Here is a 70,778-nt window from a genome sequence, read left to right on the forward strand (position 1 = left end):
GATCATACAGCAGAAAAAAAAAGTGGTGCAGTACCTTACTTAGCGCAGTCACTAGAGAGCAGTAAAGAGCTGCAGACATCCTGTTCAGTACCCTCCATCTAGGCTGCCTTTTTTGATTCTGCAAATCCTGTGTTTGCATCAGCACCCTGTATTACACCAGGGGCTGTAATCTCTTAAAACCACCAAACATCTCACTAGCAAAACGTGCTGCTTTCAGGAAAACCTTCGGGTAACTGGTGTGATCTTTCTGCAGATCTTTCTCTCCTAAAGTTTTCACAACTATTTGATTTCACGCATCATAGTAATCTTTTACTGACCATGAGTTTGGAATTTTTGATTTAAAGCAATATAAATAATACTGCTAACTACTTTGCAGAACAACACAGACTAATGCTGTAGAGAGGGAAAAAAAAGTCACTGTGTACCAGGTGGGGTGAACTGTGCCTATAATAATTACAGTATTTGTTTTTCAGACGATTTAGCTCATACCATCCTAGAATTAATATTAATTCAATCAGTACAGTTTTCCTTATCATATAAGCAGCTCTCAAGACTACAGGAATGTTTAGCTTTTAAGTTTCACTTACTATTTTTGTATTTTGTGCCTTGTTACCTTTCTGTTAGCATTGTGCATTTTTCTGTAAGTTGCAGGACTAAGGATAAACACCACCACCAAAAAAAAACAACATACAAGTACTTTAAGTGCCAACAGAGATGTTTTTTCTCTATGGTTAAAAACATACTTGTGTTGAATTTTTATTTTAGATTTCTAGTAGTACAACAAGGAAAAATGAAGAGGAAGAAGAGGAGGAGGAAGATGAAGATGAAGATGAAGAAATATAGATGCTAAGAAGGAAGAGACATACCAAAACTGTTCTGAGTGTCTTAATTGACTGGCAAATAGAAAAGACATCTTTTTACATAAAGGCATTTATGTATTAATTAAGAACTTCACTGGGGTTGTATTTTTAAAATTCCAACAGGAGCAAGAGTTGGTACTAATGGTAAAGCATGTTCTAGAGACAACAAATGACCTGTTTCAAAGAATGGAATGTTAACTTGCTGAAAATGAGCAGTTATATTAGCTAGAAAATGAAAAATTTAACTAGAATCCTGTATTAGATAGATTCAGATGTTCTAATACTGTATGTAGTCACATTCATTTAAATTTACATAGCATCGTAGAATGGTTTGGGTTGGAAGGGACCTTTAAGATCACCTAGTTCCAACCCCCTGCTATAGGCAGGGACACCTCCCTCTAGACCAGGTTGCTCAAAGCCCCAAACAGCCTGGCCTTGAATGCTTCCAGGGAGGGGGCATCCACAACCTCACTGGGGAACCTGTTCCGGTGTCTCACCACCCTCACAGTAAAGAATTTCTTCCTAACATCTAGTCTAAATCTACCCTCCTCCAGTTTAAAGCTATTTCCTCTTGTCCTGCTGCTACCTGCCCTTATAAAAAGTCTCTCCCCATCTTTCCTGTAGGCCCCCCTTCAGGTACAGGAACACAAAAAATGTTAAAAAAATGCACTAAGCCGACAAGCATATTTTCTCATATTCCTGAGGTTTGACTAAGATGGCTTTTGATTCCTTTCCACATACAGAATGAAGCATTAATGACCTTAAGGACCTAGCCCAGTATCTTCTTTTAATACTGCACTGCTTTTATTTAAAAGTGCCTTCATACCGAATCTAGTCGATATTTTATATAGTTGACATTCTAGGTAATATATAGTTCAACTTCCATGTGTTTAACTGCTTGATTAAGTTAACATTTCCATCAAACATGTAAGAAATTACACATTGTGAGTGTAATTTTCAGCTTTACTATTTACTAAATGTGTAAAGGGGTCTTCATAAATCCTATGAAAAACATTTTTTAAAGTTTTTAAGATGTTAAGAACATGTATAAATACAGAATTTAAACTTAACTGGGAAAACAGTTTCAAGTTAATTAACAAGTACTCTCTCAGTTAAGGAAATAAAGCATTAATATTGATGCTGTCCTTGTTCATTGACGTAAAGTGTGCAACACATACTTGGTTCTGTCACGTGAGAAAGTAGGTTTTGCCAAAACCTAATCAGATAAAAATCTGAGTGAGAATGTCGCTGTATAGGGTTGTGATGAAAACCCAGTGGTTTTACAGCAGAATGACGCAGTATCATCATTTAACTCCTGCTGACAAGGAGTAGAATGCTAATGACCAAAACCGAAAAAGTACCCAGGTAACTAATTTCTCAATTTCAACAAATAGGGTACTTAGATGTATATTTGTATCACCACATGAGAACCGTGATCATCACCACTTTACCATTTCATATTCAGTCTAGTAATGCTCTGCATTTCCTAAACAAATGGTTAACTTGATGACTGCACCAGTGTGATACAGTTATATGCCAAAAGAAGTCATTTCTTTTCTATGTTTTGAAAACCAGATTATTAATAAAGAAGGAAAGTGTTTACATCAATTCCCAACTAAATTGTTAGGATAAAAAAAGTTTACCACCCAAAACCAAATAGTCCCTTATCAGCGGTTACTCAGACTTCTCCATAAGCAGACAATGCCACTGAAGTAGGCATTTTCCAAAACAAATTCACACTTAACCAGCAAGTGACCTAATAAATTTTCTTACCCTTTTGGCCTCCATATCCTTTTTGTTGAAGTGTGTGTGTACCAATGTTACTCTAGAATCGTGGTATAAATTTTATCCATTTATATTCAGTACTTGACAATCGCTATTGTGTAGTAGCTGGAAGAACTTCAGAAAGAACCAATCATGTAAACCTGATTAAATGGAGGTGAAAATAGTTCCTTTCACTCTATACAAAACAACAGTTGACAACAGAGGCAAAAATTAATAGTACAAGTGATGTTAGCTTACAGAAATAATCATGATTAAGTTTCCACCAGCATGATTAGACCAAACAACTTTATTTTGAAGATTCTTGTATTCGTGCTACTATTTTCCCCACAAAGTCTGTTGGCTTTGTTAGACACAGTTGTGAGCAACTATGAAGTAAAAGCATCATTTTTTAAAAATTGCATATTTTTTAAAAATTGTATTTAAATTCAGAGGAGCATACAGAACAGTAACACTTCTGAAGTTAATTCTTAACAGTCAGCAAAAGAAGGTAAGTATATTCAGACTTTAAAAGTTTAGCCCCATCTACGTTCCTGCCCTGAGGAATCCACATCTACAAACCTGGCATTAGCATTCACAGAACCACAGAATTGTAGGGGCTGGAAGGGACCTCTAGAGATCATCGAGTCCAACCCTCTGCCAAAGCAGGCTCCCTAGACCAGGTTGCACAGCTCGGTGTCCAGGTGCGTCTTGAACGTCTCCAGAGGAGACTCCACAGCCTCTCTGGGCAGCCCATTCCAGTGCTCCATCACCCTCACTGTGAAGAAGTTCTTACGCACATTTGTGCGGAACTTTCTATGCTTCAGTTTGTGGCGATTTCCCCTTGTCCTATGCCACGCACCGCTGAAGAGTCTGGCCTCGTCCCTTTGCCTGCCACACCTTAAATATTTATGAACGTTAATCAGATCCCCTCTAGGTCTTCTTTTCTCAAGGCTGAACAGACCCAGGTCGCTCAGCCTTTCCTCATAAGAGAGGTGCTCCAGGCCCTTTATCATCTTTGTGGCCCTCCACTGGACTCTTTCCAGGAGATCTGTGTCTTTTTTGTACGGGGGAGCTCAGAACTGCACACAACGTTACAAGGTGAGGCCTGACCAGGGCAGAGTAGCGGGGGAGAATCACCTCCCTTGACCTGCTGGCCACGCTCTTTTTAATGCACTCCAGGATGCCACTGGCCTTCATGGCCACCAAGGCACATTGCTGGCTCATGGCCAACCTGTCGTCCATCAGGACCCCCAGGTCCCTCTCTGCAGAGCTCCTCTCCAGCAGGTCATCCCCCAGCTCGTACTGGTGCATGCAGTTATTCCTCCCTAGGTGCAAGACTCTACACCTGCTCTTGTTAAACCTCATTGGGTTCCTCCCTGCACAATTCATCAGTCTGTCCAGGTCTCAGTGAATGGCAGCACAGCCTTGTGGTGTGTCAGCCAATCCTCCCAGCTTCGTATCATCAGCAAACTTGCCGAGGGTGGACACTATCCTCTCATCAAGGTCACCGATGAAGATGTTGAACAAGACCAGAATTTGAAGATCCAGAAAAGACCGGACTCCTGTTCTCCTAGCACTTAGAAGACACATAATATGCCTCAAGAAATGAAACTGTATTACCTTTTCAAATGTTACAGAAGAAAAAGGGGTTTGATTTGTTCATTTCTACTTAAAGACATTACATAAGATACACAGCAATTATGATTCTATATAAAGAATTAAGGTTAGTAAGTATTATCCACAGACCTGAAGTTTCAAAATTCTTCTGAATTTTGAAGATGCAGTGCCTTTTCCTCAAATGGGCTTTTATTTCTTAATAAAATTTATATATGCTGTTTCCAAACCAATCAAAGCATTCTGAATACTGATAGAGATTATTTTCCTACATCAGAAAATAACATAGCTGGCTGCCAGCACAGTTGCCAGTGACCAATGTTAGTTAAAACTGATCATATATTGATGTAGAATGCATCCACACCATCATCAGCAAGTTAATATTCATACTGTGAGCATGTGAAGGTGAAACAAGACTGCTCTGGCTGAAGCCAAAATTCTTGACCCAACTCCAACATCCATTTTCTGCCTCAAAGGTACCAACTACACTGAGTGAAGAGGAAGTCTATCAAACTGGTTCGTATAGATTTTTGGAGTCTTTATAAACTATATATTCATTGCTACGTTGGCAAACTTCAACAGATCAGTCTTTCCACAGAAAGCAGCCAGCATCATTCTCACTAAGATCCACATATGCTGAGAAATAGCTGAGGTCAGTAACTATACAATTTTTAAATAGGACAGACACTTAATAGCAATTTCTTTTTTATTTAAAAAAGTTGGAAAGCCAGCAAAGCCAGCTAATGTGAACAGGAAGATCTTTTTTCTTCTAATAGTGATGCCTGCAACCACATAAAACCGAACAGCTTATACAAAAAAAAAAAAAGTCATTTTTAAGTTGTATTAAGCTAACCTCAATAAGAACTGTTATTTACTAATGCAGGTAGCACTAAAGTTTTTCTATTTGAACTGTGCTTGGTCAATCAACCAACACTTACAATTTTATTAGATGCAAAGTCAGGGAACAAGGAATTAAAGCAAACTAAAAAAAAAAAAAAAAAAAAAAAAAAAAAAAAAAAAAAAAAAAAAAAAAAAAAAAAAAAAAAAAAAAAAAAAAAAAAAAAAAAAAAAAAAAAAACATTTTTTCCTTAAAAAATAGCATTAAAACTCCATGCTTTTATACCTTGAAGTAAGATACTGAACGTCCTCCAGAACTTTGAAGCTCTTCTCTGATGTAAGAAGTAGGCACTATATATTTCTCATGTCTTAACCATACAGATATTTCAACCAAGAACTAAACCGAACTAGAAACTATTTACAACCGTTGATGGAAACCGTTTCTTCTGCATCTTCTAGTAATTAAAAAAGCGAATGTAACCGTCAATACTGTCAAATCTATCATGTTTTATTCTACAACATCTTTACTTCCTTTACAGCAAACTTAACTTAACCTTCCGTTGACCAATTGGCCTATCGTTCAATTCATTAATAGCAGTCATAGCTTCCTCATAGTTTGTCATAGCGACGATGGCATCACCTGAAGGCAATCCTTGTTCATTGTACTGTACAGAAACTGACTCTGGTATAACTCTGTAGCCATAGAAAAAATCCAGAATCTCATTAGGAGTCGCTTTAAAAGGTAAATTTTTCAAGCGGATAGGAACAATGCGGTCAGAACCACCACTGAAATTTGGGTCCGGCATAAATCTTCCTTCAGGAAAACTTCCCATTTTATTATTCCCAAACTCCATTCTGCCAAAAGGTTTGCTGTCACCACCAAAATCCATGAGGGGTGGTGGACCTCTAAAATCCTTAGGAGGGCCCATGAAGTTCTCAGGGGGGTGCCTAAATTCAGAAGGATGTCTGAAGTTCCCAGGGGGACCAAACGAATGCATGGGTGGCCCTTGTGGTGGTCCGGGTGAGCCAACCGGACGGGAAAGCTCACCTCTGTTGTATGCGTGTGAATGACCCTGCATTTCATTTGGTGTAGAGAATGGAGCAGTTACACCAAACTTCTGCATCTGCTCTTCAGATATAAGTCTTAGTAATACCTCTGTTCCCAAAAACCTTTGATGATTTAAATTTTCTGCTTTCATGGCTTGTTCTTCAGATTTAAATTTCACTAATGCTTCTCCCAGCCCAACTCCTTTGTCATCATAGAGCAAGTAAATATCATCTTCATCAATATCAAACCTCTCAAAAAACCTCTGCACTTCAACTTTGGTCACATCAAATGGAAAATTCCTTACATAAGCACACATCTTCAGGCCAGAATGACCTTCCCGGTAGCTTTTTTCTGTGATGGCCTGCCCAGGATGACCTCTTTCCTGTGATCTTTTCCTCTCGTAAGAATCAAGCATTTTCAACATTGACTTTCGTGAAATGGGAAAAATGTAAACAGAACGATTGAGAAGAACCTTTCTATGACATTCCAAAGCAGCCTGATAATCTCTCTCGCTCCTTAACATCACAAATGCATCTCTAGTCCTCCTCTGATGTTTCTCCGATAAAATCTTGATTTGTTTGTTGCTAATATCCAGATCAGGGAAAAATTCTCTCAAATCTCTCTTCTCCACGTTACTTGATAGATTCCTTAAGTGTATGTAATATTCCTGGCTGGGAGGTGAACGAGAACGCGTTCTTTGTCTCCTTGGTGATCTTGAATGAGAATGTTTCCTTGCATGCATGTAGCCTGAACTTCTTGGAGAATGTTCTTTGCATAAAAAATGATCCATTTCACTTGGCATGTCTACCCTCCCACCATATTCAATCCACCGCTCCTCCGTAGTTGGACTTATTTCTATAAACCTCTGACCCATATACTGCCTATGCCGCTTAAGTCCTTCTAAGGCATCACCAGGCGTAGCAAATTTTACCAAACAATTACCATTGTTTAAACCATTACGATGCTTTATCAGAATTACTCCATCCACACGTAGTCCAGAAAGGAAATCGCGTACTGCATCTTCTGTTGCAGAGTAAGGTATACCACGCAGAAATAAGTAAAGATCATCTGGGTTAAATGCATGAGAATCCTTTCTTGACTGATAGCTTGATTTAGGCATACCTATATCGCCTTGTCTTGTGCCATTGGTGTGGAAGCCAGCCTCCGGATGATTTGGTGGACCGTAACCAGGTTTATTTATTCCTTTTGTAAATGGTGTAACTAAATGTGAAACGTCTCCAACACCCGATCCACCAGAACCATTAGCACCTGTTCGTCTAGACCCAGGCATAGTTTCTCGTCCCCCACGGTCAAATCGCTTCCGGCTCATTTCTATGGTATTCTGCATTTCTGCCTTGCTGCTGAGAAAGAGCTCTATGCGTGAGTCCTTGATAAACCCTCCTGAACAGCTCATGGCACGCCGTGCATCTTCATCTGTTGCAAATATAATAAAAGCCTCCCCAATTTCTCCTCCAATAATATGCACACCTCCATCGGGAATATTCAATCCCAAGAAGAAACGACGAATATCTGCAGGACCCGCAACAACAGGAAGCCCCTGCAAACGGATGACTACAGCCATGCTGAGCTCAACTCACAGCAAAAATCACCTGCAGACAAAAAGGTACACATGATAGCACGTCTTTAGTACTCAGCTATTACAGTATCTTAACACTTAAACTAGAGCCTTTTTAAATGACTGTCCTTGTCTCAATCAAGAGAAACGATAGCAAAAAAAAAAAAAAAAACCACCCTCGCAAGTTCACAAGAACAGGATTAAAACAAGATTCACTGAAAGTTGATTAGTCAAAAACAATTAGCTACTCCACCTGCACAAGTCAATCAACATTCTCTATCCTAAGGGCAACCAAATCCACCTCAGTTATCCTCTCCATCCATGATACCTGAAGAACACCTACAGTCTTTCACGGCACAGCTGTTGTATGCCAGAGATGTCAGACCAGTCGTAAGGAACAAAAATTCCTGTTTACTTTTGAACAGGACATTTGTGAACATAAACACTAAAAACACTAGATGAAAAATGGAGAAAAGAAAAAGGGTAATTGCGATACCGGAAAATGAAGTAATTCAACAGCAGTGATGACCTTACTGCTTTGACAAGTTGCTCTAACCAGTGATCAGTTCTGTTCAATCATGTGTTTTTCTCAGCGTTCAGAAATGTTGTCTCTTTCATGTAGTCAGAGTATGAATTGCAGCAGCCACATGCACTCAGGAGAGCATATCCTAGATCCCAGCCACAAGTCTGTGCGAATAAACTGCTGTGTACGATCCTGTCACAATACTCAGTGAGAAGTGTTAAGCTTTTGGCAGCTTACCTGTTTCTGCTTGGAAGACCTGATAAATTCTGTAAAATCAACTTAACTGTGGAAAGAAAATGAAACATAATTAATGGCTGATATCTGTACTTCAGTTTACAAACTTCACTACATTGCTGCAGCTTCCATAGCAGTGGCCAATATTAAAGCCAGGCATGTAATGAAACCACAATCTGTGACAAAATGAAGGCCTCCTTCCATGTTCCAGGGAACATTACATCTTTGTGTTTCCATTTTTGAAGCAAAGGAAATTCAGAAGTAAAGTTGACTTCTGCAAATGATGAAAATACGATGAAGTATCGGTCACCAACTGCGTCATACCCAACTGCTGAAATCAAACAGACCGACTATATGTCAGGGATAACCCTCAATTCTTTGAGTTCTTGAAAGATCCGTAAGTCCATCTCAAGATTATAGTAGGTGTCCATTGTTCCGCAGTCCACCTGCTTTCAGAGTTCACAAGAGTATGCTACTCACCAGTCCAGCACCACACTTAACGTAAACAATGAAGACAATCAAAAGAGCAAACATATGTAGCAAGAAGAAACTTCAATGAGTTCCTCAATTCACAAAGCAGAATTCAGCATTTTCCCTAAATATTAGCTGCCTTTCAAAATCATTTAATACACTGGCTTGCTCATATCCAAATTGTCAACATCATCATCTAACGTCACACAATACATAGTGCAATACTGTCAGAAAAAAGACAAGCTTCCAGAGCGCACAACTACATCCCTCTAAAAAGAACAAGAACCTAATGCCCTGTTAACAAGCATTTGGGAATATCCCCTGTAAAAATCCCCTGTTCAGTAACAAGCAAAAAGCATTAGATCCTGATGTCAGCTTAGCTATCGATCACAGTAACTCTCGTTTCATCAAAGTCCAGAAAAGCAACAGCAAAGACCAAATTCTGTAACTAACACAAATTCTGATCACTTCTACATCAGCACTTTATAAACACAACTAACCAAAACCAAATCCCTGTTTAATACTTGTACTGAAGATCATCAGCTCTCTGTATTTTTGTGGTGAACTGATTCCAGCCAGTAGCCACAAGCTGACTGTTTACTCCACATCCCCATCAGGACAGGGAAGAAAACAAGAACAGATGCAAGAAAACTCTTGGTCAAGGTAAAGACAGTTTAATAAGTAAAGAAAAGCTTAGAAGGAAAAAAAAAAAAAAAAAAGCAGAACAAAGGAAATCACTCACCAACTCCTACAAGTGGATCTGCCTCAAAACAATGGCCACCTTAGAAGCCAAAATGATACCCTGCCTCCCGTTCCCAAAAAAAATCCACAAAACAAAAATCTTCCTCTACCTCAGTTTGCATTGCTGAGCATGATGCTATATGGTATGAAACACTTCTCTGGTTACCCTGGGTCAGCTGCCTTGGCTGGGTACCCTTACAACTTCTCAGCCACTCCCTGTCTACCAGCTGGAGTAGCTGAATAGGAAAAAGAAAGCCTTGACCTTGTGCAATGGCTGCGTAGTGAAAGCCAAAACGCTGGTGTCGTCAACATTGTTTAGCCACAAATCCGGAACACTGCACCATATCGGCTGCTATGAAGAAAGTTAACTCCATCCCAGCCGGACCCACTGCACTTTAATCTATCTTCTCAACAGACGTGAAAGCAATGTCAGGGAGCAAGGAGAAATTCAAGGGCAGGATTTTCTTTGTAGGGCCTTCGTGTCTTCAAAAGTCAAATCCGCTGCCCTGCTACTTGCCGATGTATTTAATCTGTAGTATTTCTCAATTTCATCCCAATTCTTAAACAGCATTCAGATCTCCTCAGAACTTCTTCGATGAGAAATGGCAAGTTCTCTACGATGTACCATGGATAAAACATACAACCTTCACTGGTTAAAACCAGACACTTTAACAAGTCCTTAAACAGAAAAGCAACATCTGATAACACATTTTTACTGACTGCACATTAAACAATCAAGAAGCAGTAGGACCTGTAGACAAGCCATCCAATTGTTTAAATGAATAATGAGAGTGACTTTTAGGACGCAAGTCCCAATTCGTAAACTGAGCGAGGACTTCAGAGAACAAGGATTTACATCATAAATAGACTGACAACCTCATGCCACCAATTTAAAAGCACAGAAGTATGCGCACCAACGCTTTAAGAAATTCTGCGCTAGACTGGGTTAACTAGAAAGCAGTGCTATACCTGTACTTCCACACTCTTACTGCATTTCAAATGCCATTAAAGCCTCACTAAAGTAACACTTTGCTTAAAAGAAAAAAAAAATGAACATTTTATGAAACTAAGCCTGAATTTGAGTAGCGTTCTTACTGCAATGTAGTGAGATTACAATGGCTTGCAGACTGTGAATGTGCAAACCAGAAGGCGCATTCACAGAAATACCACAACTGTAAAACCTGGTATGTATGAGAATTGTCAAATAGGTGGCGGGGTGATGATGATTTGTTATTCCAATCGTCTTACAAATGGGCTTTAGCAGTGGAAATGGGCTGTCGCACATCGGTTTCCCGTCTCGGAAGCCAAATGCGGGTGAGCGCCGCAGGTGGGCAGGCGGCGGCCCGGGGCCGATCCCAGCGCCGCAGAGCCGCAGCTCCGGCCGCAAGGCAGCGCAGCGCCTGCCCGGAGGGGAAACGGCTCCCGCCCGCCAGCAGGCCGCAGCTCAGGGCCGCGGGATAGCGGCCGAGGAGAACGGGGCAAGCAGGAGGCCGCACGGCCACGTCTGAGAGCCGGCCCCGCAGGGAGCGAGCACGGCCTCCCCAGGAGGCAGGGTGACGGGAGGCCCCGAGAAGGGCGAGAGGCAGCCCGGCGGCGTGAGGAGGCCTCGGGAGACGGCCGCGCAGCGGCTCCGAGAGGGCCGGGCTGACAGAAGAGCGGCAACACGCGGCCGGCTCGCAGCGGGAACCCCGCGCCCTCGATGACCGGAGCGCCCCGGGACCCCAGGCGCCGTCCCTCACGGCATCCACCCACCGGACAGGCCGCCAGGACAGCCTCCGCGCCGAGCGCCGCTCCCCGCAGCCCGCGGCGCAGCACGGCCAAGATGGCGCCCTCCGCCGTTCCCTCCCACAACGCTCCGCGCAAGAACCCAAGCGCGCCTGCGCGACCCCCTCTCCTGTCCTTATAGCCCCGTAAGTTCTTCCGTCTCTGTCCGCCAGCGCCCGGCGGGGCACTGTTTCTTCCGTAACCCGCGCTTCTGCAGCTGCCGCCGTGTGCGCATGCGCGGTGCCTTGGCGCGCAGTCGGAGTCCCGCTCCGCTGAAGAGCGGCGCTGCAGTAGTGCGCATGCGTGCGGCGTTCCTTTCTGCCAAGGTGATCCGCGCTGTTCGGGTTCCGCCTTGTCCTACCGTTTACCTCAGTACCAGCGGTGCCAGTTTCTCCTCAGAAAACTAACACACAAAGCACTTTTATTATACTTCATTATCACACTTCAACATTACTATATATGTAACCGCTTTAGAAGTGAGGTACCAGAAAGTGACCACCGCGTTGCTATTAACCCAGCTCCGTTTCCCCAGCCTCTCACCCTCCATGCGTGCCCGCCCCGCGCCGTCCCTCGCGGCCACCGTACGAGGCAGCCGTGGGCGGGTAGCGCTGGAGGCCGCCCGTAGCTATGGCGACCGCCGCCGCGCTGCCGCTGCTACTGCTGCTGTGGGTGCCGCCGCCCGCCCGCGGCTTCTCGCTGCCCCTGCTGCGTCCCGGCGACTGCGGCGATGCGCGCTACTTCGACATCTCGCAGCTGTCCTGCGGGCCCTGCGGGGCGCACCAGAGGCGCAGCGCCGGCGGTGAGCGGGGCGGGGTGGCGCTGCCCGGGGCAGGCGGGAGTGGCGGTTCGGGGGCGGAGTGCGGAACCAAAGCTCGGAGCGGCTGTGCGTTGGAAGACACCTTAAAGCCCATCCAGTTCCAGCCCCCAGCCGTGCCATGGGGCAGCGCCCACTAGCTCAGGCTGCCCAGGGCCCCGCCAGCCTGGCCCTCGGCGTTTCCAGGCACGGGGCACCCGCAGCTCTCTTGGCAGCCTGTGCCAGTGCCTCACCGCTCTCTGAGCGAGAAATGTCCTTGTGTCCAGTCTAAATCTCTGACAGGATAGCTGATCATTTTGACCACTGCTGGTTCTGTAAAACTGGGCTGGTAAGGATGCTAGTGGTGCTTGAAGGTTACGGAGCATTTCACATCATTTTACGTGATTTTTACGTGCACAGATTTAGGAGTCTACGTAATAATAAATACGGTTCGTTAGTACTTACAACCAATTTTATTTTGTAGCATGTGCTTAAACAATGGAGGTAAGTCCATGATAGAGAGACTGAAAAGTTTATGGAAAAAAAAAAAGGTGCTGTGAAGGTAGTATTTACATGAATTTCAATGTTATTCATTGAAAATTCAAGATAAAGCTTAGTTCTCATGCAAAATTCTAAGTTTTTAAAATAGCTTTAAAGCTACTTTTATATTTTGAAGAACTTCCACAGGTAAGTGTGTTTTTTTTATTTTTAAGACTGATGTCATATTCAAAGGATAGAAACAATTCAGATATGTAACGTTGGTGGCGATGCAGAGAATGGGCTAACAATGGCATTGTGGCATTATTAGACCAACTGACAGAGTTGGAGAAAAAAAACACAAAACCACAAGCTTTATGTGTTCCCCCCAGCTCCTTGGGGTATCCCTCAACACAGTAACAAAACCTCTCCCTATAAACAATAACATAAACTTTAAAAAAAAAAAATTGATTTTCATACACGTCTTACCTTAGTGTTTTATGCATACATCTGAAAAATTATGTTGATTCCTTGAAGAAGAAATAACAATTGTTCTTAGTGTTCTGTGAAAAAAAATAGTTTTTATACAGATTAAAAGTTTGTTTTTGTTTTCAGGTAGTTCATGTGTATGTCTGCCAGGATATAGGATGGTTTCTAATAATGGTGGGTCCTCTGTTATTTGTGAAAAATGCCCAGAAAATATGGTGAGTATTGAACTTTTCACACTTTGCCATAATACTGACACTAAATTTCCATCTGACTGCGAGCTGTTTTTCATTTAAAATAATTTTGGGAAATAGCCTTTACTTGGGAATTTTTGACTTTAAAACCATGTTTGTGCATAGGAATATTTTTCTCTTTAGAATGATTTATTATTTTGTAGGCATATTTTCATTATAAATTTGACTCCACTGTCAAAGTAAGAGGATTTAAAATGTTTAATTTCCTTCCAGTGCTGTTGTGTTCTGTCTCATGTTATATTACCCTTGCCCAGACACCAACCACTGTTTTATGGAATGCAAAAGAAGAAATGCAGCTCATAAGTTTCTTCTTTATATAAATTCTATTATAGATTGTAATATTCAGTCTGTATCTTCCTACTCCTTGATACTCTACTTTGAAATGAGCTGCTGCTTTTATGTTACTGTAATTATACCTATGTAGCCTTGTAGTTTGCTCAATTCTTTCTGCCAGTCTTGACAAATTAAAGTATAATTCTGTGTCATACTGAAAGCAAAGAGCTGGAGGCACCACCCTTAACCATCTTTCTTCCTCTACAGTAAATAGAGACGTAATATTTCTCCAGGGGAAAAAAAAGTGAAATAGTCTTCTAGAATGACACCAAGATGAGTGGTGCAATTGACACACAGAGGGAAGGGATGCTATCCAGAGGCACCTGGACAGGCTTGAGAGGTGGGCCCATGCCAATCTCATGAAGTTCAACAAGGCCAAGTGCAAAGTCCTGCGCCTGGGTCAGGGCAATCCCAAGCACAGATACAAGCTGAGCAGAGAATGGCTTGAGAGCAGCCCTGAGGAGAAGGATTTGGGGGTGTTGGTTATTGAAAGATTCAACATGAGCTGACAATGTGCACTTGCAGCCCTGAAGTCCAACTGTATCCTGGGCTGAATCAAGAGAAGGGTGACCAGCAGGTCGAGGGAGGTGATTCTGCCCTTCTGCTCTCTTGAGACCCCACCTGGAGTACTGTGTACAGTTTTGAGGCCCCAAACACAAGAAGGGCATGGAGCTGTGGGAGCAGGTCAAGGTGAGGGCCACAAAGATGATCAGAGGTCTGGAGCACCTCCCCTACAAGGACAGCCTGAGAGAGCTGGGGCTCTTCAGCCTGGAGAAGAGAAGGTTCCGGAGGGACCTTACAGCAGCCTTCCAGTACCTGAAGGGGGCCTACAGGAAAGCTGGGGAAGGACTTTCTAGAAAGGCATGTAGCGACAGGTTGAGGGGAAATGGCTTTAAACTGGAAGAGAGTAGATTTAGACTAGATATTAGGAAGAAATTCTTTACAGTGAGGGTGGTGAGACACTGGAACAGGTTGCCCAGTGAGGTTGTGGATGCCTCCTCCCTGGAAGCATTCAAGGCCAGGCTGGACAGGGCTGTGAGCAACCTGGTCTAGAGAGAGGTGTCCCTGCCTACAGCAGGGGGTTGGAACTAGGTGATCTTAAAGGTCCCTTCCAACCCAAACCATTCTATGATTCTAGAATACTTTGTCTTCCAATAGCTATAGAAAAACTCAAGGGATGAGCTTAATTGCATTAGTTTAGCAGCTAACTGGGTAATGCAAGTAATTTTCCTGTTCTTTTCCTCTTGTTTCACTAGACAAAGGCCTTGGCAAATATCTATTGGTATTTTGGTCATTCCACTTGTAATGGTGGTAATCTTTTGATCCCATGGCAAAAGGAGAAGGGAATAACACCTATATCACCCCAGGATGATCATTTATCTTCACTTCCCCCATTGTTTTTGATATGTGGTGCCATTACTCCATAATATAACAGATGTGCGTGTGTGAACTGTTCAGATTCATGCATGCAGTTATGAGAACTGATTGACTCTAAGACTCCTCCATTTCCATTATTTCTGTATATTTAAATATGACTTTATGCATTGGTATGTTTATTGCTTATATATATATATGTATACATATATATATTTTAGCAGGAAAATCTCCATATCTTTTTTAAACCTAGCGCTTTCAGTGAACTCTTGTCTTCACTACAGGGGTTAACTAATGTTTCAGAAAAACTTAAAAACACTTCTTTTCCTATGCAAAGACAGACCAAACTATGTTGTTGTATGTGAACACATCTTCTAGTAAATAACATCTGGGTCAGTCATTCTTCACAGGTATTTGATGATTTTGATATTTTTGAAAACGTTAATAGCTTTACGTTTAATTTTAGAGTGGAGTTACTCAAGACGGATGGAATTGTATTACTTGCCCTAAGGGTGTAACTTCTGAAGGAAAATGTAAATGCCTCAGTAATGAAATATTAGGTAAGAAGCATATGCAAGTTATGAGAGATTACTGCTTGTTTTAGATTTTTGAGCTCCATTAAGTAAAAAAGGAAATTTAACGTATGTTTGCATTTGTAAGGTAACAATTCCACATTGCTGTTGATTTCAAACTTCATTCCTCAAAGAGAGCAAGTAAATCTTTATCACTTTTCCTTGAAATGAAAGTTTATGTGCAAGAGTTGTAGAAAAGAATACTGCTACACTACATCACTTTCTTGAAGTTGGTTGGCATATGGAAGTAGGTGGTGAAATGGGGAGTAAAACCAATTTCAGTATAGACTTAAGAAAAAACAGATACAGGTTTTGGAGAATATAATGCACAGGTACTTTGCAGTACAGGAATTACACATATCTGAGCAGGTGGAACAGAGTAGCCTGAGTACACCAAGCAAGCCACTGTGTGTTAGGATCTGTGGATTTCATGCTTCCCTAAAATGCACTAAATCTGTGATTCCCTGACAAATGCCTCCCTAAGCATGCAGCTCTTACCTGATGCCCAGTAGTAGTTACAAATGCATTTCGATAAACACAGAAAATGAATTTTGCTGTTAATTTTAGTTTCTGTATTAAATACATTTTTGCTAATCTTGTTTAGATCTAGATTAAAAAAAAAAAAAGAGCAAAGAATAACTTTAATAAAAGATGTAAAAAAAACCACCAACAACAAAAAAAACGTTCCTGAGAGCTCTGGTTTTCCTGATTTGCAAAGACACAGGATGGAGAAGGGTTTCCACGTGTCTGTAATTCTTTGGTTAAATATTTACTAATGTCCAGTTTGGTTTAATTTCTTACATATTATTCTGGAGAGTCACTCTTTTCCAGATGTCTAATTTTCATTTTTTTAGGAATCTGTAAAAATGTTAATATCACATGAAAAAATTAGATGTATTCTGAGCCTTTTTGGTTTGAAATAGCAAAGCAGCAGTACATGAAATACTTTATGGTGCATGTGCACCATCTAAACAGCACATTTGTATACATACATATATACATAAATGCATATGAATATGCATTTATAGTGGGTGTATTGTGCAAGTTATGCTTTTGATTTGGGGGAGATAAAATCTTTGCATTTACTTCAGAGCTCTGCATAGACACTTTCATTATTAGCGCTTTTCATAAGCTGTATGACACACTGTGCATCATGCTGCTATATCACAGCTGCTTTTCTTTTCAACTCAGTGGAAAGAAGTGTTGATGGCATTTTGCTAAATGAAGCATTGTGCGTACTTTGTAATGGAAGCGCACCATCGTTCTCCGCTTCAGACGTGTCAGGAAATAGGTAAGCATTCTTCCTTTTGTACTGATAAATTTGGAAGTGTCGTATTCTATTTAAATGGAATATTTTTGAGGCAAGGTCTGTATCCATGGGATATAAAAATTTCTGAGTAATAGAAATGTTCTTTTTTTGCTTCTACTGTCTACATCCTTAAAGCGTAGTGAGAGTTTTAAAAGCAGTGAGTTGGAATTTCTCGAGCCAATATCAAACTGAATATGTATTGTGTTCAGTAAAATACTTACCTGACCAGCATTGTTCTCTTATTTTTTTGTGCGTGTTTTGCTTTTGTGAGCATTTTTGTTGTTTGTTTTTGTGTGTGTCAGTGTGACTGCAAGCAAGCTTTGAACTGGAAGCACGCACAGAATTTTGATAATTAATGATATCATTTCTTTGCTTCTTCACTGACAGTAGAAACAAACTGATAATGAGTTTTGGATTTCAGTTTGAATTGTTGAAGATGCTCACAGTGTCATTAGGCCTTACCTCTTTAAAAGACATACTGTGTAATCAGCTTTCACTAAATAATTAATCTCAACTGCATTTTAAGTGTTTTTTTCATGTTTGCAATCCATAGGTGTGTAAGATGTGAACAGACATCCATCAATGTAAGCAAGTCTTGTGACTGTGGCAGCCCCAATATTTTAGTAAGTAGAAGGAGTGCTTATTTCACTGAAGTTCAGAAAAATGAGAAGTTGTGTTGAAAAATACAAACGTTTCCATTTTTAAATTTCCTTTCTTTTTCAGACCGGAGGTTTATGTTTCAGTGCTCGTGAAAGCTTACCTCCAAAGGGAATTGCAACTGTTCGGTTTGGGCAGCTTGTAAGTATTTTTATTCTGAAGCATTTTCAAGCTGTATCCAGTAAGTCTTTTAAATTCTCATCCTGAAAAACAAAGGTGGTGGTTTCCTGTCCAGTGGAAGGAATTGCAAGGTAATTTGCATCAGCATGGAGAATGGCATAGACGTGTAGCTCTTGCAAGCATTGCTCTATTGGGATAGGCTTAAGAGCATCTTGGAAGCTGAAAAGGAGAGGTAATTTACATGAGTTTGGTAGCAAAACAAGTTGTATGCAGTCTGTTATATTTATTGTATGTGGACTTCTTTGGTGGTGTGCAGCAACAGAACAAGGGGCAACAGGCAGAAACACAGGAAGTTCCATGCTAGCACAAGGAAGAACTTCTTTACTGTGGGAGTGATGGAGCACTGGATCAGGCTTCCCAGAGAGGTTGTGGAGTCTCCTTCTCTGGAAATATTCAAGACCCATCTTGTTGGGAAGATTTCTGCTCCAGTAGGCTTGCTAAGTTATCCCAAAAAGAGACAGAGGAGTCTAGCTTTCTTTATTCAAATACAGGGAGAGTCTAGGGGGGGGCATTTCCAGGTTGGATCTCTCAGCCCATCAGAGGCATCAGCCTCTTTTTACCCCTATACCCTGACACTACAGTGAGCTCTCCCCTTTTCCCCACTGGCTAAGGTACTCAGGGTTCACATTCTTTTCAGTTTACCTACCACACACTCATCCTCCCATTAGGCACCCCCCTTCATTTCCCATATTTTTGCAAACTTTGTAATCTGGATTCAGAGTTTGCTGTTTTGCCCAACTAGAGCTATCTTTGTGTCCTGTCAAATAAGCAAGATGTGCAGGCAGGTGCTAAGCCAGCATTTCCTGCCATATATCTGCAAGATAAATTTGTTCAAATAGTTCTTCTCAGCTTTCATTCATCGGTCTTATCTTATTTTGCAAGCACGTTTCATCCTTTCTTCGTTCTTCTCAGTCCCAACTCCTACCTGTGCAACGTACTGTAGGGAACCTGCTTTAGCAGGGGCGTTGGACTCTGATTCTGTGATTTTAAACACCCTGGTATCACAAAAACATGCAGAAGAGTTCAAGGGTTTGGTTCAAATATAACTGTAAAATAATTAATTTGGCAGATGTGGTTCCAAGTCAAATTTACCATCCAGTCAACTCTTCAGTCTTGAAAGCATTAGTTCTTCCTTGTGCAGTAAAGAAAGCTCCTTTTGTCACAGAATCTGTTTTCAGAAGTTCAGTATTTCCACTCTTATTCTGTGTATTTTGTCTAACTTAGTGGAGTGAAACATTATTTCATTTTGGTGGTTGAGTTTTGAAGACAGCTGGTTTGATTTAGACATTTACAAAGGTCAGAAAGCTCTTATAAAAAATAAGTAGCATCTTCTAGTTGACAGTTTCTCATAGTGTTGTGCGTTAATTGTTCTGAGCAAAGACAGTGAAGCGGTTCCTTACTTACAGGGTGTAACACTGACATCGGCTTGGTTTCTGAAAAACCTGCAAGCTTCAGCCTCTGCCTGCTGGGTGAGTTTCCTTAATGTTTGAAGTTTGTTTTTTTTATACAGAACAAGTACTCTGCATAAAAGCCCCTCAAACATGGGGCTTTAGTTTGTGGAAGTTAACTTGCTTATTTTAAATAACCTTATTTTGAGAAGACAGTAGATAAAGAGAAGTATATATACAGAATGCTTAGAAAGACTATTAAGCTCTTACCGATGGTAATGCAGTAGTCTCTGGCTGAAATCTTCACCAGGTGAGTAGTGTTAAAAAAAGGTCCTGCGACAGTCAGTTTTCCATTGAGTATATTGGGTAAGGGATCACTCAAAAGCGAGCAGCTGGTCTTCATGTCTTAAATGGCTTTCAGCTGATAATTCTGTTTTGTGATGGAGAAAGATAACCATTGAACTTTCCTTTCTATTTTTGTTTTGCTTTATGCACGCAAGTGTATTTAACAGTATATTACTCTGGGTGGCAGTAACCATGAAGAGTGGCTGCGGCAACAGAATCGTGCACAATTGTGAAGGGGATAAGCCTGTCTTGTTTTTACCAGCTCTCTTATCACACACCTTCTTTTACATATTCCTTCCCTCACAACCACGCTTTAGCTTTTCACGTCCCACGTTTGCTCCCCGTTTCACACACACAGCTCTGAGATGTATCTTCCTCTTCATTCCCTTCATACTCACCAACTGAATCTGTTCTCATCACTTACATAAGTTTATCCTGTTTCTCCTTCAGCCTGCTGAGCTCTTCCGAGGTGCTGCCTGAACGTTTGTGCAGCTGCTGATCTGACCCACACAAAGGCAATAGGCGATGGCGGGTTAATACTTGTGCTGTGATCGGCGCCTGCTCGCAGATGCCAGGAATCACTTCTGCCCATCACATGGCAGTGATCAGTTTGCCAAAACTGAACAATCGTAAATACAAGGTTTAGAAGCAGCAGACTAGAATGAGTACTAAAACTGAAAAGAGAATATTTATGAAGCATGCAGCTATAATAAAACCTCATTTCTTAAATGCAGATTTTGACTTTTTTTTCCCCGCATCATACCATCTAGGTAATACAACAAAAAAACCTCTAAAAAAGTGAGAGCATTGATTTAACGCTGCCATCTGGAGACCTAGAAAAAAGTAGAACCAGAATAACTTGAAGAAAATATTAGGTGTTGACAAAACAAAATCACTTTCAAGAGAAAATGAGGGTTTAGGAATGATTGACTGAAGGTAACGTAAAATTTATGTCTCACTAAAAGAAGGAGTTCATAGATTTTTTTTTTTCTATGTTCCCGTGTTTCTCCACTACAGTTGTACTCTAATCTAACAGCATGCCAAGCTCTTGGAAATATGTGTGTGATGAATATGAACTCACTGAGTTCTTCAAGTACTGATGCCTGCAGTTTATTTCAATATATTTATGCCAATACAGCAAGGCTGGGCATTGTTCATTCAATAGCATTCTGGTAAGTTACCTTTTCTGTTACATTCCGTCTTGAATTGTGTTTATGAAGTTCATTATTCTAAGTGTTCTTTGATTTAAAACGTTGTGTTTCTTTAGAGAAAACATTGTAATTTTTTTCAGGAGGCATAATCTGCCATGGCTGTATTATGGCGATCAACCAGGATTAGCATCCCAAGTGCTTGAGACAAATCATCTCCCTACAATCTTCACTTTTAAAGGAAAAAGTGAGGTAAGCGTTAGGTGATAGACGTGGGGAAGTAGACGTTAGGAAGAGGATGTCATCACATGAAATGTTTTCTATTTGTTGCAGATGCAAGTCCACTAAAGATGATATTTAGGTGTAACAAAACTCAGTGGGAGATCTTATGGGAGAAGAAAGTGATATTTATGTTAAAAAAATTCTCCAGGAAAATATTATTTTACTCACTCATGCTCACGTTTCCTTTGCTTGTACTCTTATACTCACATTTGTAAGGCAAAGACGAGCTTGCCTAGGTGATATGACCAGAATCAATTGTGTGTGACGCAGGAAACAAGCCAGTTATTAAGTCCATATTATGTCCCCAGGATTATTCTGGATTAGCAGTGATAAACTAGAATTTAGACCGATCTTTTATACCCCTCCAAAGTTAATAGGAGTTTAGGCATTGTCCTTCACTTCTAAATACTTTTTACTTCAATTTCACTAAGTCATAAGAAAGTTGTTATATGTGTTTTTCCCTTACTTGAAATATGTACATCCTTACAGCTTTGTCAGTTTTCCTCATGAGCTAACTAGAAAAACAAAGGTGTACGTGACGTGCTGTAACTTGGCTGCTGTACTCCCGATGTCAGGGTGCAGGGTTTTTTGCTGACAAGTTGTCCCATCTGTGGTTTTATCTCAGCCCATTTCTCAGTTGCCATCCCAGTGATGGGATCAGTGATGGGAACTATGTACTCCATTGTTGTTACACACTATTTAACCCCTTCCTTCTCTTGTTTCGGGCACTTACGCATGTATTTCTGTTCATATTTCACTCTTGTGTTACAAATCTGAACAAGCTGAGTTATATCAGAAATGTATTTAGTCTATCAGTCCAGCCCAGAAATTTCATTTTCTATACGTAAGTAATTGGTGTTTTATAAAGTTGTTTTAAAGTTAGTAAAACTGGAATAGTCATGCAGATTAAGTAGATCACAAAGAATAAGTAGTTCTGCTGGTAACCTTGCTCTTGGAACGAGTTCAGAGGAGGGCCACCAAGATGATCAGAGGGCTGGAGCACCTCTCCTATGAAGAAAGGTTGAGGGAACTGGGCTTCTTTAGCTTGGACAAGAGAAGGCTCCAGGGAGACCTCACTGTGGCCTTTCAGTACTTGAAGGGAGCATATAAACAGGAGGGGGAACGATTGTTCATGAGGATGGATAGCAATAAGACAAGGGGGAATGGTTTTAAACTGAGACAGGGGAGATTTAGGTTGGATATTAGGAGGAAGTTTTTCACTCAGAAGGTGGTGGTGCACTGGAACAGGTTGCCGAAGGAGGTTGTGGATGCCCCATCCCTGGAGGCATTCAAGGCCAGGCTGGACGTGGCTCTGCGCAGCCTGGTCTACTGGTTGGCGACACTGCACTCAGCAGGGGGGTTGAAACTCGATGATCTTTGAGGTCCTTTTCAACCCAGGCCATTCTGTGATTCTATGAACCTGACTGTTGTTTATACTGGTATATTTATCTTTTCTTCCAGTTGACTCAAAAATAAGCTAATAGTCTTTTCAGCCAAGCTGAGTTGTGTTTTGCATTAAACAAAGTTGCAGTGTTGCACTTTAGCTTCTGCTTTAACTACTAAAAAGCTTGTTATTCATCATAACGCTGAAGGTGTGAGGCTGCTATATGTTAGAAATCTGCATAGATTTCAGATTAATATAGGGCATGTCTACCTGTGTAGTCGTGTACTTAATGTGAATAGATTCTTCCCGACCTACTAGTTCTAACAACAGAGGCCTATAAAATAAAATACTTATTACATATCTGTAGGAAGTAGAAATAGGAGACTGGAGTGATATACTAAATCCCTTCCAGTAAAATAGAAAAAGTCATGGTATGACTTGTTTTGTCACTGTCAATCAAAATACCTCAGTATTTGTTACTTTTGTTAGGTTTGCCTTTATGTTGCAGCACTGAGATAAATATAGGAGGTCATAGGCCTCTCAGCAGAAATCAAGAAATAAGAGTCATATTCTTTTGCACTAAGTTTAAATAAGTGTTTTTTACAGTCATTTAAGGCTGCCAGCCTGTAAATGGGGTTAGGGCATCCATCCCTTCTGGTAACACAGGTGAACTGTTTGCAGCTGTGCTCCCAGGACTGGCCATGCCCCTTCACCAGGTGCTCAATCGCTGGTTCAAGCTGTGACCTAATGGTTCTCATACACCAAGAAAACTCAGTGTAATCACCACCAAATGTAAAAGTAATTGAATAAGCATAGATCTGGTAGTAGCACGGAAGTAGTATGGTTTTGTAGCTTTTAGGTTGTAGATAATTGTGCTGACTTTGAATTTGAGTAGAATGAATGCCTGATATATCTCAATTACGTGTATGCATTCAAAAGAAACTGAGTTGTTCTCTAGGAAACTTTGAGTTTGGGGACACAAAAATACAAGCAACAAGAGAGGCTGTAAAAATAATAATAAAAAATAAAAAAATATATGTTTAAATAAAGAAAAAAGTAAAATACCAAAACTAAAAATATAAAGTCTGAGGGGGAAAAATAAATCATTACACTTAAAGTTTTAGAGAAGCACAGAATGAGGTAGTAGTCCCTAAAGTATTTTTTTCTTTGTCTTTTTTTTATCATCAGGATGTGAAACTGCAGTTTATTGCAGCCTCATATGATGCAGCAGGAAATTTTCTTAAATGGCAAAGTTTGGAAGGAGGCCTCTTGCAGGTAGGTTTGATTTAATTGCCTTTTTTTTTTTTTTTTTTTTTTGGTAGTGCTATGTTCTGTGATTGCCTTGAGCCAAAGCCTTGAAAGAAAAGCCAAGTGTTTCTTTGCTATAGTAGTGACAGTTGATAAGATAAATGCAGTTAGATTAGGGAAAATAACCCTTGATTGAGGCTCAAGATAGTCTCTCCAAAATGAAGAATATAAACTCAGCAACTCATCATCCCTTGGGCCAGTATCAGTTTCAAATACGTGAAAGTTCTGAGAAACAGCACTGGTCATTTAGAACCAGCTGTCTCTTTTTTTTTTCCATTCCATGTTACCTGTGTACATATTTATTATAAGCCTGTTTTTTCTTGATGAGAAAAGTAAATTCATTAGCTCTCAGTCCATAAATGTTTATAGAATAATGTTTGAGTTGCTGTTTTCACACATTTTGGGGTTGCCAAGTGAATTGATGGTTGCATCACTGTTGACATGTAGGAAAACTGATCTACTACCTCATTTTCTTTTTGTTCTCTTTTGAGTTTTTTTTGTGTGTTATTATTATTTTTTTTAACATACAAAGCATACACATTGGCCCCCACTGTCTACCTGGCTTTGTTATAACATAAAGTTATAAAATCTTTCTGGTAGACTTTACATGGAAGTGGGGAACACTGGTTAGAAGATGAAGAACAATTTGGTGCTCTGTCTTTAGATTTCAGTGGCACATGGATGTTCCACTTCAGCAGTACTATGCTGTCTAGGGTATGAAAAATGGCAGAAGCAAATGGAAAGTGCAATAGTACTTTGCCTAACAGCAAAAATGGGAAGCTATGAAATATTACAAAGTATAATTTGTTTAGTAATCCCGTGATGACCTAGGCTCTCTTAGCCATTCTCTAGGCAGGCAATAAGAGGAACATGGGCAAAAACAATGGAGAATTATCTGTTGTCTTTTCTAAGCTCTTCATGTCACTCTTGGTGCGCTTCACTTTAAATGCTTCAGTATCTGCAGAAGAATAGTTGACATTCAGGATTTAGATGGTGAATGCTGTTCATTTTGTTACTGTCTGAGGATGAATTGTCTTGCTTCTGCCTCCCAAATTTTAAGGAAAGTAGTGTTTGAGAAAACAGGTTACTAAGCTAGCGATGAAATTGGAAAATATTGTGCAAGAATAAATTCAAACAGCATTTTTAAGGTCACCTATATTAGTACAATAAATGTCATTGTTTACTCTTTAAAATCAATCCTTCTTAAAATAGAACAAAGTAGAACTCTGTGTGTATTTCATGAGCCTGATGAATACATAAACTGCTTGGGGTACGTGTGAATGTTTAATGTCAGAAAATAATAGCCTTGAATTAGCCTAATTATTATTATGTTTTCTTCAGCTTTGTCCTGATACCCAGACAAAATTGAACGCAGCTTATGTATTTGGAACAACTTATGAACAAAGTGTAAGTAAGAGAGAAAATGCTTTTCTGAATACTTGAGTTAAATTGCTTTCCGTATCGTCCGTAACTCAGTGCTAAGCAGTCCCAGCTCTCACAGCCTTTCCTCACAGGAGAGGTGCTCCAGTCTCTTAATCACCTTCCTGGCTCTGCACTGGGCTACGTCAAGTAGCAACTTATCTCTTGTGCTGGTGAGCAGAGAACCAGACGCAATATTGCATGACTTCAGTGTTTGTGCTGTTTCAAATTCTACGTCTGAAGGCTGCTAGAATATTTTTTCCTGGTCTTTTAAAAATAGCAGAAGAAACGTCAGCAGAGCTTCATTCTCCTCGTTAGTTATTCTGATCAACTGCAGTGGTTTTTAAGAGCTTTATATGAAATCATTAGTACTTCGTAGTTGCTTGCAAATAGCTGGAATGCCTTGTCTTTTGCAAAGCGCATAGGACAGATTTCACAGTAATTTTATAAGGGAAGAATCCACGAGTTGAGAAAATCATTAAATGGCTGAAGTGACCTTTGTATTCTAACGTATTTTTTCTCGTAGTGCAAGATTTCTGTCTCCAAGATTTTACTGGATTTTACTAATCCAATCTTTTATGACCTATTCTTTGAATATAATGGTGACGGTGGACAGCAATATCTTTGGGCTGTGCCAGTTTTAAATTTGAATCTTCAGTACAGTGAGATGTATGTGAATCAAGGTAAGAATATCATGGTAACAATTCTCTGAACTTAAGTAATCTGAATAACTTAAAATACCAAGGCTTTGTATTAATTACAGTCGCCGAGTAATTTTTAAAAATACCTTAATCCACTGTAATTTGTTTCTTTTTCTTTTTTTTTTTTTAATTTATCACTTTAGGAGGCAAGTTCTGATAGTGTTATTTGCAACTTTTGGTTGAATATACTGGTTCAATCAATAATATGCACAAAAAGGCTACCTGGTGTTGTTATATATTTGTTAAAATTGAAAATAAATAATTTTCCATCCTGAATACGAGAATACATGCCGCTTTTATTAGATTTCATTCTGCTTGTGCATTGAATTGATTTCTTCAGTATTATGAGGCTGTCATGTTTTTTCCAAAGGCAGCAGTATGAACAACTGGCTTTTGACTCGTCGATTCTTTTTGGTGGATACACTCAGTGGAAGAGAAAATGACTTGGGAAAACTACCAAGAATAATTCGAGTTGCTAGCAAAATAACAATAAGGTGATGAAATGCATACGATATACAGTCTCGTGCAATCTGCGTTTCATGGTGTCTTAAATGACAGTTGTTTCATTATGTTGTTTCTCATGCGTGCTGTGCTGTTTTTCCCATTGCTAACTTGAAAATAGCGAGGGTTTCAGGAGGTTATTCTCCTGAGTGAGTGAGAATACCTAACGCTGATTTGTGGGGCTCAAAGTCACTGTGATTACTTCTCACTTAAGATGGATCAGGCTATGTCTGCATAATGCAAGTTGACGGGCATTCAGTCTTCTTATATTAGCAAGTGTCATCAAAACTCCTCTGTTGTTTTTTGATGTGTATATTGCTGACTATACAAGCATGCTTTCTCATATTCCATATTCTTTTTGCAGTGTTTTTACAAGCTGTGGTCTATAGATGTTGTCATACAGTCCAGGATGGTCTTGTAGTCATTTAGCTGAAAGGCTGCCTTTTAGGGTCATCACTGCTTCTTAATCTGAAGTGGAATCTGTTTTGGAAGAACATTTTCTTTCCTTCTTTATATAATGTATTTCTCTGAGATCACTGTCTAAACAAAATTGAGATCACTCATCAGCACTTCTTTGCAATTTGTTGTGAAATTATAGTTAAAGAGATTGCTGACTAGCAGTGTCTTGTCATCCGTACAGGCAAAATCTTGAAGGTTAATTTAATATACTAGCTCTGTTCGCTATGATTTACATACTACATTTTTCAAAAAATAAGGATTAGTTTAGGTAGGAGACCTTAGGAGAACAATACTGTTCCCCCCCTTCCCCCTCTCAAAAACAGAATAATGACGGAAATTTGAAGTAAATATAGAATAGTTTGTTCTGTAATGTTTTGGGAGAAGTCACTTGTTGGAATTGACTCCAGTTGCATTGTGATGTGCATAGTATGTAAAGATTGACTCAAGGATCATCTTACAAATGAACGCTCTTGCCCAGGTTTTCCTTTTATCTATTTGTGTACGTGCCTTTTGAGTTACTTTTAAAATGTGAATTGCCACAACTCTGAGTTTGAAATGCACCTTTTATTGATCAGGTTTTTCTCTTTACTTAGCATTTTCCTGTTAGTACAAGTTTCAGTCAGTACCTTCCAAGCAGCTCATCCATTTGCTACGTTTAAATAATGCTCTGTATTTCTACAGTATTCGTCTGGTATCCCATACTCAGCGAGGAGCTATCTACCCACCTCTAATTACTGTTGCTTACACAGACGTGCTTGTCCAAAACCCTGATACCCAGAGCGTGAAGGTGAGACCTTTGTGCTATCTTAATTGAATGGGCTTGTTAATTGTGCTTTTAGTTCTGCTGGAATTCTACTCGACTGAACATGTTGAGGGGGTTGTAAAAAAAGCTAAGCAGTCTATAGTTCAGCTCAGTTTTGAAGTTGCAAGTTTTCACCAAAACAAAGCCTTTAAGGCAAAGCAGTTAAAAGTCTTCTCCTTTTGTCTTGAATCTTTTTTAAATCAAGATGTGTAGAATTTTACAGTTGGGTGTGTAATGGTAGGTTAGACTACAGTGCAAAGGAAATAGTAAAAGTATATCTAATTTATGCAGTGCACTAAAAGCAGCAATTTCTGCAAGAAATTGAGTATTTTTCTTTGAGGAAGTGCATTAAGAGGAGGTTGTTATGACACGGGCAGTTCAGATCACTTGTGGTTTAAGTTAAAATATTGATAATGCATATAAAACATCCTTTGTTGTTTTGTCTGCATATGTTTATTATTTGCAACAGATATCTAAGAATTAAAGTGAAATAATCCAGAAGTCCGTAGCCAGAGGAATCAGAACCTAGGGCTTTGTTTGCTTGTTAGATCACACTGCTTATAAATAAGTGAAATTACTGAATTTAATATAGTACGATAATCATTCTGCCGCAAGTAAATGCAAATAATAATGTCTTCTGCTCATTAACATTCCTCAGTAGTTGAGGTTTCCAGTTCAGATAGACGTACAACTGGGAACTGGTGGTACTGGAACCATTCCTTACATTCTATATTAGCTGCATGAAAGGAGAGATGGGATGGGGAATTAGAAAAATAGAAGAATAAAAGTCAGACTTCTTCTCTGCCTATGTTATGTGTTTATTTAACCACAGAATTAGGTCTTAAAATAGGTAGATAGCTAGAGAGAGCAATTTTGGTGCTGTGTGACAGTTTTTATTTCATTCAAGTTGGGAAAAAAAGGCGTCTGAGCTATGTAACAGCTCACTTAATGATTGTGTATGTTGTAGTTAGGTTAAATTTCCTTTTAATAAACACTGGTAAAAGGGGAAGTATCAAACCTGTGGTGTCTGCTTTCAGATGGAAAAAATGCATGCACAGTTGAAAGGATCGTAGTTGGGTGCAGCTGTTAACCAGTGTTATCGTTAGTAAAGTCAGCACTAGCAGTTGGAAGAACACGTATGCTAGTACTGTGCTTGGTACTGTGGCACATCATGTGAGGGTGTGTGCAGAAAAAGGCTTATGTTGCCCCAGTATTGTGACCCTAGTTGGGAATCCCTGTCAACTAACAAGTGTGAAAACCACCGCTGGTTACAATGGTTGTAGCATTTAACAATTTCTGTGATATTTGCTTTATGTATCTTAATATTCAGGTTTCCTTCTCAGTCCGTTATGAGATGAACCAGTCAGAGGCTCAGATTCAGACTGATGTAAGTTGTATTGCCATTTAATTCACCGATGTAATGATTTGCTTATGTCTGTTTAAAAATATCTACAAATAACTTTTCATTCGTTTCAGATCACGTTGGGTGTGCTGGGTGGGCTCGCAGTGCTATGGTCCCTTCTCAGGACTGCAGGCTGGAAGAGGCGTACAGGCAGTTCTGTAATTGACTTACAGGTATAAATAGCTGGTAAATCAAATAGGGACATTTTCCTCCCTTTAAGGAGACCTTTGCTGTCATTCCCTGTGATGTGACTCTTCTGTTTCTTTCGGTAACTGAAATAATTTCCAGCATAGCTGCACAGAACCGTGTCTTGCAGTTAGGATCACTTGAGGAAGTCGGCTTTTTGCATTTTTTGGATTCTGATGTTGTCATTCAGGAAATAGCTTTGCTTGGAAAGAAAAAAAGAAAAGTATAAATAGATCTGTTCTGATCAGTTGAGTGGCCTTTGTTTTCAGAATCATTCTTTTTTGAGCAAAGACTAGAAGAGTTCATATCCTAAACATAAAATAAATATATGGCTGCAGTACAAGAATGTCGTCTGGGGCTACTTCTCAGTACAAAGGTTCCTGTACTGTGAGCTACTGAACACTTTATACAAACATGCACATAAGTCACTTAACTATTTTTACAGATCTGTACCGTGTGCTTTTATAATTGCAGACGGTTTTGAAGTTCTTACTATTTTATGCTGGAGACCTTGCCAACGTTTTCTTTATCATCACGGTGGGCACAGGGATTTATTGGCTCGTGTTCTTCAAAGTAAGTGTTCTCCCAGATTTTGCTGTTATATGAATACTTGTTAATATGGCATTCATTTTTACACAAAAATTCATTTTCTTTTTCATCTTTTTTTTTTTGCCTTTCTGATCAGACTATTGAGGCAAGTTTATATATGATATTCTGTTGTGTGTGCTTAAATTTGTGATCACTTGTTTCTTCCCCTTAGGTTTCATTGTGCTTACAGTCTGCTTAATAGTCAGTTAAAATATTTTATGAATTTGAATTGATTGCATGTTCAGTATTGATCTTTTTCTGCAAAAGGTATTCAGTCTTAAGCCCTTTGTATATTGTTACTTCTGCCTTCTATGCTGTTTCAATGTGGGTTCTTAATTGCAGGCTCAGCAGTTCGTCTCTGTCCTTTTACCACTTCCATCTCAAGAAAAAGCTTTTGTTACATATGTAGCGTGTGCTTTTAGTTTAAAGGTAAATATTCTTTCCTCATATATTTAAGACATGTTAACATATGCCTCTATATTTTCAGTAGGCTTGAGCAGTACATTTTGTTTGTGCGTAGAGGTGAACAGTTCTTCTAAGAATTAAGTTATTTTTCCACAGAAATTTGTTTTGTGGAGTCTTTATGGGAAAACAAATGTCTAAGGGATCTAAGGAAAGTTATTCTTTCAAGGATAAAAGTTAAGGAAACCCAAATAAATTAACAACATATCAAGAAAGCCAGTGCATTCTTTTAATGCAGAACAACTGTGGTCAGTTTCCCATTAAAAATGAGTGTAACTCATTAAAATAATTATCTTCAAACATCCGTGTAGAACTTAGAGCTCAGTGTTCTGTCTCCATGGTACGTAGAAGCATTATTTTTAATTCTGGGTATCATACTGAATCAGAATTCATGGTACTGCTTAATATGTTATGGGAAAATGCTGGGCTGATTTCTTGGAATTTATTATTTTGCCGTATTCCCTTAATAATTCTGGACATCATCACATGACTTACCATTCTTCCAGCTTTTAATGAACATATATTTACATATCAAAACTTATTAACAAAGTTGCAGTCTCAAGTGTAGCAAAGTGTATTATTTATAAGTTTTATTTCTCTTTTTCTTTTTTCTTTTTTTTTTTTTTTACAGGCTCTGCAATTGTTGCAATTGTTGCTTTCCCAACTTACTGTCGACATTTTCTTTATTGACTGGGAAAGACCTAAGGGCAGAGTTCTTAAAGCAGTTGACGGTAAGTAACTCCAACTATACTTGTTAATGTATAGAACTTTGGTTAACTTCTGATATTGATCCAAAATATGAAATTTCTGAGCTTTAATGTGTGTGTTCTTTCTAGGTGAAGGTGACATAAAAAGTGCTGCCGCACCTGTGAGCATATGGAGAACATATTTTATAGCCAATGAATGGAATGAAATTCAGACAGTGAGGAAGATAAATCCTCTCTTTCAAGTGCTCGCGGTTCTTTTTTTTCTGGAGGTATTACTGCTACAATTATTATTTTTTATTATTCACATCCAAAATGTGACATAATGATCTGTATTTTAATTCTTGCAGTCTCTGCAGATGACTTTCAAGATCACTTGAAAACATGTCACTTTATGAAATAACTAATTTGCTATCGTTTATATACTCGTGAACAGGTGTACGTGTCACTGCACTATTTTGTTAAGGAAGACTTTAAAGAAAAAACAAACCCTTCAAGTTCCTTAGAACCCTCCATTAGTTTTATTTGTTTTCCAGCTAATGAGTTACCCTAAACAGCCAAGAGGCTGATACATTGTGTGTGCACTCAGTACTTTATTTGCTCCCTGCTGCCACAGTCTACAGCTTTATTTCTGGTTTTATATTTATCTGAACTGGAGTTTCCTTCCTGCTAATTTGCTACAGTGACCTTTTATAAGGCAGGAAATGAAATGTGCCAGTTCTGTTCCTGATGTCACAACATAAGGCAGTGTGCCTTCGGTTACAGCTCAGGCATATGTGAGAAATTGTGCTTTAGCTTTTCAAAATCATTTTGGTTTGTTTCTTCTGTACTGTTTGGTAAGTACTTTTATTTTGGCAAGTACTCTTAAGGCATATCACTGTTTATGTGTAGTTTTCTGATGTATTTTTAAATACCTTCATTCATTTTAATATATATTTTCTAATTTTCTATTTTTCCTTTAAATTAAAGACTGTTAACAAAATAAATTCCTCACTAACTGTTTCGGTCCTTTCAGTAGATATTGGCCAGGACCGACTTCAGTGCCATGAGGAAGGAGGGGGACAAAAGAGAGCAAGTATTCCCAAGACATAACTAGCCTCCTCTGTTTAATCTTCTTAGGCTCCTGTTATTACTAGTAGGGAAAGACTTTTTTTTTTTTTTAAACATTTTACTTGATAATTCCTGCTATATGCTCTGGAAAAGTCCCTTTCTTGTCACTGATAGTGGAGGACGTCATGAAAGATACCTGAATAGGCTAAAATTGGTGTTTGTGAAAGCCTCCAGTAATTTTAATGTCTTTCATTGTTGTGCTGGAGTTGGAAATGTAGTTTCTCTAGAAGGAAAATGCCCTGGATAGATACAGCTATCTGCTGCTATCAGGAGAAAGCTGTATTGGTCAAAAACTGGCTTCTGCAGTTACCGGTTTTGGTAAAGTTACTGTTCAGTTCTCGTTCATCACAGTTGCAGGCTGCATGGTGTTAGTAAAGAAGCCTGGAAAAGTATTGGTTGGAGGAAGCTGGAAAGTGCAGAAGAATGAGTCTCCTTTGTCTGAGGCCTTGTCTGGCACCAAAGCAGCCTCTGGCTGGCACTGGTCGTCATCACTGCAATGGTGACTGTATAGGTAGTGAAGATAACATTGGCAGCATCACTAAGGTTTTGAATATTACACTGGGTATCGCTGGGATGGAGTTAAACTTCCTCAGCAACCCGTATGGAGCTGTATTGGGGATTTGTGGCTGCAACAGTGTTGATAATACCAGGGTGTTTTAGCTGTTGCTGAGGAATGCTTGCACGGTGTCTCACTTGTGGTCCCCCAGCAAGCAAGGAAAGGGACGCAACTTCCCAAGAAACTGGGAGAGGGCACAACCTCAACAGCTTACCTGAAATGACCAAAGGGGCCAGATAGCATCACTCTCAACAAAAAAGCCTTGTGGGGGATAGGTTTTTCTGGCTAGGTAGCTGTTCCTGGGCATGGGTCTACCTGTGGGAGGTATTTTGTGACTGCTTTTTTATCAGTCTGTTTTATCAGGGGTTGGGTTTTTTGTTTTTTTTCTGTTATTAAATTATCTCCATCTTGATCCACAAGTTGTATTGGTTTTGTTCATCCTGTTCTCTGTCCCATCCTGCTGTAGCAGGACTTATCCCACCACAAATATGTTTCCACGATAGTTCTAGTTCTGAATGATTTGCGCCAATTTTCACCACATAGTTGATATATATATCAACTGAAATACTTAGTTCTTCTCTCATTATTTTGATTTGGGGACTTTTTCTAGATTGTTTATTTAAAATAGGTTCAACTATAAGGACAGTGAAGGAAAACATATTTCTGTTCAAAAAACCACCTCAGATTCTTACATTAGAAAAACAAAAATTTGTTGCCTCTGGAATATGTAGGTCTAGAAAGCTAGAATTTGGCAGAACTAAGATCTCTCTGTAGTCTAGCAGTAGAATCTTTTAGACTTTTTGAGGAAAAATCAGTGTTGATTTGTTGTGAGATTTAGCTGTGTATGTTTGTATATTTGTAAACATTTATAGATCAACACATCTATGTACAGATCATGTTTGTAATTGTTTCTCAGTAATAACACTGCATCCCACAACTGGCCTATCTCATATTGAGCATGCTTCTATTCCCAGCTCTTTTTTTATTCCTTGTTTTTTTTTAATCTTCTTACTTCCTGTTAGAATGAAAACAGCAGAGCCCTAACTAATGCTACTCGTTACCTCACGTTTTTTTTATGTTAACCTTCTTATCTCTTCAGGTGGTGGGATTTTCAAACCTGGCTTTAATGGATTCTTCTTCCAGTCTTACAAGAAGCAGTGAGAGTTACATGGCACCGTGGAGCCGCATTTTGAGATTTGGTGTGTCTGCTGCACTGTGGTTAGCCATTGCCTTCCTGCAGGTATGTAAAACACACAATATACAAAACGGTCAGGGTTTTTGTGCCAGTTCTTGGAAACTGAAATATATCCCTAGGCCATCCTAGTGATGATAACTCTGCTTACTGTAGCATTGAGTATTTTTTTTCTGCTTTTTTCATCTAGACTTTTAGCTTCTTTAGTGTGGTACAACGCTAGAATAAAAAATGAATCTTCCTAACTGTGAGAGTTCTTTCTTTCTTCGTGCAATTTTAATTCTGTCAAAGGGGAGAATTTACTCAGCTACTTTTTTTTTGTTTCAAGCAAATTTAGAGCATCTCCCAAGATTGAGATGAAAAGCAAGTTATTGCTACAACCTTACTGTGTAGAGGAAGGATGTCAATCCTATTTCATAGAGCCTGATGCAGTGATAACCACTGCAGAATTTTGTAATTTATGGATGCTAAACTTTGAAGTTAATGGCTTTGCAATTCAGAAAATAAAGTAAAATGTGCTGGAATAATAAAATAAAATATGGTTGATTTGTTTCAGATTATATTTTTTGCTGTGTTTTATGAAAGATTTGTTGAAGATAAATTAAGCCAATTTGTCGATTTGTGTTGTGTAAGCAATGTAAGTATTTCTTTGTCTAATTTCTATGGGCACATTTTGACTTGAAAAATATATTATTACTTAAGAATATGAATTAATATTTATTCACGTGATTTGTTCAAAGATGACCAGCTGACAACCAAAGGTGGTGATTTTTTTTACTTCAATTTACTGATGTAAATTGGATGGTTTCACTTAAGCTTTAATTTGAAAAAGATTCTGGAATCATCCATATCGCTTGTACTTCTAGACATGATTTTTGCATTGTTATTTGAAATTATATCAGTTACAATGCTCTTACAGAACTCAAGAGTAGAAAATGGTGACAGAAATTCAGCATAGAGTCATTTTTTGTCATTTTTTTCTATTCCTTTTGCATTTTAGTATTTTTTTTCTTCTAGACACAACCATATTGGTTTATGTTCCATTTTCATGCTTATCTTCTGGTTCTTCCGCAAATGTTGATGACCGTCCTGCTTAAATAGCTATCGCATTCTCAAACACTTTCATGTTTTATCAGAACTACTTCCATTAGTTTAAATGAGGGTCTTGAAGCTTTCTATTACAAGAAGAGTAAGTGAGAACACATTGAATTAAGTTATTTGATCAGAAATTAAAAAAATAGAGATACTAACTCCTTTTATCAGCCTTTCCAGCCTTGTTTTTTTTCTTTCCCATGAAAATAACATGTAGTGCATGGGTCATACAGAGAGTTAATCGTGGTACATAAGCATTAAATCATACTACCTATTGCGTACAATCTCCTAGAAGCTCAGCTGAAATCATGTATTATGTATCATAGAATCAGAATGAAAGCCAATCGATATCTTTGTTTTAGATTTTTCAAGTTTTTGACTCTGTGATCCTTGCCATTCATAAACTAAACTTGAAGCAATTACGTGTCCCTACTTAAACAGAGATGAATAAGTAAACAGGCAACTAAATATTTTCCTCCCATGGATATTTTGATACCTACCTATTTTGCATTCTAAAAGAGCTGGTCTTGCTGATCTCCACTGTGAAAAAGTGGTAATATCTAATGAAAGTATTCTTCTCTTCCTGCACTTCTTTTAGATTTCAGTGTTCCTCTTGTCGCACAGCTGCTTTGGTTATTACATCCATGGTCGCTCTGTGCATGGACATGCAGACACCAATATGGAAGAAATGAATATGAACCTAAAGAGAGAAGCAGTAAGTAATATTAGTAAAATGTTACGCCTACTCTAATTATTTTCTTAAATTTTAAGAATGTATTTATTTATTAAGCATTCAGTTACAGATCTAGTCTTCTGCATTACGTTGCACTGAGTTAAGATATTTAAAAGATACCAGCTGTTAGTCTACAAATAAGTGACCTGACATTTTTTTTAACGAGCTCTTCACCTTTCTTCTGCTTCACTATCTCTTCTCTTCCTGTTCTTCAGATTTCTTACGTATAAAATTCCTGTTTTTCTAACAAGGTTCATTTTTTTCCCATGCATTTATACACCATCTCTTTTATATCAAAAATATCCAAAAAAAAGGATCATCTACTCTTCTAATAACTTATTTTATTCCATCTGTTCCTCTTCTGGTGACATAAGCTATCCTTTACAGACATTCATTTTAATAAAATTATTATTTTTTCAAGTTTCTTGTTTGTATCTTTGTGGCAAGTGTTAAATATATAATATGAGTGGAGCACAATGCACTAAATTTCATGACATCTTCCATCATTGCATGGATAAATAGGAAGAAAGCACCTTAGGCAAAGGATGTGTCTATTCTAATGGTAACTGACAAGAAAAAAAGCTAAGCATGTGAAAACATCCAAACATGGAAATGTAGAGGAATCCTCTAAATATCATTTTTGTGTCTTTCTGTAAGTTTTTTTCCAAATTGCTGATCTTAACATGATATTGGGAGAAGCAGGGAATTTTTTCCCAATGGAGTTAATGAACTGTCAGTGTTCTTGTATGACCTGAGAAAGGTATGGAAAAGTCAGGAGTCTGAGGCATAAGCAAAAGCAGGAAAAATAGAGAATAAATGATAAATGCCAAATAAAAGGCTTCAGAATGAACATTAAAAAATGTTTTAGAAGGTAATGAATAGAACACAGGTAAAAAGAGGAATATGACTTTGTGACAGCAGGGGTCAGGATTTCATGTCCTAAAAAAATCTTGCTATAAAAGCATCGAGAATGCAGTGAATTCGAAGATTTAGAGGTATCAAGTACTGTGTATACATGAAAGAGAATAAATGGAAGCCTTTGACCTGTTTTTTTGGCCTGTGTATAACATGATTAATGTTAATTTACAATTATTTGAATTTGTAGGAAAACCTATGTAGTCAGAGAGGTTTGCTTCCTAACACGGATGGCCAGACATTTCAGATTTCCATTTCAAGAAAAATGAGACTGCAGTATGACAGGATTCATGAAACCCTGACAAGAGTAAGTGAGACATCTGTATTCTGTAAATGTTATTTAAAATATGTATTTTCTTCCACTGAAGTCACGGTTGTGTTGTGTTTCAGAGACATGGTCCTGCTAGGTTTTTGGACTCATCTGCAAATACTTTTGAACAAAGCACAAGGGCATACAACACCATGAACAAATTTCTCAGTTCTTTTATCGATCACGTATGTATATTGACATTAATATATTACGGAAAATTACAGCAAGTACAGACTAAGCATTGTAAATCTGCATGCCTGCAGTTTCTGTTTAAGCATGTGTCCCTAAGGACTTGTTGTTAAAGATTTCATAGGAACTGAAACAGTGGTTCATTGAAATAAAAAAAAATTGGAGTACTGTGCAACAATGCAGCCTGCTCTTCAAAAAGACAAATCCTTTTTTGTTATGTGGTTATTTTTATCTTGGAATGGACCAATGCTTTCTTCATTCGTAGGGGTCTAAGTGGCTGTACTCCACTTTAAAAAAAAAAAAATACGTTCCCTTGGAAATCATAAAACAGAAGTTGAGTCTTTCCTTTTCTTACAGGTTCATAAAGAAATGGATTATATTGTTAAAGATAAGTTGCTCCTTGAGCGGATTCTAGGCATGGAGTTCATGGAACCGATCGATAAAAGTATTTTCTACAATGGTAAAAAGATTTGTCACTTACTATTTGCACTTCTATGAGTATATATGTTTCAGTGTAGATTTACTTCCCAGCATTTCCAACCTAAACTACACTTTGCAGCAAGAGAGGCCTTAAAATGATTGTTTCTGAAGGAGGTATCTGAGAGGTGTTCTCTGGGTTAGAGAAATGCTACTTACTATTTGTCACTTAATTGCAATGTTTTTTTCCTTAAGGCAACTTGAAAGGACACTGTGTAGAGATGAGCAGTTGTTCATGAAGCGCTCCCTTGACTTCCTATCTAGGTCTAGTATCTGCTTGTTAAATGGAAAGAAGATCCATAATACTTAAATAGTTCAGCACTCTGTTTTTGTAGAGAACTAAATTCCCTGTGAAACAACTAAAAGAGCAGAAAGACAATTTCTCTGAAGAGGATATTGATCACAGTGAGGATGTTTTAGTGGAATAATTGATTATACCATACCACACATTTTTGGAGACACTACTGAACTTAGTTCAGACTCTTCTTCTACCCCTAACCATGAATACAGCCATCTCTTCTGTGAAAACTAAGTATTGACTAGCAACCAATGATGGGGCCTCATTCTGAGTCCGTTAAATACTTGACTCTCCAGCCTCCCTGTTCAGAAACTTCAAACCTTATCAGAATCATAATCCAATCCACTGATATTAACAGAATGACTGTTACCCATCCTAAGTATGCCATCCTTATATAATAGCAATCCCCAGCTTAGATAATTGAGCGGTGCAGACCTTTTTCTGCTCTCTCCTCTCTGACACCAAGGCTGCAAAAATCTGAACCCCTCATTTGAATCACAAACCTTGCCATATAGTCAGGAATACAGCGTGTGCTTTCTAACCAGATAGGAGCCATGGCTGTAGCTTGATAGTTTAGCTCAGTCTGGGTGTCTGAGCTACACATAATTCATCAAAGGACTGGGCTCTCCTTCCCTGTTGCAGTGAAGCACTATCTTTAGTAATGAGTGTTACAAGATAACCAGTACCTAGGACTCTCAGCAGCCCATGTCTGTGTTGCCCCACTGTGCAGTCATTCCAAAACCCTATTCTCATCCTCAGGCCTACTGAGCCATCAATATTGTCAGGTATGTGATGTTTGAGTTAAATGTAGAAGCACGATGAGATGTCCATGCAATGTTCAATTGTAAGTCTTTTGACTGCCATTATTTCAAAGATCATGTAAGCACTGAAATGAGTATTTTGCTTGATGAGTTAGACTGCAGTAGTCTCCAGAAGTTTAGCTACAAATTGGGATTTCATAAAAGCAGAACGTATGCAATGTGTAATGAAAGTACGCTGTTGCCAATAAAACTTTCATTAAACATGTTTATAAGAAAGCAGGAAGAGGGAAAGAGTACTTTCTGTACTTGCTTAAATGTTCTCCTTTAAGAGTAGCACTGATTATAAAACAAAGGAGTGAATAAGTAATCTAAACTAGTTTGGCTACAGAAAATGGTATTTTAAGCTTAAAAGACCCATTTTTTGAGAAACCAATTACTGAGTGAATGAAGATAATGTTAACTCTGAAGCTCCCTTTAGGTGAGGTTTAAGCACGTGTTTCATTAATCTGTTGTACTGGGCCCAGAGTTAGCACTTGCTAAAAATCTCAGTGACAAGGAAGTTTTGTCTGTTTCCTATTCAAAGCAGCCTTTTTTAAGGGACTTGATTGAGCCTTCTGGGGCAAATGAATTTGTGTGTGGCACATGTGTGCTTTTCCTGTTGTTTTTGTATTAAATCATTTTATAAGTGGAAAGGTTTGTATTATTTTGCTTAAATGAAAAGCCGTGGCCAGCTCTTACAGTCACCTCTTGCTGGAACTTTCCTTTTTCTTACTTGCTTCCTCGGTGTAGACTGATGAACTTCACAAACCTGCACTTGACAGTAAAAACCCTTCTGCAAAAATGATTGTCTTTCTGCAGATGAAGAACACTCTTTCAGTGAAGTTCTCTATTACGGCAATGAGACAACGCTGCTCATCTTCGATATGCTGTTCTTCTCCATTGTGGATCTGGCTTCCCAAAGTTTTGTTTTAGCGGCTATTCTAACATATTTGCAACAGGAGGTAAATTTCTTTTATTTAAAAAAGGTGGGGCAGTATGAGAGCTTAGATTGTTCAGTAATGAAGCCCTGTACACAGGATGCAGTGTTAAATAGTCCGAGTATATTCGCGTGCGTGCCATGAACAAAGAAGCGACAAACAGCTTTTGCTGGAAAACACAAAAAACAGTGAAAATCAATTGCACTTAATTTTATCACATTTCGAAGTGGAAAGATATTGGAAAAGTTTCCAAATCGCTAAAGGCAGTTAACCACTTGATTCTCTCATTTAAGATTTAAATATAGTACGGAGTTATTTTGTGTTACGTATTGCAGCATGCTGTGTTGAGTACTTGTTCTTTAATATATTTTTTTTCTAAAATGTCGTTAGATTTTTAGGTTTATTCGTAATGCGGTTGGGCGGAAGAATTTGACATCTAAAACCTTGGTGGATGAAAGATTTCTCATTTAATCTAGAAGGCTGCAGACTTTGAGAACTTAATGGAGGAAATTGTGTCCTGGACTGAAGCATCTCAGACCTACAGATCTATTTTACAGATTTATTGCAGTGCACTTTTCAGTAATAACGGAGTGGTTCTGAAATTTATCATTTTGATATCGTCTGGTCTTCATTTTGATTTTTGGTATATTTACAGATGTTTTTGAAGTTGTGAACACTAAACCGTAGGCCTTTAAAAGAAAAGGTACATGAAGATAAGACAGGAGCAAATGGAATTTTGTTATTTTTTTGTTTATTTTGAAAACAATAAAAAAAATGGAATGGCTTTTACTAAGACATGGAGCACTGACTCTGAGGCAGTAATTTGAGCATTGTGGTTGGCAGGGTTGGCTGTCAACTCTTGAAGGGATTTTTTCTGAAAGTCCCTTACATCTTGTTTTCTTTGTTTTTTGGTCATTTGTTTTGAGATATAACGTTTAGCAGACATACTTCAGTTTTGTGCAGCACAGGATTTGTTCTGCACTGAATTAATATTTCAAGAGGACTATTTAAAATGACTTACAGTGATTGATTGCTACTTGAAATTTTAACTTTTCTTCATCGTGTCATAGTAGTATATGATTTTGTCTCTTCCCTTGAAGTTTATCTGTCATTGTTTTTCTTGGGTGTAGACTATATGTCAAAGTTTCCTTGTGTTTGAGATACGGTAGCGTTACAGCAATGCAGAACAGCAGTCCAATCATAATTGCACAGAGATGTTTGTAGGTATTTTGAGTTTGGTCCTGATCTCCTCTCACGTGATGTGAGATGCCCAGGGAAATAGAGCAGTAATTCTGTGCAGTTTCCACACAAGTGAAAAAGAAGCAATTATTTGTATCTTTTTGAAACCTTTTCACAAGTGCCTCCATATGTTCGTATACTTCTGGCTTTCTGATTTTGGGGCTTTGATATCATTTTACTTTCATCATTCTTTTGGAATTTAGAGAGGGTAATAATTATTCAAGTGCCATTTAGTGTGTGTTAAGGGAGATTATGAACGGCCTTTGAAACACGTTGAAGTGTCTACCTCCCATTTGTGTCTCTGAAAAGTCTCCACGCTTTTTCTAAAGTCTGCTGTTTTTTATAACCGTTACTTATCTTTTAATAACAACAAGAGACTTTCACCAGCAGAAATGCTATAAAATTGTAAATCAAGGTTAGTGTGTTCATTCCAATCACAGATTAAGGATGTGTTCGGTTGTGCCCAGCAGGTGTGGAACGCAGACACACTTACTTGAGCTGAAGCAGCACTGTTTTTCAGGTGTTTCTTGGCTTCATGAAGAGGAAGGCAGTGTCATGTTGTCATGTTGATACCACGTCATATCACGATTTTAAGCTTTCAGTGATGATACAGACATGAAACTCAGGGTCGCTGTTGCTCTAACGCATTTATAGCAATAGCAATTGCTATTAACTGATAGAAATGTGTATCTGTTGTTAAGTCCGCAAGGTAGATAACGGAAAGGTTGATTTCCAGAAGGACAGTCATTTCTTACTATGCAGTTCAGCATGGGCATTTGCGTAGGCTTTCTTTACTTCTGTCTACTTCTGTGCACAATTCGTAGTTTGTGTTTACCCTATGCCTCAAAAAAGGTGCGAAATAGAAAACTTGCAACAGCAAAATGTCCACTGTGAATAAAATTAAGGCTAATGCTTTTACAGTGTATGTAGTGACTGAAAGTATCCTTCAGGTTCTGGATCTGTTAAACCTCCAAAAACTGTATTTCCACAGACTACGATGACTGCGTGGCTTCACTAGTGGTGAGTTTGGTATCACATTCCCTGTCAGTGATGGAGTGAGTGCCAAACCTCTAAACAAAGCGAAGGACCGTCTGAAAAATGGTCTGCAGTAGGACATTTGCAAGGCAAAGTCAGGCTCGTGCAAGGCCCACATATTTTTCTAGGCAATATCTTTGCAGAGCCTAATAACTGTGCCAAAGTACAGTTTCCTGATCTTATGAGTCATACTGAAATGGTGATGCACCAGAGGACCGACGTGACTAAAAGATGTAGGAAAGTGGCTGTGGTCTGTAGGTGGGGAAGTAGGCTACGACTGACCCTGACAGAAGGCTTCCTGTCGCTTTCCAGCAGTGTAACTCTGCATCACTGTCAGTGATAACAGAAGCTCTTTCTCTGTGCAGATTCTGATGATGTGTTTGTAGCCATGAAGTTATTTCAGGGAATAGAGCCACACTTCAGACATAGCTCCTCCAGAACATTCTGATTTATGACTGACTTCAGTCAGAATAAGTAAAGCGTAGGAATCAGACCCTGGTGAAGTAGGGAGTGTGGTGTTTTATCTGCAAACAAACCGAAGATGTGATTGTGCCATCTGTAGGCACAGCCCTGTAGCTCTAATTTAGTTAGTCTGGTAACAGCAGAAGGGACGGTACGGCTTCATGTCAGTTCTCACTCTATACCCAACTCTCAGTGCTTTTGCTCAGCAGGTGCCTTTCTGTGCAAGAACCGTGCTTTGCCTTTACTTTAGATATGTCTTTAACTACCCGCTGCTCAGGAGGGCGTGTGAAAGCTTTAACAGCCTTGCAGTTTGAAGGACCTGCTGCTAAAGGCAGCTCTTGTTACAGAAAAGTAATTTATTAATGTAAAATTGTCCTGCTGAAACAGTTCACTTGCCCTCCTGTTTCTCCCCAGTGCACGCACTCCTGTGTGTGTTTCATTTTTCCAGGTCATTTATCTAAGATGTTAGTTATACTAACATTGTTGCTGTAGATGATCTAGGAAATAATTGTAGGAGCCAAAAGCTGCAGGAATTCATAGTGGCTTTCCTTCATTCTTGCTGTGTAGTGAACGCTTGAACTGGGGGGGCTACACTCTGATCTCCTTTGGGTTCAAGAAATAGCTCGTCATTGTATTTCCAACTTCATTTTCTACATTTTTAAATTAGTGTGCAGCTACAGCGTGTCATTTATATGTTGAATGTTTTTGAATGTTTTTTTAAACTTTGATTAAAACATTTACAAACAGGATCTCAAACTCTGAGCAATAAAGAAATTTCCAAGGCTTGGAGTTTTTTTTGCACTTCCTACCTCAGCTGCCCCAAGCCTCTGACACTGCTCTATCCACAACCACGAGGGGTTTCAGAACAGGGCAGGGGCAGCTTCTGCTGGCCCTGCAGCACAAGTGGACTTCTCTGAGGAGAAGTGTAGGAAAGGGATATTGCGGGCTGAGTGGCAGCAGAGGGACGCAGCTTTGGGTAACCACAATGGATGGAATGAGCGAGTTGCTTATTGCAGGGGGTGTCTGTTGGGCTAGCTGCCAAAATAGTCAACTCCATAAATAGTTACAATTCACATATACAGACATGTCCTAACGAACGCTTGCAGTACTTTCAATATCATTAAAATTTGCAGTTTCATTTTCCGGTGAGGACTTGGATTGATTTTTATTTGACCATGGCATTCATTTCAGTGAGCGGTGTGGTTGTGTCTCTGCCTTTTCTGCCCACGGAGGTAAATCGTACAGGAGGTGAGAAGTACAGCCGGCACAAGGCTCAGCATCTCGCCCCGTCTGTTCGGTTGCTGCAGGACAGGCAGAGTGGCTCTGCCACTGAAACATTTCTGCTTGTTTGTTCCTAATGTATGACTAGCGGGTGACTTAGGGCAGGTGATGTTGCAATACATTCCTAAGAAAATCCTGAGTAAGCTGGGATGGTGGAAGAAGGAAACCAGCAAACCCCTCAGAATGGCTGGGCTGGGCAGTTAGCACCTGTCCGTGCCTCTGGGCAAGTGAGGAAGGTGCTATCTGGGTGGCCAGAAGGCTGTGGAGAAAGCTTTGTAGGGGAATTTTAGCAGGTTGTACAGCAATGAATTACATGCCAAGGTGTGTCTTAGTGTGTTCTACAGTGGGAAGAATGAAAATCCAAATTCAGCATCAGAAATCAGATTAGTAGCATGAGGTCATGACTTCCACGTATGTCTAAAGGGAAAAGAATGAAGCCAAGACACCTCCAAACAAACTGCATTAGAAAGAAGCAGCCTGGCTTGCTCTAGCTTTGCCTCAGTTGCTGCCTGCGTGCTATCTCCACCCCAACCCTCAGCTTCCTCGCAGGGCTGACTCCACCCGGCACACAAAAGATGACACACACCATTGCTGGCTTGGAAAAACCACCGGCCTGCTGGCCAGCCTCTGGCCACTGAATGAAAAGAGGAGGGGAGCTCTGCTTGCCTTGTCCTCAGCAAAGGCGTTGTCTTAGTTTTAGCTGAGACAACATTGTTTCCTTCAGAGTGTCTGGAATGAGGCTGTGTTTTGGTTCTAGGAGAAAAACCATGCTGGTAACACACCAACGTTTATAGTTGCTGCTACTCAGTGCTGTACAGGGCTAAAGCCATTCTCAGCAAAGGGCCCAAGGAGCTGGAAGGGAACAGAATGAGGACAGCTGACTTAAACTGGCCAAAGGGATATTCCATGCCACATGACATCATGCAGAAGGAGTTTTGAAGGGGATGGGAGTTCATCTCTCTCACTTCTGTTGCTTGCTGGGCATTAGTTGGGCAGTGGGGAGCAATTGCTTTGTGCATCACTTGTTACGTACATTCATATATACATGTATAGTCATAACTTCTTTTCCTTTTATCTTAGTAAACAGTTTTATCACAACCCACAAGTTCTTTTTTTTTGCAATTCTCTTCCCCCATCCCACTGGGAAGGGGGGGAGTGAGTGAATGACTGCGTGGTGCTCAGCCACCTGCCGGGTTACACCACAACAGGTATTAATAATTAATTTAAATTAATACAGCCTCTCCTGCACCAGCTGCTGCTACTTATGCCTGGGGACCTTGGTGCTATGATAAAAGCTGGCAATGTGCTCAGGGAACCAGCAGCTAGGCCCTATTTCCACAGGGAGCCATGTGGAACGCAGGCCCTGCTGTGGCTCACCGCTGTTGCCCCAGTTTTGAGCAAGGGCAGAGGGGCCTGGCTGCAGGCCTGCAGGCTGGTGTTCTGCTGGCAGGAACGCACAACACATTCTGCGATGCCTGTGGGGAGATGTGGCTGAGGCTTTGGTCAAGGAGAAGCGGTGATCCTCGGGAATCCCCACACAAAATTGCACTTCCCACTGTCTGAGAAGGCTTCCACCTCATCCTGGCAGAGCTTTGGTAAGCCTGGGCAGTGCAGAGCCCCGACAACCTGTATTCCTCTTCGGTCCTGGCCGCTTCACCACAGCACTGCTGCTGCTTGAGTCTTGTTCCCCCGAGCTTTCCCTGGTGGCCTCATTCACAGCAAGAGCAGCCGTGGGCCTTGCAGCTGGGGAGAAGCAAGGGAGCCCTTGGGATGATCAGGTACCACTCAGTGCTCAGAGCTCACTCATAAGCACCAGCAGAGCAGCTCTGACACCGGGGGCTCTGCGGGCATCAGAAGGCAGTGCTGCATCAGCTGACATTGAGAATTTCTATCTAAAGGATCAGAATTTCTCTTTAATGACCACGGTAGCAAAACCCATGCCAGATGATCATCACAACCCGTTGTGCTTATGCTGTCAGAAGCAGAGGCGATACCTAAGCAGAGAGAACACACATTTGTTATAGTGCTGAAGCAGCCACGCCTAGGTGACGTGCAATCATCAGGAGGCAGAGCTCGATGTTTTCTCATTCTGTTGGTAAATGCTGCTATGATAGCAATAATTGAATTTCCATTTTGCAGCTCCGCATCAGGGTGGCAGAAAGCCACAGAGTGAAGTTGTTGGTTATTTTTTTCACAGGACATAGCGAAGGAAAAGCTGGCGAGCTCCTGAGGGATGGAAGGAACCAAAACGGAAAAAGCCAACAACCTGTAATACCACCTTCTCTGTGACCTTCTCACCCTGCTTCGCAACCAAGAGGGAACAAACCCCTTCTAATCGCTCGCAACGTCAGTCACCAGTTCTTCCTGCAAACATTGAACAACGATGTTTGTTTGCTTTAGGCTCCGTCTGATCCCTGGAGTGAGATGAGCTGTCCCGCTTTGTGTCCCTGGCAAACAGCTCGCTGCCTCCCGGAGGCCAGCATCACCCCTTCCTGTGGCTGCCCCCTGCAGCGGGGATGCTCGCTGGACCCTCGCGAGGTTCGCCATTGGAAAGACCAAAGCTGCTCATCTGTGCCCTGTATGCAGTCGTTATCTTCACAAACACTGGAAAATATTACAGCATGGACAGATGCATGAAGTATTTTCCATGAGAAGATTGCTCTGCTGCGGTGAACTGTGGCACAAAACACCCAAGCCCGGCTCAGAACTCACTGAAGCTCCAAGTTCAGCGGCATCCCTAGCACAGAGGATTAGGGGAGTATCCCTCTCCATACAGATGCAGACAAAGCCTGACAAATTCCTCCATGCTGCAGGGATGCTGCAGTGGGTCTCAGGGCTTGGTAAGGATGGTGGCATAGGAAGGCTGAGCTGAGAGCTGGAGCCCATCCAGTTCGGCCACAGTAGTAGTAGGAGTGTACAGCGATGCTGTGGTTATCTGCTTCATGAAGTAGAGAGTCAACAGCAGCCAGCAAGGAAGTTTTGCTTCCTCACCAATACTGTGAGGAGACCACAACTTCCTGAACCGCTCTTGCCGTTCAGAGCTTGCACTGCTCTCCAGTGGCTTATCTCTGATGACGTGAATAAATGCAAAGCGATGCTTGAAGGGTATTGGAAATAACAATACTCAGTGCCCGGGTGCGGTGCCAGTGGGGGCCTTTAGGCAGCTGAGTCTCACTGTGTGCCATGCAGTGCTCTCAGCTCCTGACCCTCTCCACTGCCAGGTTTGTCACTGAGGGCAGTGCTGTCCTTGCTGGAAGAGCTGGCACTATTAAAGATGCAATTAAGTAGCAGAGGCACTTAAATATTTCTAGAGGAATAGAGAGGAGTTGATCCCCCCTGGGGAATGGCTTTTATTTCCTGGGGCTTTCAGCTGCCTCAGTCCCGGCTTTCCACCTAACCCTGCTTGGCTGGGGATGGGATACATAAATACATACCAAAAATGCAAGAAATAAATCCTGGCAATAACACATGGCTGGGATGGGGCCCCAGCCAGCACCCTCGCCAGTGAAGTGCTGCTGGGCTGGAGCCGAGCATGGCCGCAGCCTCACAGGCTCGTTCCTGTACATTCCGCGTTCCCTCAGAAAGGTGCAGCCCTGGGCCGGGCTGAGGGGAGGGCAGTGTGGCCACAGTCCTGGTGAACAGCAGAACCCCACAGAGCTCCTGCTGGATACAAGCACGAGGCCGCCTGTCCTTGGGCCAGCTGAGGAGGCCACATCCCCTTCGTGACAAGTGTGCTGGAGCAGGTCTTAAGGAAACAGATATTTATTGGGAGAAAGCATCGTTTTGATTAAAGAACACGAGCCAGCAGGGACTACGTGCACATAACACAGCCTGCTGGGTTGGTTTGCCACTGAGCAGCCCGAAGCCCAGCCATAGGACTCCAGCCCAGGCTGCCCTTCACTGCCTTCCCAAAAAGCACTGCTCCGGGCCCAGGGGTGTTTCTGGCCACAGGCCCAAGAGCCAGCAGGGCCCAGTTGTCCCTGTGCTCCGAGGCATTGCTTAAGAGGCAGATTGTAAGCAATTGTAAGAATGTCCCAAAGCTCACATCACGGTCCAAAGTCTCGTGATGCTACAACTTTAGAGCAAAATCTCCCTGTTTGCTTTGGCTGCTGGTGCCTGTAAGTGCTTTGGTCGAAAAAAACACACCCCACTAAGTCCATGCTGACAGCACAGCATGGCACATTCCCATTGCTGCCCAATAGCACAGGCTCTTACACGGTTTGCTCCCCAAATATTTACTGAGTGGAGAAGTTACGCGCGGCCCTCGTGAACAATGCTGTGAATGAAACGTCATTTTCCTTTGCGTTTGCAGATGCATAACGAAAGCTGCACTCCAGCCAAGCCTCAAACAAAAATGTTTGCAGTCACCTCAGAATACTGTCCGGCTGCTGACTTTTTCAATAAGTTTACATTTCTTTTACAACTTGGAGAGAAAACGGGGCCTCTCTGCTAAGCCCTTTCCAATCCCCCCTGCCTGGCAGCACTGGACTTGCAGCCGATGCACGGACCTGCTGGGCCAGCCGGGTCACTGCAGCCGCCACTCGCCCTCGTCTCTCCTGGAGCATGCAGGTCTAAGTGAGACGCAGCTCACAGAAGTGATTTTGGAAGTCACTTCACTTGGCTGAGCCAGCGCTGGGGCTGGCGCTGCGGTGAGGAGCTGCGCTTCCAAAACGGGGCAGCGCTGGCAGGGGTGGTTTTATGGCAGCCAGCCTCTTTTGGAGCATGTAAAAGAGTGGGACAAAGGATCCCTTCTATAGAGCAAGGGAGGCAGGCGGGGGGTAGGTGCTTCTGGCACCCCTGCCTCGCTGCTGCTCCAGCCATGGCCACGGCAGCACCACTGCATCCCCGAGCTGCTGACCCGCCTCCAGAAAGGCATTTTTGGCAGACACGGTGCCTTTGAATCAAACCTATTGTGCAGCAGCTCTGCTGTCAGCTGGGCTGTCAGCTGAGAACTCTCCCTGCAGCTGCTGCTGGGAGGAGGGCAAAATGGCCTGGGAGGCTTGCTGCTGTTCTCCAGCAATACCTGGGCTGAGGGCTGAGGGCATCAGCGTGGCAGCTTCACCCACACGGTGCAACTGTAGCACAGGGAGATGGGGGCTGGTAAGAATGGTGGCTTTGTGTAAAGCCTCCACTCAGCGCTTGCAGGGCCCTGCTCCCAGGCACCCCACGCACCACACCCTCGCTCAAGGAGCAGCAGCATCAGCACAGGCCCCGGCCTCAGTTCTCCCTTTCCAGCAGGAACTGCCGCCTGGGCTCAGGACTGAGGCTGGGCACAGCGGAGCAGTCCCGTGCTGCCATTTGGAGTGGGTGATGTGAAGGGCTGTGCCGTCTCATGTCAGGAGCTTCATTACGAGAGACAAGTCCTTCGTGCCCTGGGTGACAAGGTGAGCTGCACGTGGCCTCGATTCATCTGCTGCATCCAGCATTTTTCAGAGACTGAAAACAAGCCACACCGCCTTGGTCAGTGTGAGCTAACGGCACGTGGGCTTCTTCAAAGGGAGCAGAGCTGTGGTGTCCTCCGACCGTCCCACCCATCCCCTGCATGTCAGGCACTGTCACTGCTGGCCACTGGGGGATGAGTCTGGAAGACGCCCAAGAGCAAGACTCCTATTTCTGCCTGTGACTATCTCTGTCTGATAAGGAAGAGAGGGGTAAAACTGAAAGATCATTCTCTGAGAGAGAAGAGCAGATGAAAAAATATACCAAAAACTGCAAAAGGTCAGGTTTAAAAGGGCTTATTGCTTAAACTTCCCCCTGCCAGGAAATGACCTTGAATATTCACTGTTTTGTTTGTTATTACAAACTTGCTTATGTTTATTTGATTCAGCTTGCTCCGTGCTGCTCCTTTGGGGTGTCTTTTCTGGGGTCACTCCCCTGTCCTTCTGTGAAGCCAGCAGTCCCAGCCACTGCTTCCCTTCTCTTCGTGCCAAGAGAGAAGGGGCAGGGAACAAAGCAGCAGAGCTGGTGCTTCCAGGGGAGAAAGCGTGGTCCTGTAGTTAACCAAAACCAGTCTCCCTGGAACAATCTCAAGCTAATGTTATTTTTATAATGTTAGGCCTACAATACTCTGAGTTAAAGGTGCTGCATTGTACTGTTACATGCATACGTTGCATGTATCTAGTGTTACATGCAGCAACACGCAAATCAGTGTCATCAGTTCCTTATTACTGCCATCTATATCTTATCAGATTTACTCAAAAAGTACGCATCGGGGCAAAATAATTAGGTATTACCAAACCCCCAGTTACCCTAGACTCATTCTGATCAGAAACACACAGCCATGAAATGGTATGTTGAGGCCACATACATGTACTGCATGTACGTACACTGTCTCTTTTTGCAGTGTCATCACTTCAGTGGTTAAAGTCTCATTTTTCTAACCACCAGCACAGCAAAATGGAAGTAGGCGACTTGTTTTGCTGCTCTGCTCCATATATCATTGCCGAGCATCAGCCACAAAAGGGCTCAGGAATTAGTGCTTAGCTGGCAGTTCTGCTGATAATGCAGGAGGCAAAGCAGCCTGCTCGTTTACAGCTGCATTGTCTCTGCTGACAGAACTAAACATGTGCTTTTGTCACTGTCAATAAACAAATTAGAAGGTGCTCAGAGAGACAGGAGCCCTGCCTACTCCTCTGTGTCAACAGGCCCAGAGAAGGGATGGGCTGTCAAGCAGCCAGCCCAGGAGATGGGAAGGAGGGAGGACCACCACCAGCCTACACGTGATCCTGCACCTCGCACCACCCTGCACCAAGGACATCAGGGTTTCCCTACCCACCTGCAGGGAGCAAGGAGACTGGACACACTGAAGAGGACCTGGATGAATCAACAGGAAATTCCTGAGGGGAAAAAAAAAAAAAAAAAAAAGAGCTTTACAGGAACACCAAACCTGAAATAACAGACCTCAACCCCAGGTTTTTCTGTTCAGGTCTCACACATGTCAAGGGGTTTATCCAAACTCCCAGTTTGAAGCTCTGCTCTGCAGCTGTGAGCACCAAACTCAGCCGTCCTTCTGCTGCTGGGCAAGGAGAGCACTTGGGCTTTGTAACTCTCCATCTCCCTCTCATTCATTGCAGAAGCTGCTATTTTTCCTGTGGATTTCTTATGGGACAATGCACTTCCCTCAGTGGAGCCTTCACTGTATTGAGGGCACGCATTCCTTCTTTCTGCCCAGGTGCTTCTCCCTCCTGTGTTTGATGTTTGGAAGAGCTACCTGCTGATGATTTCCAAGGTATCATAATAACAGGTGTCGCTTCTCTTATGCGTACCAGAGTGAAACTGCCCTTATGAGATCCAGAGACACGGTGGAATAAGAGACCTGCCGCTGTGGCTGTGGCTCCCTCTCTTCCTCTGGGTAGACCTTTCCTGCCTGCCTCACCCTGGCCAACTCCCCTCAGTTTTATCATTTTCTCACATGGTGCCACATGGTATGGAATATCCCTTTGGCCAGTTTTGGTCAGTTGTCCTGGTTCTGTCCCCTCCCAGCTCCTTGTGCCCCAGCCCCCCTCACTGGCAGGACAGTATGAGAAGCTGAAAAACTGAAATGTCCTTGGCTCTGTACAGCACTGCTCAGCAACAACTAAAACACTAGTGTGTTATTAACATTGCTTTTCTCCTAAAGCCAAAACATAGCATCATACCAGACACTATGATGACAATCAACTCTGTCCCAGCTGAAACCAGGACACACATTCAATGTCTTGCTATTTTTTGGTCCATCAGAACCACATGCAGCTCCAGTAACCCAGTTCTCTCTGCAAACAGGCAGCAGCCCAGTCAGGAACAGAGCCAGACTGCACTCCATCTCATCACCAGGTGCTGCAGAATTTTACAGATCAGCTTTGTGAGCTCTACAGCGACTGACGTACTAAGCAGTTGTACCTCACAGTCCTTCATAGGTGCGTCTGTTTTCTCACCAGTCTTGGCCAGCTTATCACTAAGTCCATCAGCAAGGTGACGGGCTCCCCGAACATGTTCATTCACATTTTATGGCTTAGTTAATGATGCAAAAGAAAAGGTTTATAAGAGTTAGGATGCAGTACATGGAGAGACAGACAAGCTGATCAGTGGACATCCTGTCCTTCTCCCACTCTGGTGGACACAAGTTCACTGAGCACAGAGACACAACTCATCAATCTTTCACCTCCTTCTCTTTGATCTTTCTGCTTTTGCCATATTTGTTGGTGCCAGGGCAAGCTCTGCACAAAGCCACTCCCACACAGGAGGCAGCTGAGCCCAGCAGCACCATGCACAAGTACCTGAACATACGACATGCCTCACATTACCGGCTCACCTCCAGGTCCAGTGTCACTTCTCTCTTTGCCTCATCAGACTTTCACTACAGGAGATTTATTTCCAGTGGTAGGTTTTAATTTTTAAAAAAACAGTTTCAATTCTACTCTTTATTCTGATGAACTTGAGCAGCTTTAACGGAGCTAAACATGCACTTATTCTTCTAAAATTGCTTTTTATCATATGACTTTTCATTTTCTAATTACTCCATCAAAGCTTGGAAAATCAGATTTCCTATGGTCCGTGTTTCAGATGAAGGCTCAGTGCCAGTTTGCTATGGGTATTAAATACAAAGCCAAGATGAAAGAGTAAAAGCAACCCTTGTGTTTGATACAGAAGCTGACAGTGCTGTTCCAAGGCATGTTTCAGACAGACCTGTGCAAACTGATTTGGAAAGGAAAACTCAGCTGTAGGCTTTCTGAGATAATTCAGTGCTAACTGAAGCAAGGATCTCTCCCTCGCTCCCTTTTTAATCTAAACTTTATCAGAAAAACAGAGACATCCTTAATATTCCTAACACAAATCATGCTCAATTCCAAAAATATTTTGCCTCTGAGTATGCAGGGAAATGAGCTTTTCTGTCCCGCATCCTACCCCAGTGACTCACTGCACAGAGCAGCCCAGAGTGCAGAGCATCCCCGCACAGAGACCCGGCAGCAGTGGCAGCACTCAGCCAAGTGCATGCCAGCGCAGCTCACAGGCTGCGAGACTTACTGCACAATGGGTACAAAGTGTGTATTTCGGTATGTCCACTATGTGACATGCATTTAAGCTCTGAGAGCTCCAATTTAAAGCACGCTAAGTGCTGGTTTTCCTCCATGTTCTACCAGTTTTGTATTAAATATCCAGTTTAGCCGCTTCAAGACAAAATCGTGCCCTTGTTGTTTATGAAGAATTGCCTCTGATGGCCACTCAATCCTTTCTGTAAGGTAAACATGAGGGAAAAAGAATCAAAGAGAATATTCACAGGTTGGCCCTGCTTCTCCCTTACACAGTGTTCTCTGCCTGCAGTGAGTGCACCCTCCCGGACACCGACTCAGGAAAATAAAGCATATGTATTCTCAGTGCTGTTTTAAGAGATGCTGATTCTTTAACAAATGCCATGGCAACACGCATATGTAAGCTCAAAAGGCACAGCTGGATGATGGAGCAGAGGCAGGAGTAGAAGCAGACTCAGGTCCCATGCACCAGCTGCACCCCTCGCACTCCTCTCTGGGCAGAGGCAACTCACTAAACCATTGATATCTCACACACTGAGCAACACTGAATAGCTCTCTGCTTCCAGCTTTGGGAATTTCACTTTCTCAGCAAAGGCTCTGTAGAGAGGAAAAGCCAACACAAGGGAGGGGCAAGGCTCCCTTGGTGAGAGATGCAGGTAGAAGGGAGGAGTGCAGTGAGTATACACTCACAGTGTGCTGTGTTCACCCAGCCGTGCTGCCCCAGCTCCTCGTGCAGACCTGGGCACAGCCATAGCCCCACAGACCACAGCTCCGGGGCACCTGCGTCAGGGGGTGAGCTCACCCTCAAGCATGGGACGGACCTGGATGTGTGAAGCCCTCGCCTCCAGGGCACTGTGACCTGGCTTGCAATCTGCTTTGCAGTGACCCAGGCATCTGAAAAAACTCCAAACCATTACTGATTATTCATGCAGTATGCTGGATGTGCTGGCAAACAGCTCCTGGAGACAAACTGTTCTGGCAGTCAGACAGATACCTTATCGGCTCTCATCTAGACAAGGAACTATTTGCTTTCCAGTAGGTACTACATGAAGTCCTTGAGGATTCCTTCGCACCACCCACCATCTCAAGACCCGACCCAAAGTGCACAGGAGTCCATGTTCAGACTGACTCCAGTCACACTATGATCTCTTTTTGCTGGTCAAAATAAATGCTAATACAATGCAGGTCTTTACACACAATATACCCTTCCTAAAAAGAAAGTCAAGGGTATACTTGTTTGCTTTATGGTTCATACTGCTGCAACAAATAAAAATACCAAGCTGAATTTCAAGAAATAAATAGAAGTGATGCACAGAATTTATGGGTGCATGAAACATCATGGAGCTCACTGCTTCTGGTGAAAGTGAGAATGAAAAATGTCCTCCCTCAGACAATTCTAAATGAATGAGCAACATTTTTTAATTACAGAGATGGAAACGCTTCTTTCACTTTTCCTCTGAGCAAGAGGAGAGAAATAAAACACTAGACTTGCACTACAATAAAGCTAATTTCTGAACTGAGCTGTAACTATGGTAACCTTCATTCATAGTGTTTAACTGGGAGTATAGATAGTGTACTCGGCAAGCCTGAAGAAATTACCTACAGCACTGGCTTACAAATGTTCCAAAGACATGATCTTTAACAAAAATTCAGCTTGGTAAGAAGTTTAAATTTGCATAAACATAAATTTGCACTTGACATTACTTCTGTATTCCCTGATTAAGTTGGTTATAGGGACACGTCTTCACCAAACAGCCAAGTGTTATGAGAAATATGTTTCAAGATGACAGGCAAAGGAAAAAAAAAAAGTGAATTCCAAAATTCGGTGTTAACATAAATCTTAGTAGAACGTGCTGTGATTGTGCAGTATAGTGTTAAAAGCTGGCAATGCTACCAGCAGTAATGATTTTAGATTTCCTTGACTGTACGAAAGCAAGAGGTGGCACTGAGCCAGATTCTCCTCTCACTTCAGATGCCAGGAGGGAGCTTCCCTTGCCAGCTGCTGCCAGACACGTGGTACAACAATTGTTTTGCACTGCTTCGTAGGGTGGCCTTCTTCCTGCTCATTTCTGAGGAGATTATGTCTCTGAGTGCCCACTGCTGAAGCAACGTGTCACAGTGGCGGTGGATCCCGAGGTTGGGACCAACTACAGCACGAGCTGCATCGCCAGTCCTGCCCAGCTGCTCAGCCACGGAGATGGGGTGGTGGGGGCAGCTCCCAGAGAGCACCTTTTCTGAAAGGCTCCAAATTCAGCAGATAGCGGGAGCAACCTCGCCAAGGAGGGAAAAATAGGGATTAGAAGTTATTTGTGCAAACTTGTGTTCAGCAAGCCTTTGCATTGGGGTGCGCTCTCTAAGGAGAGAGGCTTGTAACAGCTGCAGGCAGCTGGTGCAGAAAGCGGCTGTAGCTGAAAGAGGATAAAGCAAAAGAAAGGAAAATAATCATTTTCAAAAATCAAAACTCTTTATATATTTGAAGCTGTCTTGCTTGAGGCAGCTACTCCACTTGCTATTTATTGGCTTTCAAAAGAAGAGGAAGAATGCTGCAGATGCTTTGATGTTCGCTATACCAATGCATGGCGTGGAACTAACAGCAGCAGAGCTGAGGATGACAGTCCCCTTAACCAGAGTTCACCCCACAGTACTGATTAGTGGTGCCTGGATGCAAGAAAGAAGGAATTTCTACTCCCCACGGATGGGTGGCAGGGCTCTTATCACTGAACCTTCTCCACAGCATAACAGCAGAGCCCTGGTGGGGTCAGAGACACGCGGCTTCTCAGCACCTCACCTGATGAACACCCGTTGGCAGCAAGGCCAACCAGCCTTGGACATGGTCACAAAACCTGAGGAAGAGGTAAGAAAGGCTCCTGACAGCGCTGTGATTACTGCAGGCGTGCTGAGACCTTGAAAACCTGAGGGTCTGGTGCTGTGAGCGCTGTAAGCATGGCCTTAAGGAATGGCCCTGCAGAGTTGGAAGATACTATAGTCCCTTCTCCCTTAGTTGAGTTTTCCTCACATCATGTACAACATCACTGCTCACAAGAGGGTTGGCACTGCTGGTTACAAGCACTCTGGGGCGGCATTTGAGACCAGGAGGTAAGGCTGTTTTCACAGGTCATCCTTAAGCATGTAACCCAGCCCTCTTTTTTTTTCTTTTTTTTTTCCTCCTTTCTTTCTTTCTTTCTTTCTTTCTTTCTTTTTTTTTTTTTTTTGGAGGAAGCAAAACAACATTTTAAAACTTTTCTTTCCTGACACGACTGGAATGTTTGGGTGTGAGCCTTGCTGTAGTAAGCGATACAGCCAACGCTGTGCGGCAAGCCCAGTGCCTGCAAGCACAGGCTGGGCACGGGGAGTGCACATTGTGGGCACATGGCAGCCCGAATATATCTCAGGCTGGAAGCGGTTCAGAGCTGCCAACAACGTGGATTTGCTAATCAAAACCCCGCATGGCTGAAGGACGCAACGCACTGACCTTTCCTATGGCCCTGGGAGCGTTGCAGCAGCCTGAAATGACTTCCTAGAGCTGCTGCTGCTGCTGAAGTCAGAGAAGACTCTTTGCCAGCACTGTGGCTCTGTACAAAGCACCTTTTTCATATCTGCTTTTCAGAGAGAAGGAAGGACTTATCTCTCATTCAACAGGGCATTCAGATACCATTTCCAGATTGCTACAGTGGCTTCATTCAGTTACACGGGCTTCAAATTAAAAGTTAATGAAAACTAACACACTTCTCCTTTCTCCCGAGGGGAGAAACACTCTCCCATTTAGATGGCTGAGAAAATTAAGTCAGAAGAAAACTCCTCCTTGTTTGACAAAGGGTGCGGGATCTCTCGGAGCTTCTGCACATTCCTACGTCAGTATTGTTGCTGTCATTTTGAATCAAATGCGCTCCTTTTCCAAGGGTGTGTTATAACAGCCTCCTACACATCAGTGCGTGTGCGAGTGAAGTTTTATTAGGTCTGATGGGCACCCTTTGTCTTCTCAGGAAATGATTAAATGGTGTCCTCAACAAGCTGACAATCGGAGGGTAGTAGAAATTACAGACTCATGTTTGGCACAGAGTGTCGCATTCACAGCTGTACTGAGTGCCTGCCAGGAGCCATCTGCCTACAGAACATGCCGTCTTCTAGTTGCTCGACCTGAGATAGCTCAAGAGGGAAACAGCAATGTGAGAGAAGCGAACGGGCTTTCTTTGTGCAGATCTCTTTTGCTTGGTTTTATAGCTCTCGGGAGGAAAGTGAGTTTGTTGCCAATTTCCAAGTGATGGCAGGTTCAGGCAGTGCTTTCCAGAGTAACCCAAGGCGTTGCTTTTTGACCCTGGGTAAGGTTTTCCTTCCTTATCAACACGCAAGAAAGATATAAACCTTTCAGTTATATATTCTACCTGCTGATACACACAAATATACAATAGCAAGACTTGAATCTAGGAAAATCACTGAGATTGTTGTTGTTGTTGTTGTGATCATCTCTTAAGGCTTCCTAGCCCCTGGTCTCCCTTGCACCAGCCCCTCTTTATGGTCAGTCCTGTGTGATTCTAGCAATCACCCCAGTCATGTTTCTGGCACTGGTTACACTGCAACAGACTTTATACAGTCCCTCGATTTAACAAGACATGTACAAAGTTCTTGTTTTTCTGAACACGGCAAAAAACATCCAGGCAAACAGCAGGAGCCTACCTGTGCTCACATTCAAGCCTTTTCCAGGAAGCCCTTTGCCCTACTGTTCGCTTTTTTCTGTCGTTTTTAGTGTCATGCCCCTGAACTCACTTTGCCCTCACATTTTTACAGTGTTTTTGGTTGGTTTTTTTTTTGTCCCTTTTTTTCTCTTACATGCACATTTGTGATTCAGATTCATGGCTTACCCACTTTCTGTCTGTGCCATTTACCAGCATGCTGTAGTACCAATCTGCACTGGATTTACTGTTGCCTAATCTGGTATTAGATCCTGCTCCCTTGGCCCTGCTGCGTGCTCTTCCCTGCTGGTGACTGCTGCCTGTCCCACTCTGCCTGCTGAGCCGTCTATGAAGCTGTGCCCTGAAGTGCCCTGAAACAATCCAAGCTTGAAAGTATTTTTTGGCCATACTTTAAAGTATGGCCAGACACTGGGGTTAGCACTCGGGCATGGGTGCTGACTTGGAGGGCCAGGGAGGGGACATGAAGGAGGAAGCAAGAAAGAGCTTCCTATGGATGAGGTACAGCTGGATGGCATAAACCAGGCAAGCCACAGAGCGAACAGAAACCTGCCCAAAGAACTTCTGTTATCTGTTTTTGTGCCTCTTACCAGCATTGCTATGACTAAGCCAGACTACCCATGAGTGTAGTGACACACTCGTCACTGCAAGTGGGTTGACCATTGGGTGGAACAAAACACTCAAGTACACACTTCGATTATGGACCTAATGTTTTCCATTGAGAACAAACAGTAAGGGATAGTAATTATCGTGAGCACTGAAAATGAATAAGCATTAATACTGCCTACGATGACAATATTTGTGAATGAACTTGTTTTCGGAAGACTGAAAGTAAATATTTTATTCACTGCCTCGTGTGTAAATGCATAATGATACAGGAATGCATATAAAAGAAACAGGAATATTGTGACACTGCAGTTCGTTAAGGAGGCAGTAATATTGACTTCAAGTCCGTCAGTCCTTGATAACCAATGCTGTAATTTAAAACGTAAATGCCTTTCTGAGCTCATCTATTCTGAGCTGGATAGGGCCCAGCATGTTTCAGTTTTTAAATAACTCATTCCCATGACCTTTGCAACTCACTAACTTACACAACAGCGCAAAAAAGAGCCTCATACACATGACTCAGGCTGCCTTAGGGTTGCTGAAACTTAAGAAGGCAGCCTACATAGCATAATCACAAGCAAAAAGAAAATAAAAGACTGATTATATAACATCCAGTCAAATTGAACAAATCTCTGCAGTTATACAAAGCTGAGGGCTGCAGAGGTGCACCCAAAGCCCAAAGAAGTTTGAATGAGACACCCTGATGTGGCCGGTCTTTAGTCCCAGTGCTTTGTATTGGAGCTAGCAGAAGAAATAATGCTTCCTCTCAAAATGCACCGTAGCAGTCGCCTTAATGAATGTCTTTCTGATGCTCCTGGATCTTTCTGGAGCATCCTCACAGGCACAGTCCATCTGTGGGGAAATCTGTGATTTTGCACCACCTCCCTGAACCCTGCCATCAGGGCATCATTGATCTGTGCAGCTGAATACTTAGGTTATTTGGAGTTCCAAACTAAATTCAGCACTGGGCTGGAATCTAGTGGCACAGAGGTGCCAGTCTATGGCAAAACAACAGCTGGGATTCCTAAGTGACCTTCTAAAAAATTCCTGAGGACAAGAAAGGCACTCTGAAAGCAGGCCTGGTGGAAATGGTCACGGTCAAGCTTTATTTTACAATTAAAACCTTGCTCAGGAGCATAGCTTTGTTCTGCTGAGATCGACAGGATCTCTCAGAGGTGTCTATCTCCAGTTCCTCAACACCATAAAGAAGTTCAGACTTCTCTTCTAAGACAAGGTTTTGTTCCTTCCACCAGTTCCTGTCTTACTGTGGAACAGCCCAGTAGCAAACACTTACAGAATCATAGAATCATTAAGTTTGGAAAAGACTAAGATTACCTAGTTCAACCACTGACTCATCCCCACCATGCCCACTAACCATGTCCCTCAGTGCCACAGCTACATGTTTCTTGAACATCTCCAGGACAGTGACTCCACCACTTCCCTGGGCAGTCTGTTCCAATGCTTCACCACTCTTTCTGAGAATAAATTTTTCCTGATATCCAACCTGAACCTCCCCTGGTGCAACTTAAAGCCGTTATCTCTTGTCCTCTCACTAGTCACCTGGGAGAAGAGGCCGACCCTCACTTCAGCACAACCTCCTTCCGGGCAGTTGTAGAGAACAATAATGAGGTCTCTCCTGAGCCCTCTCTTGTCCAGACTGAACAATCCCAGTTCCCTCAGCTGCTCCTCGTAAGAGTTGTGCTCCAGATCCCTCACCAGCTTCACTGCCTTTTTTTTGACATGCTGCAGTGACTCCATGTCTTTCTTGTAGTGAGGGGGACAAAACTGAACACAGCACTCGAGGTGCAGCCTCACCAGGGCTGAGTACAGAGAGACGATCACCTCACTGCTCCTGCTGACTACACTATTTTTGATACAAGCCAGGATGCCATTGGCCTTCTTGGCCACCTGGGCACACTGCTGGCTCATGTTCAGTTGGCTGTCAGTTAACACCCCCAGATCCTTTTCCTCCACACAGCTTACCAGCCACTCTGCCCCATGCCTGCAACATTCCATGGGGTCGTTGTGACCAAAGTGCAGGACCCAGCACTTGGTCTTGTTGAAGCTCATACTAGTGGCTTCAGCCCATTTATCCAGCCTATCCAGGTCCCTCTGTAGGGCCTTCCTATCCTCAGGCAGATCAACACGACTTGGTGTCCTCTGCAGACTTATTGAGAGTACACTCAATCCCCTCATCCAGAACTCAATCCCCTCATCCAGTTCCCTTGAACTGGAAAACAATGGTATAATTTTTACCTTCTGTCCAGACTTACTGTTTCTCCAGAAGAGTATTCTGACTGTCTGGCCACAGGTCAGCTGAGGTGATAGTAATCCTTACTCCTGCAGTGAAGACTGGTCTCCGACACACAGGAATCTGCCATTCCTTGGCTCAGGACATTGACCAGGGCTCTGTCACCTTCTGCTGACAGCTCTTCACCTGGAAGAACAGAGTAATTTACTGGATCTAGCCTTACAACTTCAGATCTTTTTAAACATTTTTATTAGTTAGACTATATTGTCAGGTATTTGCCTGTGGCTTGACCTAAGCTAATCATTTCCATAGCCAACAGCAAAGTATTTTCTTTGTTTTGTGCAGCACACTGTCCAGGGACAAGCAGACAAGCCAAGCTGAAGGTAAGAGGATAAAACAAACACATTTTTGGTTTGTTGTTTAAAAACACAAATAAAAACTAAACACACAGTATAAAACAATCAGAAAATATTTATGTAGGTGGGTTCACCTGAGATAGTGATTCTATTTATCAAGGAAAACAGTAACCTAACTCATCTTTCCTCTAAGGAAAAAAGAACAAATGCTTATGTTTTTGCATCACATACAAGTTTTAAATCCCAAAGGATACAGCCAGATGTTACTTTCCCAGTGTTTAGGCAAGGGTAAACTGCAGGAAAGCAAATAGCGTGAAAGTGCTCTCTTTTGTCTGGTAGTCTTTTGAACCTTCCCTGTTAAAAGAGGAAACGGGACCTAATATAACTCAGGGCCCTGAGACATCTAAGAGAGTAGTTCAGAGTCTGCTCCTGGTTCTAAATCTAAATTTCTGATTTAATTTCCATCACTACTTCCCACTCCAACGTACGCTCTAACGCCAAGAAGATTGCAGTCATTGGAACAGATTGCTTTTCTCATTGCTGAGGATGTTATTGCTCTTTAACGTTTACATTTGCCTAGTGAGATCTAAACTCGAATCAGACAGCTGTTTCTACCCACCATCACTGGCTTTCTGTCTCTTGACTGAAGTGATCTTAAGCATGTTCAATTTCAGTCTCCAAAAATCTTTAATTTCAGAAGTATTGGGTATGATAGAATGAAACTGGGATATCACTGTTCTAGCAGTATTGGCTAAAAAATATTTCATCTCTTGCTAACTGTAAACTACTTTTCCTTCTGGAAAAATTCAGGCAGATTCCTCTCCCCTCCCTAATTTCATCTCCACTGCTTCCCCTGGAGCCTCCTGAATCTTCTACAGCAGCCACCATAACTGTAAATGCACATGCTTTTTTAAATGACGGTAGCAAATTTTTAAAAATGCACACAACAACAGCTGGAAAAGGAATTTGGCCCTTCAGAGCCAAGATAATTCTTGGAGCCAACACATTGCTTCCACGTAGAACAGATACTGATGATATCTTAAGCATAATTCTTGAAGCTTGCCAAAAGCACTTTTCCACTAACATTTTAGTGCAGTATATTCTTTATCAAGTTGCCAGATGCTTGATTCCTCAAGTTGGATAACAAATCCTGAAAGATCTACTCAGATGAAGTACGTATGCTAGTACACAACTCCTATCAAATGCAAGAAATGCATTTAATTATCTGCTAATTATATTTGAGGAGTATGATAGGACAATGCGAAGAAGTCCTGAAAGGCAACAGTCAACAGACTTAATCTGAGCAAAGAAAACTCTGCTTAAGGAAAAAAACCCTTCAAACTGAAAGTGGCAAAGCACGAGAAGCGGGGCTCAGGCTGGCTGCAGTCTGTCCTCAGTGATGTACTAAACTGGACTGGCCAAGATCCTGAACAGCCTCACTGAGCTCTGAAGTTGGCTTTGAGTAGGGAGCAGGGCTGTGTGACCTCCTGAGGTCCTGTCTGACCTAGATTCTTCTCTGATTCTAGGATGCTGGATCCCAGCTGTTTTCAAAACATAAAAAGCTGCCAGACCCACTGTTTCATTTTGGAAAGGAACTAAGAGTGAAGATACGAAGAGCCTCCAAGGAGACAAAGAACATCAAACTATCCTTGGGTCCCACAGTGATAGCAAAATACCCCCTGAAAGCAATTCCCTCTGCAGTTCCCCATTAGCCTCCCCTCGCTTGTATTAAAAAAAAGACAGCAGGGAAAGAGGAGCCGTCTCTATGACCCTCCTGCAGAAGGTGGCTCGGTGCTGCTACTATAAGGTTGACACTCTTAAGAGATGTTTTTAAAAAAACACCTTTTGCAGGGCTTACTGTAGAACTTCAGAATCTTCAGAAAGCCAAATCCAGCTGCGTTAAAGGAGCGCGAATGCACCATACACTCCCTGAGAGGGCAGCAGAATATATGAATGTGCAACCTAAGCCCTTCTTTGAAGCAGACTGAATGAAGATCATAAGCCATCACTGCCTGCAGGTATTCTGTCTGCTTTGAGAACTGATTACAAATTTATTTTTGCCATGTAATGCTCCTGAATTTTGTTAAAAATAAATTATTGGATCAGACTTGCATTACTGTCATTGCTTCTGTAGCGCTTTCAGGGAAGGTGACAAGATAAGTTCAGTCTCGTCCTATTCCTCCCACTTAATCAGTGCATGCCATAATTCTCTCCCTTATTTTCCCCCTTATTAGGCTTTTCTTTTGGCTTTCAAAACTTGTATGACTCTTCTATTTTTTATGCTCCTGGTTGGTAAGGCAGCATGCCAGATAGGAGTGTTTGATCTGTGCATACAACTAGGAGCCAGCTTTTGCAGGTGACTGCTCTTTTCACTAGGCGTGGGAGCAAAACAGCATTTCTGAAACACTGGGCAGCGATATTATAAAAATGTTAACCAGTCAGGGGACATAAAATCAATGGAGGAATTACTCTGCATTCCTGGACCTGCTTTCAGTAAAACTGAGCCGATAAAATACTTACTCGTTAGGCACAAAAACTTACTTAAACTAGGAGGTTATTACAAACATTTCATTTAAAACAAAAATGCATTCTTATGATCTGTAATGCAGTTTTCCCTGGAAAACTTGTGAAGAAAGCTTGAAGGTAACCGCTGCAGCACTTTAGCTGCAGTGATAATGCATAGCTCTATTGATTCTGCAATGCAGAATTACCCACTGTTGGCCACAGACACAGCAAACAAGAAATGATGTGTGTTATTAAACTCAGATGGTAACCTTTTCAGGGTGAGATTTCACGGTTTTTGGAGTAGCTACAATCACCAGTGTGAAGAAAACCTAACTTTCCAGTCAGCCTGCAACACATAGCTTCTGGCACGCTAGCTGCACTCGTATCAGTTTAGGACTAAAATGTCAGCCAAGTTTTACTATTTCATCCTTCATTTGTGGGATTTACTTGAGGCTTCTGTGGCCAAATTCTCTTCTCACACAGTATTTTAAAATTCACATTTTTTTCTTTTTTTTTTTTAAGATATGTGGTATCATTAGGATATAAGACAGGGAGCCACAGACTCTGGTATCAGCTCTTTTGGCCTTAAATCAGGGGAAAAAAGGGGATTAATAAGATCAACAGGGTGGCTATAACACTAACCTTGCAATTTCACGGCATGTTATGGGGAACTGAACTAATGGTCACAAGATGTTCTGAAGACCAAGATTGCTACATGCTAATTAATTTGAGGATTTTTTTTTTCTCCATAGACAACTACAGGCAGTGACTTTTTCTTCAGATATCAAACACAAATCCACTCTCCAAAACCCTTATTGGGAATAGGAGGTGATCAGCTGTGATTTCATCCCAGTCCATTTCTGTATATCTACTCATTCAACTATGACTTAAATAGACCCAGGCATGGGTTTATCTTCCTACAGCCTTTTACCTTCTGATGGAGAAAGAAGATGCCGTAATTGTACCTTCTTACACAGTCTTTAGGAACATTTCTAATCTCAGCTGCTTTACAGTCACTCTAGCTGCAAGTAGAAAATTATGTAAATGGTTGTTGTTACAGCACTCCGCCAATCTATTTCTATCCATGTGCTACTGTTAAAAAAGAACGTTAATTATTCATCTTCCATGGCATACAATGAAATATTTTATGTACAGAGGTGTCTGTCATATATGGTTAACTTGCTTTTTATTCCAAAATACAGCGCCAAGAGTAAATGATGTACATTTCTAGAAAAATAAATATTAATATGTCACTGAGAACATCAATAAATGATCATTTTAATATTTTGTGCTTTCAGCTGCTACGGTGAAAGACGTGTACACTGAAGGATGGCATTGTATCTTCCCAGCTGGTTTCCACACACAGGGTCACCAGGCAGTACCTCCCACTTTCTTGTATCCCAGGTAGGCCTCTAGTGTCTTCTGGGTAATAAGCACAGACATTTTCCTTTGTTTTCTCTACTCATTTCACCACACATCTGTAAACAACCTAGCATTGTTGGGTAAAGACGTAAATACAGTAAAAATTCAGGTTTTGTTATAGCTATGAATGGAATGCTAGTTGCAATACTCTGCAAGTGAATGTCTGCTGCCAGCACCACAGCAAAGCAGGTATCTTGGCCACATGATCATTAAAAAGCATCTATAAGCAGAGATGATCAAGGAAATCTAAACCTTGTTGAATTTATGTATTTTTTGCATTCAGAAATCATGGAATAGTTTGGGTTGGAAAAGACCGTAAAGATTGTCTAGCTCCAGGCTTCCTGCCATGAAAAAATGAAGAAAGAATGAAGGCTTGCTCAAAGCATCGCCCAAGTGTAGGCAAAACTGAAAGCTGACTCAGAGACATGGAGCGGGACAGGTTTGGATCTAACACAGAGGGCTGGGGAGGCTGCAGCACCCTTCTGGGCAGGACCGTGTGTCCCAGCAGCAATCAGCCTGGGCAGGCAGCAGCTACCAGAGCCGTAGTGTTCCCCCGCCTGCATCCCCTTGCCCTTGTCTGGACTTGGGCTGGTGAGGGCAAAACACTGGGGAGCAAATCATAGAATCATAGAATTGTTCAGGTTGGAAAGGAACTTCAAGATCATCAAGTCCAACTGCAGTCTAACCATACTACCCTAACTCTAACAACCCACCACTAAATCATGTCCCTGAGCACCACATCCAAACGGTTTTTAAACACATTCAGGGATGGTGACTCAACCACCTCCCTGGGGAGCCTGTTCCAGCTCTTAACAACCCTTCCTGATATCCAACCTAAACCTCCCCTGGTGCAACTTGAGGCCATTTCCCCTTGTCCTGTCACCTGTCACCACTGAGAAGAGACCAGCCCTGCTCTCGCTGCAATCACCTTTCAGGTATTTGAAGAGAGCAATGAGGTCTCCCCTCAGCCTCCTCTTTCCCAGACCAAACAGCCCCAGGTCCTTTAGTCTCTCCTCGTAGAGCATATTCTTTAAGCTCAAACGGCAGACGGAAACCCCGTTCCCCAAGGTGAGGGCAGGGCTCCGGCAGAACCACCACGCGCGAGCCGCGCCCCGCCACCGCCTGCGCTTCAGAGTGGGGCGTGGCCTCGCCTCACGCACGGCGCGGCTGAGAGGAGACAGGGAGGGGGCGGCGCTGCGCCACGATCGCGTTCGCGCCTTCCCGCCCCTGAGCGGTGCGTGCGCGCAACGCCCCCTTCTTCCTCCCCGCTCTGGGCTCCCTCAGCCGCTGCCGAACCTCCGCGTCACGTGACCTCCTTGCCCTCTGCGGCAGCCAATGGGGCGCGCGCCGCGGGCGGCAGGGCCTTTATAAGGCGGCGCGCGGCGCAGCGGCCGCGGCATTGAGGTGGTTGTGGTGGCGCGTGTGTGCGCGTTTGTCGGGCGGGTCTGTTCCTGCGACCGCTTCCCCACTCCCCGGGGGACCCGGGCTTAGGATCCCAGGAAGGGACCAGGTCTGTGGCGCCGCGGAAGGAAGGAAGGAAGGAGGGGGCTCCTCGGGGGTTGCGGCTGGGAGGGGGACGGGCAGCCATGTCGCGGCCGCGCGGCGCCTCGGGGGGTAGCGGTCTGCGCCGCGGCGACGCCCAGCGCTGGCGGGGCGGGGCGGGCCGGGAGCGGCGTCTCGCCCCCGCCGGAAGAAGAGCGGGGCCCGGCGGGCGGGGTGAGGGCTCCGTGTGTCCGCAGTCCGGCTGCGTATGTGCGTGCCTCCTCTCTGCGCCCCTCCGCAGCGCCGGGGCTGTCTGTCCGTCCTCTCTAACGAACTCTCTGCCTTGCTTCTCCCCTCCCCCGGGCTTCTGCTTTGTGGATGTTGGCGGCTTCTTGTTGTGACAGGAGAATGTGTGTGTGCCCCGGGCCCAGGCGCATCGGTACGTATCTCGCAGCGGGGCTCGCGGGGGGCGGAGGGGCCGGGCGGGGCGGAGGGCCGAGCCCCGGCCCGAGGGAAGGCTCAGCGCTCCTGGCCCGTGTTCCTTCTCCCTCGTGTCGCCGGCGTTGTCAGGTGCCCGAAAGCCACCGGTGTCGTTGCACGGCTCAGGCGGGTGTTGGAGGAGCCTGTCTGCAGCATCAGGTGTCCTTAGCGCAGTATAGGTACAATGCCTCTCGTTAAAGGAAGGAGTCGTGTGTTTGTTTCATCAGTGTAGCACTAGCAAACCCATAAATTGGCCGACTAACTCCTTATTTGCTGCGCTTGTGGACTGAAAAGTAGTGTTTGTACCTTCTTCTAGCGTTGAAGAGGTTTTTAAGACTGATGTGATGCTGATCACTGGAAAGATGTTGATTAGATAGTAAAAAATTTTTATCTAATATCTTTTTGTTCTTCCATCTCTTAACCAACTGTAATTAGTGAGGGGATTTGAAGTACTGGAAGGGTAGCTGCAGTGGTTGGATTGGAGGCATCCATGTTGCAGGGATAAATGAGATAGACTTGGAATGGTTTCAGTTGATGCTGGCAGAGTTGGAATTTCTTTTTGACTTGATCAGCAGGGCTTAAATCTGGTATACAAAACAGATTGGCTTCAAGTGACAAGGAGTTGCTGTGAGGGAATATAAGCAATAGAAAATTGGAGGCTGCCTTCTTCTTGCATTTTTACGGATCTCAAGCAATATTTATAGAATCATAGAATACTGAAAGTTGAAGGGACCTCTGAAGGCCATCTTGTCCAACTTCTGCAATGAACAGGGACATCCAAATCTAGATCAGGTTGCCTAATTGTTAAATTATTGATTAAAAATCAGGAAAGTGACTTCTGGTGGCACTGCAGAGCCACGTACTGTTGTGTTTTTGCTTCATCGTGGATCAGCAGCAAACCTGTCAGAACAGTTGTGGAGCCATGCACTGGTCAGCTGTGGACAGAAATACGTAATGGTCAGGGGAGTTTGGTTCAGCAGGAGTCAAACAGGAGACCAGCATGAAATCCCAGGGTACTTCTGTAGGCTTGACACATCCTTAGGTTTCTAAGGTTCCCGTTCTGTAAGCGAAGTTGTGTGTATTTCTTCATATGGTATTTAAATGCAATGACTGTTACCAAAATAGCTGCTGTATAATTAGAAGGCAGTAATAGACTTTAAAATCTGTATTTGCAGTTCACTTCTGTCATGCTGTGTGCATGTGAAGCCTGGGTTAGAGAAATATACATTCTGGGAAGCAAATGATTAGCATAAATTTAGTACGCTTTTGGAAGTTCAAGCCAGAGCATAGGGAGAGTTGGCAGTACTGTGACCAAAGCTCTCCCTGGTAGCTGAACAGCAGAAAACTGGCAAGTCAGGCTTCCTTTCTGTCAGTGGGAGACATGGGACAGGTCAGTGGAAAAACTTTGATCAGTACAGATCAAGACGATAAACACTGGTTTGTAAGGGATGAAGAAGATACTGTGCTAGAGAGCCTCTGGAGTGATAAAATGTGTTATTTTAACTTATTTTCAGTGCTTTACATATTCTGTGTCAGAGAGGCAGGGTCTGTTCCCGGTTGCCTTAGAAGAGAAGAGCGTTGCTTGCTTCCTTACAACACAGAGAATGGAGTGTATTCCTCTGTTTCCAGATGCTTCTCAACTGATGATCAGAATTCTGTGGCAGAACCTGTGGAAAGCGTGGAGGAAGGGTGATAGAACTAGTGCTTAAAGAATAAGAATGCTTAGGACTGCTGGGAGCCTTGTATAAGATGATTTGTTGTGATCCTTTCTAGGAAGAAGTTGAAACTTCATAAAAGATGAGAGGAAGGAAGTAGATGGCCATTAGCTCTCCACTTCCCACAAAAGAGTGTAATTCCTTTTTTTCCCCTGTGGAATTGCTTTTTGTCAAGTATGATGTTGTAAGAGTCTTCCTGAGAATTAAACATAATGGATAAGATTTAGGAAGTGTGTCCACAGATATTGTAATTGGATATGTAAATGGAGATAAGGAGTATAATGTCAGAGTAATCTTTCTCCAGGGGAGTGAAAACATAGGAGGAAAACTTAGGTGTAGGAAGAAGTACTAATATTTTTCTTGGATACTTGGGTTTTGATCTAGCTTTGGATTATTGTACGTGGCTCTGTTCTGTTGATGAAAGAAAACACAGCTGGTGTACTCCTTCAACTGACTAGCTTTAATTTATAATCTTTAAAACTTACTAGGGTAGATGGGCTGTTGGTAGCAGACACATTTTCTACCACTCTTATCAGATAAGCCAGAAAATCGTTGTGTAGACTCCTGTGGCTATTTGTAGATACCCACAATGTGTATATATATATTCACAAGTGTAATAAAATTGTGTGTGAAAAGGGGGAGAAGAAACATCCTGCTAGAAACAACCCGCTGCTGGCTTCTGCTTGTCTGAGAAAAATCTGCTGTTTATGACTTCTTGCATTTTCTCATCTAAAACGTATTTTTAAAACCTGTCTGTTATCTCAGTTGTTTTGGAATCTTTCTGTTAGATATATTATCTCTTCAGCCTTACGGAGAGACTGCATTTTCTTCCTGTCACATCTGGCTCTGTCAGCTGGAATCTCAGGATCTGTAGGAAGAGAAATCTCCATAAAATACTTGAGGAGTGTGGCACAACTGTAGCATGCTGTATGCTAACTGTTGCCTTAACTTCTATGTGAAACTGTGTTTTCTGTCTGGATATTTTTTTCCACTTCCCTCCTGCTATTTGAGTGGGTGTAAAAGCTACCAACCATATCTATGCTGAACTTCAAAGTATGGTATAGCTTACTTTGTTCTAGCTCAACACCCTGTGTATAAACAAGCGCCTCTTCCTCTTCTTTTCCAAGACCTGCTAAATCTGTGTACTTCATATTGTAAGTAACTTTGTTCAGTGGCTGTAAATGTCTTAACACAGACTTCTGGGAGAAATCTGTTAGCTGTCTCTCTAAATGCAGTTGTTCTCTTGTCTTTCAGCAATTCCAGTCCGAAGCTCCAGGCTGCCACTGTTGTCTGATGCCATGCCAGCACCAACTCATCTGTTTCCATTGATTCGTAACTGTGAGATTAGCAGAATATGCAGTACTATGTGTTACTGCCACCATAAACATCTGTGTTGTTTCTCGTCTCATTTTGCTCATGGTCACTTCAGATATGCACCTCAGAAGAAATTTGCAGCACTCTATAGGCCAAAGGAGAACTTCTATCAGTTTATTCACGCGAGGGATTATGCTTCTACACCACAGAGGTTTTACCTCACTCCTCCACAGGTCAACAGCATTCTGAAGGCAAATGAATACAGTTTTAAAGTTCCAGAATTTGATGGTAAAAATGTAAGTTCTGTCCTTGGCTTTGATAGCAACCAGTTGCCTGCCAATGCTCCAATAGAAGACCGGAGGAGTGCTGCCACTTGCTTACAGACAAGAGGGATGCTTCTGGGTGTGTTTGATGGCCACGCAGGTTGTGCTTGTGCTCAAGCTGTCAGTGAAAGACTGTTTTACTACATTGCTGTCTCCTTGTTACCTCATGAGACTTTACTTGAAATAGAAAATGCTGTGGAAAGTGGTAGAGCTCTCTTACCCATTTTACAGTGGCACAAGCATCCCAATGATTACTTTAGCAAAGAAGCTTCCAAGCTTTATTTCAACAGTCTAAGAACTTACTGGCAGGAGCTCATTGATCTCAATAGCGGAGAGACTACTGATGTGAAAGAAGCTTTAATTAATGCTTTTAAGAGGCTTGACAATGATATTTCTCTGGAAGCTCAAGTGGGAGACCCAAATTCTTTTCTCAACTACCTAGTACTAAGAGTAGCATTTTCTGGTGCAACAGCCTGCGTAGCCCATGTAGATGGTGTTGACTTGCACGTGGCAAACACAGGAGACAGTAGGGCAATGCTTGGGGTTCAGGAAGAAGATGGATCTTGGTCTGCGGTTAATCTCTCCTATGACCACAATGCACAAAATGAACGTGAAGTGGAACGTGTGAAAACAGAGCATCCGAAGTCTGAAGAAAAAAGTCTTGTGAAACAAGATCGTCTCTTAGGCCTTCTGATGCCTTTCAGAGCTTTTGGTGATGTGAAGTTTAAGTGGAGTATTGAACTGCAGAAGAGAGTAGTCGAATCGGGCCCAGATCAGCTAAATGACAATGAATATACAAAGTTTATCCCTCCAAATTATCACACTCCCCCATACCTCACAGCTGAGCCAGAAGTCATACATCACAAATTAAGGCCACAGGATAAGTTTCTGGTTTTGGCCACGGATGGGCTGTGGGAGACTATGCACAGGCAAGACGTGGCTAGAATCGTTGGGGAGTATCTCACTGGTGTTCACCATCAACAGCCAATAGCTGTTGGTGGTTATAAGGTAACTCTGGGACAGATGCATGGTCTCTTAACAGAAAGAAGAGCAAA

The 70,778-nt window shown here is 42.1% G+C and overlaps 4 protein-coding genes and 1 long non-coding RNA gene across 8 annotated transcripts in view; 3 read left to right on the forward strand and 2 right to left on the reverse strand.

Annotated features, from left to right (window-relative positions):
* FAM92A (family with sequence similarity 92 member A) overlaps positions 1 to 949 on the forward strand; it is a 16,137-nt gene extending 15,188 nt beyond the window's left edge. The window contains exon 9 of the mRNA XM_021387784.1: positions 766 to 949. Within this exon, the coding sequence (XP_021243459.1) occupies positions 766 to 843 (78 nt within the window). The 3' untranslated portion in view covers positions 844 to 949. The remainder of the gene's footprint in view (positions 1 to 765) is intronic.
* RBM12B (RNA binding motif protein 12B) lies at positions 4,927 to 11,605 on the reverse strand. Its single transcript, XM_021386480.1, has 3 exons — positions 11,421 to 11,605; positions 8,460 to 8,505; positions 4,927 to 7,733 (listed from the first exon to the last, which is right to left on the reverse strand). Exon 3 carries the CDS (start codon positions 7,703 to 7,705, stop codon positions 5,609 to 5,611), a length of 2,097 nt encoding a protein of 698 aa, XP_021242155.1. The 5' UTR covers positions 7,706 to 7,733; positions 8,460 to 8,505; positions 11,421 to 11,605; the 3' UTR covers positions 4,927 to 5,608.
* TMEM67 (transmembrane protein 67) lies at positions 11,749 to 43,075 on the forward strand. 2 transcript variants are annotated; one of them, XM_021386478.1, is made up of 28 exons: positions 11,749 to 12,231; positions 13,318 to 13,406; positions 15,616 to 15,709; positions 16,913 to 17,012; positions 17,584 to 17,653; positions 17,754 to 17,828; positions 19,274 to 19,336; positions 20,618 to 20,772; positions 20,892 to 21,000; positions 23,603 to 23,689; positions 25,064 to 25,129; positions 25,668 to 25,824; positions 26,213 to 26,336; positions 27,484 to 27,589; positions 28,935 to 28,991; positions 29,081 to 29,179; positions 29,667 to 29,765; positions 30,123 to 30,209; positions 30,874 to 30,973; positions 31,079 to 31,218; positions 33,712 to 33,852; positions 34,361 to 34,441; positions 35,495 to 35,611; positions 36,735 to 36,851; positions 36,935 to 37,039; positions 37,401 to 37,503; positions 39,438 to 39,580; positions 39,947 to 43,075. In XM_021386478.1, the coding sequence occupies exons 1-28, from the start codon at positions 12,060 to 12,062 to the stop codon at positions 40,025 to 40,027; spliced, it is 2,937 nt and encodes a 978-aa protein (XP_021242153.1). In that variant the 5' UTR covers positions 11,749 to 12,059; the 3' UTR covers positions 40,028 to 43,075. The 2 variants fall into 2 exon arrangements, with proteins under 2 accessions (XP_021242153.1, XP_021242154.1); XM_021386479.1 differs by lacking the exon at positions 11,749 to 12,231 and adding an exon at positions 12,277 to 12,574.
* LOC110394671 lies at positions 48,879 to 65,075 on the reverse strand. The gene is made up of 4 exons (XR_002435792.1): positions 63,919 to 65,075; positions 60,149 to 60,312; positions 50,349 to 50,409; positions 48,879 to 49,009 (listed from the first exon to the last, which is right to left on the reverse strand). It is a non-coding gene; the product is annotated as an uncharacterized LOC110394671 (long non-coding RNA).
* PDP1 (pyruvate dehyrogenase phosphatase catalytic subunit 1) overlaps positions 65,762 to 70,778 on the forward strand; it is a 7,547-nt gene continuing 2,530 nt past the window's right edge. Inside the window, exons 1-3 of one of the 3 annotated variants that reach the window (XM_021387415.1) lie at positions 65,798 to 65,919; positions 66,296 to 66,330; positions 69,341 to 70,778. The exon at positions 69,341 to 70,778 is cut by the window's right edge and continues 2,530 nt beyond it. In XM_021387415.1, the coding sequence (XP_021243090.1) occupies positions 66,300 to 66,330; positions 69,341 to 70,778 (1,469 nt within the window). In that variant the 5' untranslated portion in view covers positions 65,798 to 65,919; positions 66,296 to 66,299. Of the gene's footprint in view, positions 65,920 to 66,295; positions 66,331 to 66,434; positions 69,241 to 69,340 lie in introns of those variants that run through there. The other 2 variants (XM_021387416.1, XM_021387417.1) reach the window with 2 other exon arrangements.

The sequence above is a fragment of the Numida meleagris genome, chromosome 2 (assembly GCF_002078875.1).
Source record: "Numida meleagris isolate 19003 breed g44 Domestic line chromosome 2, NumMel1.0, whole genome shotgun sequence".
NCBI lineage: Eukaryota > Metazoa > Chordata > Aves > Galliformes > Numididae > Numida > Numida meleagris.

Coding starts and splice junctions, on each gene's coding strand:
- TMEM67 (XM_021386478.1), top strand. CDS start 12,060: ATGGCGACCGCCGCCGCGCTGCCGCTGCTACTGCTGCTGTGGGTGCCG. Junction 21,001..23,602: donor CTTTTAAAGGAAAAAGTGAG/GTAAGCGTTAGG, acceptor TTTTATCATCAG/GATGTGAAACTGCAGTTTAT. Junction 28,992..29,080: donor AGGCTCAGATTCAGACTGAT/GTAAGTTGTATT, acceptor CATTCGTTTCAG/ATCACGTTGGGTGTGCTGGG.
- RBM12B (XM_021386480.1), bottom strand. CDS start 7,705: ATGGCTGTAGTCATCCGTTTGCAGGGGCTTCCTGTTGTTGCGGGTCCT.